The 66,916-nt window shown below is 41.3% G+C and overlaps 1 protein-coding gene across 4 annotated transcripts; it reads right to left on the bottom strand.

The window, feature by feature from the left end:
- Window positions 1–40,602: 40,602 nt before the first annotated feature.
- On the bottom strand, window positions 40,603–62,838 carry LOC131217691 (uncharacterized). 4 transcript variants are annotated; one of them, XM_058212667.1, is made up of 4 exons: window positions 62,678–62,838; window positions 60,193–60,418; window positions 59,981–60,090; window positions 40,603–41,005 (listed from the first exon to the last, which is right to left on the bottom strand). In XM_058212667.1, exons 2-4 carry the CDS (start codon window positions 60,330–60,332, stop codon window positions 40,971–40,973), a joined length of 285 nt encoding a protein of 94 aa, XP_058068650.1. In that variant the 5' UTR covers window positions 60,333–60,418; window positions 62,678–62,838; the 3' UTR covers window positions 40,603–40,970. The 4 variants fall into 4 exon arrangements, with proteins under 4 accessions (XP_058068650.1, XP_058068652.1, XP_058068651.1 ...); XM_058212669.1 differs by having other exon boundaries at window positions 60,193–60,440; window positions 62,678–62,835; XM_058212668.1 differs by having other exon boundaries at window positions 60,193–60,415; window positions 62,678–62,834.
- Between the last annotated feature and the right edge of the window lie 4,078 nt (window positions 62,839–66,916).

Genomic DNA, 66,916 nt, shown 5'->3' with positions numbered 1-66,916 from the left:
TGTCTGTGTCAGTTGGCTGCCCGAAAATAGATAACTCGCACATATCGTAGGGATTTAAGGAAAATGTTGCGATTGTCCCTGTGCGGGTCACCAATCGTAACCCTTTTGCTTCTGATCGGTACTAACATCGGAAAGTTACAGTAGAGCCCATGCATTTTCTATGGCCTTACAAGGATACTGACCTGGTACTGGATTGTCAATTGCTTCCCAAATCACCCTAGAAGTACTTGTTTTGTTTGATCATCAAAGTGCTTACTTGCCTTGCATTTTCTACGGCTTTATGGGAAACTCACTATGTCGACTTAGACTCAATCAAATTCTGCAAGCATCAACGCCTAGGTACGTGCAGGTGACCTCTTTCCATGCAATCTTTTGGTTTTGACACTTAAGTTACAATTTGTCTTTTTCGCCGTTTGGATGATTTCTTCTGACCAGTCTTAGCCTATCGTCTTTTTATAGCATTAGTATTTGATATAATGGAGCTAACACTGGAGTTCAGTTCGATCGTACTTTAATGTGCATTTGGATCCAATAATCTCCAGGGAAACCATGAGGTATCGGATCTTATTTGATTTTACATCGACTCCCACCCAGACATATGGAAGATCTCTTAGTGCCTTGAAAATCTAACGCTTTATTTTAAAAGTTTCCCCACTCTGGGGAGTGATACTCCATGGGGGTCTTTATTGCAAAATGATTTTGAAATATGTCCAGCTATTAGTCATCTCCACTAGGCATGCCTATGGGACTTCAAGTAAGTTTGTTTTTACTGAAAACATGTGAGGGTTTAGCATGCATGTTGTTTGTGATGGAGATCAACTCAACTAGGGATTATGGATTTTGAAGATGTATTTTCTTGCTTGGATTTTAGTTGTCGCAACTGGGATTGAGATCTGCTGGGCATGGTTCATTTGATGCAAGTCTGATTAGTAGTCATGATCAAGAGTTCAATTAGAGATGGTTGATCGGTTCCATCATCTCACAGGATAATCAGACTTGATTGTTTTTAGGCTGATTTGGAAGGATGGTTGTGATCAACTCCGGCTTTCATGATACATATCTATTCGTGGATGGTGGTCAAGATTTTGATTTGTTACCAATCGAGTCCGTCGTCCTGTGCTATTTTGTGGTCAAGATTCCAATCTACGATCGATTGAATCCGTCGTCCCACTGTGTTGTGGTCAAGATTCCAATCTATGACTAATCGGATCTGTCGTCCCACTATGTTGTGGTCAAGATTCAGATCTATGATCGATCGGATCTATCGTCCTACTATGTTGTGGTCAAAATTATGATTTATGACTAATCAGATCCGTCATCCAACCCAAAAGAAGAGCCATCTAACCACTGATCATCTCACCCATGCAAAAAATCACCCAAAATAGGTGCTACAAAGCTCCCAAGTTCTCTACTAAGTGGCCCACCATACATGGACCAATCCAAACTATCAACCACCCAGTGCTCCCCAAATTCATCACCCAATGCCTCTTTAATACCCATCTCCCCTCCATTAATGGTGGTTGAAGCTCTCCCATTAATGATATTCACCTCACCAAAAGGCTCTACCAAACCCTCATAAACGGCCTCATCAAAGGGACTTATAAAGATGTTTTCTCTTCTCACAAGCTCTTCATGAAAAAGACTATAAGATGCTTCATCACTTCCAATAGTGGATCTCAAAAACTCCACATTTGAGGGGCCTTGAGAGCTACTTTGACCACCAGCTATGGAAAAAGGACAAAATGAAGAAGACAAGAGAGTGGAAGGATAAATGGTGATGAAGAATGATGGAGAAGGAAGGCAAAAGAAATATTTCGGAAGGGACAGTGACACACTGATGAGGTAGAGAGTGGGGGAAAAAACCCCCCAATGACTTCTTGACAGTGCTTTCATATGCAGAAGAAAACGCCTAGGAATTTATAAAAAAAAAAAAAAAAACCGTTGTAATAAAATCTCCAGGAGGTGTAACCACTCATGTGGAATAGTTTTCAAAACAAAATTTTCAAAAAATAATGGTTGGTATCCAAGACACTAGGAGGTCTTTTATACCTTTCAGTAGCATCCAGCACAACAACAAAATAAGATTCAACCTCTTCCGATTTCCCCAAGAATTGTCGAATTCGTATGTGATATAGGCACAGTTGGCCTTGATTTCAATGGCAGGACGGTCGTATAATGGTGAAGTGCAATGCAAGTGATGATGAACTCGATCCAACCTTGGTCAAAGTAACTGTTTCAAAGGACTGGAAAAGATCAGTTGTAACCAATGTATCGAAATCAGAAGACTGTACGGAAAAAAGGTCACCCACACATACCTAGTCTCGGATGCTTGGAAAGTTTGATCGAGTCCAAGTCGGCGTAGTGAGTATCCTATAAGGCCACAGAAAGCACATGACAACTAATCACTATGATAATCAAATGGAATAAGTACTCCTACAGTGATCACGTAGTAAAGGAACATCATGGATCTAGATAGTAAGGGGATCCCTATAAAGCCGCGAAGCACTGGGGCACTACTTTTCAAATTTACCCTCCAATGATATTACCGATCCAATGTGAAAGGGTTGTAATTCGTGACTCGTAATGCCACAGAAAACACAGGGACAATCATAACATTTTTCTCAAACTCTCGTGATATGTGCAAGTTCTCTTTCAGATAGTAAGCGGGCAATGATATTATGACAGACAACAAGTTCAAACCATAATCTTTTTTTACTAAAGGGATGGGGTGTTCACTTGCTTTGGCATTTGGTTGTATGCAACATCTGCCAAAAAAGAGCATCTATAGACACCTCACCTAGGCAGCAACCTGATAAAGAATGGATGATCCTTAGGGAATTAAGCCCAAACCCTAAATCCTACTCAAAACCTTAGCTATTTCCAAGCCAAAGCAAAGCCCTAACTAAACCCAATCCATTATCTAAGCTAGGCCTTTGCCTAAGTCGAGCCATACCTAATCCACTACCTAAGTTGTAAGGCCCATATCTTAGACCATACCATTCCGTAGGCTTCCGCGGTCCTCCTGGTCGAACTCCGGCAACCCTCAACCTATATTCGATGTTTACGCGCGATTCTAAGCCGAGTCCTACAAATTGGAGTCAACTCGACCCAAAACTTGTACCCTGGTGACTACGTCATCGCGCGCCGATGCGATACCCAGGCCAGAAGATGTGAGCCCGCGTTCATTCCAAAGAAACACCGCTCGTTGCGAATTCTGAGAGAATCTCTATGACCCGTCACATCAATCAATCAAGTACACATCAATTAATCAAGTCAAGTGCAACCCATACCCTACACATCCCTCTCTCACCCAAAGTCAACAACACACATACTCATCCCATTCCTTTCTTACCAACAAGTTAACAAGCACCATACCCTCCATTTACTACATCACCTCTCTCTCTCTCTCTTTTCAAACCAATTCTCAAGCAACCCATGAGAGCAAAAACATCTAAGCTCCCAAAGCCAAGTGTGGCCCACTTTCCCACTCTCTCATCTCCCACTCAACCTTCCAATCTCTATTAAACTCTATCAAAATTGAAGGCAAGGAGCATAAGAGTCCAAGCAGCTAAAGAAGGAGGCCAAACGTGGGTGATTTTATTTGTTGTTTTTTATGATTTGAGGGCCCACATATGGTGGGACCCATCTTAATGTATGCATTGTATCATGGAAGAGCTCATAGTGGCGGAGCTCCTCCTATCGTCACCGTTCTCTCTCTCTCTCTCTCTCTCTCTCTCTCTCTCTCTCTCTCTCTTCTTTGGTTGTTGATGGCCCACCTGATGTGTGGTGGAGATGTGGGGCATCCATCATGGTGGAGCCCACCTTGATGTACAGGAGAAATCCACACCATCCAAGCTGACCCAAGTGTTCATCCAGCCGTCCATCTGGGACGGTGTACACCACCATGATGTATGCCTTCCATCCACACCATCCACAGATTTGGACGATGCTGGACACCGTTCTAGACGGTGTTGTGGCCCTCCACTGTGATGTATGTGTGTATCCACACTTTCCGTCCATTTTCTTGGACGTGGGGCCACCTCACACGTGTGGCTCGTGTGATAGTGGGGCCCCTATATCTATGTATTTTATCCAGCCGTCCATCACGGGACGCTGGATGCTGCTGACCTGCAAAATATTTTATATATATATATATATATATATATAATAATGATAATAATAATAATATATTTTATATATACATTGCATATATATACAGAGACGTATATTTGGTGGGCCCCACGTGGGACCCACCTGCTGACTGAGTAGCTGGGGTCTGATGATCCCGACCATCCGTCCGTTTGAGGACGTGAGACTCCAGCACCGTCCACCTCCTTTTGTCATATGGGCCATCCCACACGTGTGGCATGTGTGGGATGGGACCCACTTTGATGTACGTGTCTTACATCCTAGGCGTCCATCCGTTTGAAAACGGTGGACCCTACAGTGATGTATGTGTTTTATGCATTCCGTCCATACATTTGGGACATGGGGGCCACCCACACGTGTGACACATGTGGGGTGGGACCCACCTTGATTTATATGTTTTTATCTGCACCGTCCATGGTAGGGACGGTGGGTCTCCACCGTGATGTATCTAGTCATCCAGGCCGTTCAGCCATGCACCCCACCTAATGTACATGTTGTATCCACTGTCCAGCAGCTGGACGATGGTACACACTGTTGATGTATGTATTTCATCCATGCCACCCACCTGCCGGGCCTCCCTTGATGTATGTGACACATCCAAACCATCCATCCATCCCGTGAGCTCATCTTAAAGCTTGAGACTAAAAATAAGACAGATCTAGTTATCAGGTGCCACATTACAGAAAATAGTGGGTTTGAATGTCCACCATTAAAACCCTTGGGTTATAGAGTTTGGACCAATATGATATTTGTTTTTCATCTAAATCCAGGTCCTTGTGACCTTATAACCAGACTAGATGAAAAAAAAACGCTATAGTGGGCCCATTGAGGTTTTAACAGTGGAAAAAAAACCATTATCTCCACCGTTATTCGTGGTATGGTCCATATGATCTTTTGATATGATTTATTTGTCTGGATAATGCTCTAAAATGATCTCTATAGATGGATGAATGGTGTAGCTGGAGTGGCCCATTTGATATAGCCTATTTGATGTATTTGGGGCCCATTTAGAAGGGCCCGATGTGATGTATTTGGGGCCCATTTGGTGAGGCCCGATGTGAGGTATTTGGGGCCCATTTGGTGAGGCCCGATGTGATGTACTTGGGGCCCATTTGATAAGGCCTGATGTGATATATTAGACCCTTGTTGAGGCCCATTGTGATGTATTTGGGAACCATGGGTTAAGGCCCATTGCTATGTATTTGAAGCCCATGGGTAGAGGCCCATTGTGATATATTTGAGACCCATGAAATGTGGCCCTTTGTGATGAATATTAAGCCCGTGCCAGAGGTCCATTATGATGTTTATGAGGCTCATATGATGCGGCCCACCTGATGTATGAGAGGCCCATGGATGTGACCCATCACGATGTGTGTTAGACCATTGTGTGAGGCCATGGGCCCACTATATGTTCGGCCCTATGTGGGCCATTCATTGGGAGCAATGTTGGTTAAAGGTCCATATTGATGGGTAATGATAGTTAAACGTCCACATTGTGACCTTCCCTTAGGCCTGGTTAGGTCCATTCTCGTCATTTTCTAGTGGGTTAACCCAAATTATTGGGCCCCATTGATATTGCTTATTCCATCATCGACCATCCATCTATGGACCCCGCCTTGCATCGAGATCGATTACTAATTTCGATTGATGAAGCCAATTCTGATTTCGATTGTCGATGCCGATTATTGAGGTTGATTCCGATTGTTGAGGACGGTTCTGGTTATGGAGGCCAATTCCGATTGCCGAGGCCGATTCCGATTGTCGAAGCCGATTATCGAGGCCGATTCCGATTGTTGAGGACGGTTCTGGTTATGGAGGCCGATTCTGATTGCCGAGGCCGATTCTAATTGTCGAGGCCGATTATTGAGGCCAATTTCGATTGTTGAGGCCGATTCTAATTTCGATTTCGATTTCGATTGTCGAGGCCGATTCCAATTGTCGAGGCCGGTTCTGGTTATCGAGGCTGATTTCGATTGCCGAGGCCAAGTATCGAGGCCGATTCTGATTGTCGAGGCTGAATCCAATTATCGAGGCCGATTCCAATTGTCGGGGCCGATTGTTGAGGCCGATTCCGATTCTGATTGTCGAGGCCAATTCCGATTGTCAAGGCCGATTGTTGAGGCCGATTCCGACTCCGATTGTCAAGGCTGATTATCGAGGCCGATTCTGATTGTTGAGGCCGATTTCGATTCCGATTGTCGAGGTCGATTATCAAGGCTGATTCCGATTGTCGAAGCCAGATATCGAGGTCGATTGTTGAAGCCCAATGTGATGCATATGTGGCCCATATTTGAGGCCCATTATTATGTGCATTCGGCCCATGTTTAAGGCCCAATGTGATGTATGTGCAACCCGTATTTGAGGCCCGTTGTGATGTGTATTCAGCCCGTGTTTAAGGCCTAATGTGATGTATATGAGGCCTATGTAATGAGGCCCATTATGATGCATTTGAGGGCTAGGCGATAGAACCCATTGTGATGTATGTTAGGCCCATGTGAAAGGCTCATCATGATGTGTATTAAGCTCTTGAGTAAGGCCCATGGTGTTGTATATTTGGCCCTTGTATGAGGTCATGAGTCCACTACATGTTAAGCTCTAGGTGGGCCATTCCTTAGGAGCAATGTTGGTTAAATGTCCACATTGTTGAGGTCGATTGTCGATGGCGGTTATTGCTACCAATTATGAGTATGTAACAGCATAACATCATGATGCATGCTTATACGCATCATCTGCATGTTTGTTATGAGATATGATTGACCATTGCATATGTCATAGTGTCGGTTGTTATGAGACTCCCTAATAGGCGGAGATTGTCTCACATGAGCGCACGGTATGCGCAGGATTGATACATGACTGGATTGTATAACTCATGCATCAAACATTATGTGCTGTGATTACTATACGCCCTAGCGACATCAGGGTCGTAGCCTCCACAGGCATATTGTGGATGGCCAGATGGGACACCAAAAATCTGTTACTAGCATCGTGCTGACATAGATGGCCCTAGGTGAAAATTTCTAAACCCTCTTGGTACCAGAGGATGCCCCAATATCGAGACCGAGTGGATATATATGAGCGCATGATAACCGTATACCAATAGGCCGTGTCTCTCATTGTGTCGTGGTGGGTTGGGAGAGAGTGTGGCCTTACCCGCCCGAGGGAGTAGGCATAGCTAGGCTGAGTCTGATCAGCTCCTAAATAGGTCCACTATTGACGAATCGGGTCGATATTGGTAGGCAGGTAGTAAGGTCTCTTTCACTTACCTAGTTGTATTATGCGCTTGATGGGGCGACAAGCTGGCTAGAGTGTACTACACCTCGGTGATGATCCCAGATATGTACAGTACTGATATGTGGACTCATTGAGCAGGAGTTGCATACTCATTCATTCATCCATTCACTATCCACTTGGGCTGGTGGTACGTAACTATTTGTTACGTGTACCTTCGCAATGGTCAGGATTTCGGTTGAGGCACGCGACTAACCTGAGATCAGGAGTTTACCACATTGAGTCTGACTATCCAAATTTAGGTATGAGACTGGTCTTGTGGTAGATCCCGTAGCCTGCGATACTACGTACTATCATCTCAACTTCACAGTCCAGCATGGTCATTCCATTCGCACCGCATATTGTATTACATCCATGCCATATGGCATTTTGGGTTACTATGTTTCTGTATGGCCTAGATACGGCTGATGATATTCGTGAACTCGTCAGGAATTGCATATTATATTGAATCTTTGGCATCTGATATATGACTCTTTATGACTCCTCATTTGCATATCTGATCTACATTGCCTCATCAGTATGTGATATTGGCTTATTATGTTTTTGCATCGCATATCTTTAATATGGCTGATAGCATTCATGGACTTACCAGTATATTTTCGCATTACTCTGTTACTATACAATTTATGGATTGTCAGTATTTTCGCTTACCCTGATATCATATGATTTATGGCCTTATATTGCATACTTGGCACTTACCTTGTGCACACACTTTCACCACCCTCTAAGCTTTTTATAAGCTTATGCACGATAGATGCGTGCAGGTGGCGTTAGGTTGCAGCAGCATGGAGCTTGGAGCATGCAGCGGTCTTCTGAAGCTTTGATTTTTGACATATGTATTTCTCTTCAGCATTGTATTCAAATGTTTATATTAGTGGATATGAAGGTGATGTTGTCCGTGTGATTTGGGTAAACTTGTGGTTATGCTTGTTATAAAATAAATATACAATAAAAATCCTCCTTATAGAATCCCAGGATAGGAATCTGGCGTATGGATATTGGAAGTCGAGAATGGGGTACTACAGAGGCTGTCAGCACCAGATTCGGTGATCGAGAATTTTGTGAGCCCGGTTTCCAAGTTTGGGGCATGACATAAGCCAACCCATAGCCAAGCCGTTCCCAAGCCAACTCCTTAAACCCAAGCCTTAAGCCACTCACGGATGAGCCAACTATCTAAATGTCAAAGGTAAATAGTAAATGACGGTAATCCGATTATCGCCTCATCTCGGAATATGTGCCCTAGGCTATAACTGTTGCTCCCCTAGAAAGTCAACAATGCTAGACCTGTTTAACCTTGGAGTTCTTACTATTTACCATTTTTATTATTTACCATTTTATCAAGCCCTTTAACCCATAAGAAAGTGTTATGTGGCATCTCCCTTCCCTCCACTAATCCTAGGCTGTCATATCATCATTTACCCTTTATGATCCCTAGAATTACCAAAAATCCATCCCAACGGGCTATAAATACTCCCCCACTCTTCTTCACAAACCAAGCAACTCTCACCAAGAGAAATAGAGAGAGAGAGAGAGAGAGTGCTTGAGTTCTCAAGCTCACATCTTCTTCAACTCCCTCCAACCTCCTCCAACCCTCTCGTAGCCTCTTAGTCCCACTTAGGTCAACCCTTCCAACCATGGTGCACCCAAACCTCCAAGTCATTTCAAGCGTAAGCCAAAGATCGTGTCATTATCACTAGCATTCATACTTCACCAATCGCATCATTACTTCCATTCTCGACCCCTCTGCTTTTCTAAGTTACCATTGAATGTATGCTCTATGACTTACTAGAACTCTGGATCCTATCGTATCAGAAACTCATGGTAGCTTAGTCCTCTTACATAACATTATAAAATCATCACATCTCTTCTTAAATCCCATTTCTATACGTTCTCTGGACGTATACTCTGTGGCTTGATGGAATTTCGAACCTTGCCACATGACCCACATTAAAAATCCGAGACTACTTATTCTCATTTTAATACTTTACATCCTATCATTTCATCCCTTAAGATCAGCTTACCATACGAAGTAAAGACCGTACACCAATACAGGCAGAGAGGGTGCCTAACACCTTTCCTCTCTATAATTATGGTCCCTTACTCAGAATCGCAGGTCGCGGATCAGGAGTTAACTTAAGCAAGAGAGTCATCGAATTCTTTAGCTTTTATAGATTCTGCAGGTTCTAGCCGACTGTAGGATTTTGAACTAATTGACTAGTGGTGACTCCAAGTCTACTATATCATCAATTTAGATAAGCCCATATAACCTTAAAAATAAAGATAAAAAACATGGGCACCAATTCCCAACATTCACACATCCATTTTTGGAATGTGGCGGGGGTAAAAGTGCCACAAGGACATGTAAATGTAATTTTCTCTTGATCTTCGAGGGCAATCTCAATTTGGTTGTAAACCGAATAGCCATCTAGGAAGCAATAATAGGAACGTCCAACCAACCTCTCTAAGATTTGATTAATGAATGGCAGGGGAAATGGTCTTTCATACTCATAGTGTTTAACTTCCTGTAATTAATCCACATCTTCCACTCGGTTGTAATTCTGGTCGGGATAAGTTCATTATTTGCATTAGGGACGATGGTGATTCTAGATTTCTTAGGAACCACTTGAGTTAGGCTCACCCATTGACTATCAAAAATTGGGTAGATGATATCCACATACAATAGTTTCAATACCTCAACTTTAACCACTTCCTTCATGTTGGGATTTAAACGGCATTCTGGTTGCCAAATAAATTTAGCATTCTCCTTAAGGTGTATGTGGTGAGTGTACAAATCAAGGGAATGATTCCCTTAAGATCCACAATCGTCCATCCAATGGCTCTTTTATGTTCCTTGAGTACTTGAATCAACTCAAGCTCTTGGTCCTTTTCTAGATGCGAGAAAATAACCACAAAAAATATGTTATCTTGACCTAAATAGGCATATTTCATCTTGGACAATAAAAGTTTTAAGTCAAGCTTCGGTGCCTTGATGCTAGATGGTAAATGCTTTGAGTCGGTAAGGGGCAATTTTTTCAAGCATGGCCTCCACCGGTTAGTTTCAAGTACCTGTGTAGAATCTAACAATGCGCTCACTATATCTTATGTCATGTGATTGTTGGAATCCATAAAGTGAGAGAGACAAGCTTCCAAGGGATCGAAGATTGTAGTCAAAATAAGCTCATCCTCCATGAGTGTGTCAATCATGTTTATCTTGTGAATCTCATCTACATTCTCTAGTTGTTTGAAGAGGTTAAACACATTCACATCCAATGTCATGTTTCCAAAGAACAACTTCATTACTCCATTATAGCAATTAATTATTACATTTGAAGGGGTCAGGAATTGATGTCCTAGGATTACTGGAATTTGAGTGCTAGCATTGATAACCAGTTGCATGTCCAAGATAATAAAGTCTACCGGATAGTAGACCTTATCAACTTGGATTAACACATCCTCCACTACCCCTCTTGGTATATGAATAGATCGATGAATAAGTTAGAGGGTTGTCTTGGTGGGTTTTACTTCACCAATCCCCAATTGTCCGTACACCGAGTAGGGAATAATGTTAATGTTTGCCCCCAAATCTAGCAAGGTTTGTTCAATGTGAAAATTCTCTACAATGCATGAGATTGTAGGGCTGCCCAGATCTTTGTATTTTGGGAAAGCATTTTGTTTAATGATGACACTCACTTGTTTCGTCAAAAGGCATTCTTTTACACATTTAATTTGCATTTTACCATGCAAATGTCTTTAAGAAACTTGGCATATGACGGAATTTGCTTAATTGCATCCCACAAAGGAATGTTGATTTTTATTTATTGAAAATCTCTAAAATTTCCTGATTTTCATATGGGTGCTTTGATGAGAGAAGGCGTTAGGGAAACGGGGCTTCAACTTTATGGAGGCTATCAATTCTTTTTCAAGTTGAGTAATGCTAGGTTCATCATCATCCTTGGATTTTTCAGATACCTTAGGTGCTTCCATCTTCTTATGGATCATCTTATCGATTTTTTTTTTCCGCTCTTAAGAGTGGTGATGGACTTGACATGTTCAAACTGAGGAGTCGGAGGATTAAAATCAACCACTTCATATTGGCCTTTGGGGTTAGGATGAGGTTGGCTCGGTGAAGTCCCTTTCTCCCTAATCATCAAGTGGGATTCAATCCTTATAACAAATGTTTTCATATCATTTATGACTTGCATGGTGGTTTGATTGAATTGCATTTGGCCTTACATAAACGCCTGAAATGTGCCCTCAATGGTCCTCTTTTGTGGTTGCACTTATGGTGCTCTTTGAGGTGTGGGAGGAGGCCATTGGGAAGGAGAGGCAGCATTGGCAATTTGCCTATTTTTTCAACTGAAGTTGGGATGATTCTTCTAACTTAAATTGTATGTGTTATAATTAGGCACACTGAACGGGCGTTGGTAAGCATTCACGGCATTTAGTTGAGCTTGCAACATGTAACGCTCTAGATTTTTGCCAACTAGGAATTGGATGTCCTTGGGCATTACCTTTTATTTTTTAATTTGAGTGCATATCCATGCATGCATTTACACGTGTTTGGGACCAAAAGGAGTGATATGGGGTCCGCCAAAACCGTCCAAAGGAATGGAAGTTTAAAATTTTTAGAATGTTGGCCAACCCCGGTGATGCCAACACCAAATCGGCATTGCCACCGCCAAAAAAATAAGTTATGGGACATACCCAGCATTGCCAACCCTAAATTGGCGTTGCAACCGCCATTGGATAGCAGGTGACGTTGTTACTGCCACCCCCTGTCCGGCAATTTTCTACATGATCAGATTTTGACAGTTTCAATGCACTAACTTCAAATTTTCATATATTTTATTTACAACTCCGATTAAGGTAATTCAAAAGCCATATTGAAGCTTGATAAGTATAGTTTTAAAAAAAAAAAAAAAACTTAAAGGAGGTTAAAATTAGGATATTTTGGAAATTATACCAAAATCATTGGTTTCAAGCAGCTGGTACTTCTGAATTTTTATAGAATTCAAAATGAAATAAAAGTTGGTGGGGCTAAAGTAGACTTGATGATAAAGTACAAAAAAAAAATTAATCATTGAAAGTACCAAAAACATTACAAGTAATTGACCTAGTGAAACTATAAAAAAAAATCTGTAATTACATGTTGTCGATGTGCCACGCATATCTTTTTCATCTTAGAGTTTTTGTATTCGAGTGGTTTTTATGAATTTCTTCTAATTATTCTAGGAATCATCCTATATGATTAAATTAGAAATTTCTATTTTTAGTATACTTCACAAATTCAAGTAGTTTTTAGCATAATTAAATTAGAGTTCTTGATTAGGGTGATTAAAGTCGTATCATCATTTTCGCTAATTACAAATAGGTCATACTATGAATTTAGATAATCCAAACCCTAATCACCATATACGAGGAATCCCTTACTAAACCTACTCTAGAAATACCTAGATTAACCAAACAAGCTCTTGACCGCTCATTGGTGAGCCATTAAACCCGATGCTATAGAAAGACGATCGTCTTAGTGGGCTTAACGTCCATCGCGGGTGGTGAACCAAAAAAGTGCCTACAAATGCTCAACTTGGGCCAAAGGCCGAGTGCTTGGGATACGCAAATGCCCTATGCAGAAGCCTAAAATTTAAGTGAAGTAGTCTATCTTCTCTTTCGCAAAGTCGCGGCTTTCCAACCGCTAAATTTCAACCAAACTTGAGGTGTGAGTTAAAGATATTTCCTCGCACATATTCGTATAGCTGCAGCCCCGATCGATCATCGACGACCGTTAATCGTAAGTGGGGCCCTCATTGCTAACCGAAGTATTGAATTACCATCCAGTTGTGACATAACATAGATCCCCTAGCCAGACACCTGTCCCATAATGGGCCCTCCCTTGAGGCAAGTTTATTGGAAAAAGTGGCATCGAGGCTATTTGTGCACATCCTAGCACTATAAAATAGCCCCCATTTCCCACTCTCTCACTCCCATACAAATTTTCAATTGCAAAAAGAGAGGGAAAGAGAGGAGAAGAGGGGGAGCAAGTGTAAGAGGCGGCTAATTAGAGGATTCGCCTCACCCCTGTTAGCCCATAACGTAGCCTCAACCATTCAGCACCTCCGAAATTTCTCTAGCGACAAATAAAGGTAATTATTGAGCCTTTCCTTGAGATTTGGTCCTTGAAGACCGATTGCATGTACCCTTGTGAGCTAACTATGCTGGTGCAGGGCACCGGTAAGCCGACATACAGAACCTTAACCCTAGGAGTGAGTTTGAATTCGACGCATCAACCTAAGGTGCGGACCATTATCTTTAGGTTATCTTTTATCGACCCTTAAGGGTCTCAGTCAATGATCAGTTGTTTATAGATAGATTCATGCATTCTAATATGTTCACATTTCGATTTAGTCATAATCCATGTTATTATTTGGATATGGATGCTCACATGTTTGATAAAATGTCTAGGTGATTGAATGTGTTATGTTATTGATGCTCATATGTTTGATTGCATGTGTTAGTTTGTTAATACTCACATATTTGATAAAATGCCTAAGTAAGTGTGTGGCTTCTATTGTTGCTCACATGTTTGATGAAATATCTAAGTGGTTGTGTCATTGAATCTATGTTATGACGGCATGACAAATTATTAAGTCTGTAATAGTGCTGTTTAGAATTGCTTACGATGTTGGGCCAGTCGACAAATCGCCCAAACCAAAGGGTGGCCCGAGTTAGGTCGGCCACTCTAGGCTTGTTCGATCGACCTGGGCTGAACACAGATGACTAACAGTAGCTGCACTACATGAGATGTTTGCACCCAATGTCGGTTGCGCTGGAGTTCTCTTAAGTCAATCAAATTAGTCCACTGGCTGACAGATCATGTATGTTCACAATGTAGGACATGACCAAATTAAATCTAAGATACCCCGTTCCCAGTGGATGAGTCTATTCATAACTATTAGTGCGATATGATCCCACCAAGATTCATGAGCTGGACATGGTGGTATAGGATACCGTATCCAAGCTGTTGGCCTATGCTGGGGTGACAAGACTACCCATAGTGACTGGTGAGCACTGATGGAGGATAAAGATTGTTATTCAAATGGCTCCTGTCAAATTACCGGGCCAATGGTTTCGTGCCAGATTACAATTCGAATGACCTGAGCGTGCCATTTTCCTTTGTGGTGATTTAGTTTTATGTGACAAGCCCACACCTCGGAACTGAGTGATCATACTCAATGTTTAGCTGATGAACAATACAGGGTTGATCCTTATACTTTTGGGTATCATGTCATACCTTTGGAATCGTTGATTTGTGAGATAAACAAGTGATACCTAAATTTGGATTAAGGGACACTGGTGAGGAGCCGCTACGTGCCACAACGAGTCACGTGATCTAGATAAGAACTCATTATATAATGTCAATATCCTAGCTTCTCCAATATGCTAGATGAATGAAACTTAATAATTACTCGGTTAACATACGCATTCACCGTATTGTATTAGATATGATTTTACTATTTGGCGTTGGAGTCGCTTGTGAGGGAATATTAGATTGTAAAGCGCATACATCATTACATAATCATTCGTGCATTTAACAAGAGTATTTAAGAAATGCCTGATTTCTTATTTATCTTTAACCGCGTTGATTGAGTCGATAACATAAAACTAATGGAATCACTGAGTTAGCTACTCATTCCCACCTGGGACGGTGTTTTAAAACACCAACCAGGCATTGTTGTTAATGTAGGTTTTATTGAGGCCTCCGGCGGGTAGACTTGAGTTGGCTTGCACTTTCATCGTAATGCCTTCGAAGCATTGAGAGAAGATGGAAGACCTTGCTTTATTTTAGTTTTGTGAATGTATATATTAGAGTCTTCGATCGGGCGTGATTTATGTGTAAATTTTGCCACATGTTCATTGTGGCTTGTATAATCCTTATTTTAGGCGAATTATATTTTTGACTCTTAGTCCTATATTTATGGATTCTTGTAATCTCTACCTCGCTTTAGTTCCGTTAAGTTGAATTGTACAACTCTGATTATTCGTGTATGGAATGAATGTGAATTTGAATGAGGACATATATACATTTTATTAAGCTAACACCTGAGAACTCGAGACCGGAGTTTATGTACTCAAGTGCTAATTTTCGAGGCGTTACACAACACGTCCAGAAAAGCTGGGATTGTAGGGGAATCTTGTAAAACCCCGGTTTTCGAAACCCGAGTATATGACTCATTTTCCAAAAACCCGAGTGTTAGCCTTTAAAATTCAGTGTAAATTTAAACCACTTTATCATTAATCATAGTTAGCAGTAAATGTAGCTAGAGTAAACCATGCATTATATGAAAACGTTCCAAACACTATAAAAAATCCAAATGTAGTGCCCATACAGGACTTATACAATCCTCAAATAGCAAAGTTCATTAATTCAAAATAGAAATCTATCATCTAATGGTGGAGCTCAATATGGGCCACAGGGATCCCGTCTAGCTCCTCGGCTACCCGATTTGCTCTAGCAACCTAGTGAACAGCATCGACTCGCTCTGCACCTGCATCGACTGATATGGTTTAATAGCGTCAATGGCTATCGCAGTGAGAAGTACCATCAAAGATTACACACTCATCATTCATAATCCAGTATAAATCACAATACATGAGAAGAGACATAATAAATAGCACAATTCATGTAACACCCTGGTTCTCAAAACCTGAGGATGATTGTTGCTCGTTGAGAACCCGAGTATTACACTATGAAATAACAACTTTACAACTAGTTATTAGAAAATTTCATGACGTAAAGTAAGGAGATTATGAGAAATAATAAGGGAATTCAAACCAATTAAAGGATAGTAAAATGAAATCCCACAGTACGGAATTATTATGATAATTCAAACAAAATATAAAGTCTGAAGCATGAAAGTAGGTAAATCCTAAAATATCGGTTGAACTCCAACTACTCAACAACAACGGCATAATAGTCTCCACCTGTTCATCATACCTGTGTCTATTTGGTGCAACCGCACGATTGGGTGAGTGACAACTCAGTGGAAATTTTTCGCAAGGATTCATGCATACCATGTCATTCTGAAATAGTTTAAATCAAACATATTCAATCATAATGAGGATAATATGAATTCAAATGTAGATGTATGAATGTATGCTCAAGTTATAGATTTGGGGATGCACATCCAGCTGTCAAAATAAAGAGTCGCCCAAGGAGAACTAATCACCCGGAAAAATACTTATAGGTACACCTAAGGAGAACTATCCACCTGGAAAAGACCATGTAGGTGAGTGCGCTAAAGGATATCTCCTGAAAAAATACACGGGGTATGCCCGAGGAGTGTCCAATTCTGGAAAAGCCTCATGTAAAGAAAATTGCCCAAAGTGATCCAAATGCACAGGTTCTGTGAGTTAAACTAAAGTGTTGGAACTTTCAGTAAATCGAACAGAGTGTGGCTTACATTGAGCACTCGGAAAAGCTCATATATTATGCGTGAATGTCATGTACCATGATGCTCATGCACATTCCATAGGATTAACAAGATTAATCTCATAATCATGATCAAGACTTGTAGTCCTTCAATAGGATATCTAGCATTCAAACACGAGCTCTATATAAATTCATTTACTTTCCCAAGGTCCAAAGGAGGGCCCAAATATGACATTTCAAACACATTAGGATAGTTACAGGATTACTACACATCTTAAGAAAAGAGATATTCATTGTACATCTCCTGAGATAAAAGGAATATGGGCATCATGATTATTTTCTCCACTAATAAAACTATGTACAATTTGAGAAATTGCTAGGATAGCATAATGAATGCAATTCTAAATCTTAATTACATGATCAATAATCATAAGACTTAAGTGATAGAAGTTAATGAGCTAACTCATGTTCACCAAATCTAAATGAGAAATTAAAGAACAAAGTTATTATTCTAATATTTCATTAAATTCAATTTAAAACTAATTTAGCATATATAAGGAGCTAATGTAGCAAACTTATCATGGAAACAAGATCTATTGCCTCTTAGTGCAACTATTAAAAATAAGCATGTACATGAGCAATTGCAAATATAACAAAATGATTGTAATTCGATTCTTGTAAGATAGGTTAGAGTAATACAATTTAAGACATTCCTACTTGATTAACAATGTCGATTCAAGACTAAAGGAACCTCAATCAATATTTTCACAATTTCAATGGCTTTATACATTTAAGCTTAAACTATATTGGAATTCAATGAAATGAAGAAGCCATGTGGGATATCTCTCACCTTAAAAAGTCGAATTGGCTTCCTATATTGTTGGAATTGTTTGTACACGTCCACGACTCCAATTCCAACCGCACTTTAAACTGCTTGGTCATTTAGATCGCAACACCAATCCCTGGCTAGGCTTGACCTGGTTTGCTGCGGTCAACGAGTTGACTCAGTAGAGTAAAAGAACCCCTCTTCTTGTTCTTCCTCTTCTTCTTCTTCTCCTTCTCTTTTCTTTTACTCTCTCTTTCTCTCTCTTTCCCTGTTACAATTCCAGCTAGACCCAGGCTAGGCCAACAGCTCAACTCGACCCAGCTGAACTCGGTTTCAGCCGAGTCGACTCGGCAGCGTCCACAACCCAGCTCCCTCTTCCTCGTGGTCTTCTCCACACTCCCTTTTCTTCTTCCTCTTTTCTTGTGGCCAAACATGGCCTGAATTTACCCCGGACTTGAGTCCAGACGCACGACCCGCACCGAGTCACAACCCAACCAGACCGGGGACTCGGTCCAGCGAGATTCGAGTCTGGTTCTTGCTCTCTCTCTCTCTCTCTCTCTCTCTCTCTCTCTCTCTCTCTCTCTCTCTCTCTCTCTCTCTCTCTCTCTCTCTCTCTCTCTTCTTCTTTTCTTTCATCTTTCTCTTTCCTTTCTTCCTGATCTTCTTCTTTCTTTTCTCCGTTTCCCTTCTTCTTTCTTCTTTCTTCTGCTTCCTTCAAGTGCAGCAGCCGAACTCAGCGATGTAGATCCAACTTGGATCGTAACTCGATCTGACTTCATTCAATGCGGCGCTAGCCTCTCTCTCTCTCTCTCTCTCTCTCTCTCTCTCTCTCTCTCTCTCTCTCTCTCTCTCTCTCTCTCTCTCTCTCTCTCTCTCTCTCTCTCTCTCGATCTTCTCTGCTTCTTCTTCTTCTCTGCTTCTTCTTCTTCTTCATCTTCCTCTGATGGAAGCAACTCAGCCCGAACTTGCAGCAACTCGGACCGAGTTAGCTCTACCCAAAACGGCAACCGAAACGGCGCCATTTCTTTCTCTCTTTCTCTTTCCATTTCCGGAAAGAATGCCCTAAAAGGCAGACCTTTATAAGGCTCTTCTAATCTCGTTCTAGACCTTTCGGACGCTAACTAATCACTAGATTAGTTAACCGCATCGGTTTTGAATCTGAATGTGGCACGGTGGCAATCTGATGATTCAGATTAAAGTGGGTTACATGGCTGTGATCGGATTGTAGGGATGGATTTCTGTGTTAGTGGATCTCCATATCATCGTCTCTGATCAGGATTTATGGCCCATGATCGGATGGTGGGTTTGCTGGCTAGACGGGGAAGATAACTCCACCGTCAATGGCAGATTCTCAAGGGTTGGATGATCTTATGATCTGATGCTTATGGACGGTCTTGATATGCTTAGTGATTTTCGTGGGGATGGTCGAGATTGTGTCAGCGCACGATGGTTTACACGGAGGCGAGATTCTTTCCGCCGCACTCTTTTGTAGTTGAAAGAGAAAAACCCCAGGGAACTTATGTTGTGTGGCTGAGATCACTTATAATGGAGGGTGGAGATAGAAGGAAAGCCTTCCACATGGTTTGCCAGCTCGAAAGTAACGGAGAGTTTCCGTTTTCGGAAACCACGTACACGACCTGTTTGCACCAGAAATCGTGCGCGTGTACGTGTGTTTCACGGTGCAGGAAAATCTATTTTTCATCAGATTTCCCGACCGGACTAGATGGAAGGTTCGGATCATCCATCTGACCTCAGATGGTGGCCTAAAATGGGGACCCCAAACGGCATTTTTCAAACGCCGTTGATAGCGGGCAAAGAGAGAGAAATCTCTCCTCTTTTAGATTTTTTTTCGGGTCAGCACGGTCAAACCGTGCTGACGGTTTCGATGTACTGTGTGTGAACGCGTACCTTGTGTACACAATTCACTTTGTGGGGTCCACTGTGATGTATTTGATCATTCTACACCGTCTATATGTTTTAATAAATTATTTAAGGTGTTAGGATAAAAGTGAGGTAGATTTGCAGGTTAGATGGGCTATACTATAAGATTTTAACTTCATTTTATGATCTCTATTGAACTAACGGTCAGATAAATTCCAATTTTGAACCTTAAAGGAATAATGACTCTAGAGACTGCATACATGAAAATTAACAGTAATCTCCATGATTGAAAGTCTGATAGTGATGATTAAGTGGTGGATTTATAGCTTGAGGGCTGTGGGTTTAATGAGTTGTGAATTTGGAAATTTTCTCTTGACTTTGAGATATCCTGATATCATGACAGGGTCTTCCAAAAGGTCTACATTAGGTAATTTTAATGGTTGATTTTATTGTTCGATAGTCAAACTTGGGGAATCATGCGTCGGATTATTTCATTTATGACCCACATGGACTCTTAGGTCTTTAATAATTGATGGATTGGAATTCCACCACAGATTTAATGATCGGCTAGTCTCATGGTGATGATCAGGTGGTGGATTGGCAACTCAAGGGTTGTGCACTCGAAAGACAATGGATTTGATGTTTTAGGTCCCGATAAACAGTGGAATTGATGATTTGATGGTCCAACTTGAAAATTAACGAATGGATGGATTTGTCCATAAATGAGGATTACTTCTAACTGTCAGATTAAGGCTAGAATGAAGATGAACAGTTCCATAAATTAAATTATCGGGTAACACCCAAGTACAGAAAAGTACAGGGTGACAAGTGGACATGTCCAAATAGTCAGTTAATCTCATCATTAAAAGAATATAATAGCAATCGCCATGCAAGTGGACATGTCCAGATAGTCAAGTAATCAATCATACAAACTCCATAAAATGACTACAAATCAAGTTTTAAACCTCTACTTCACCCAGAAATCATATCGTACGTGAAGACCGTATGATGGCTAGAAAATTGATAAGCGAACTCCCGCTCCACCTGGAAATCATAGTACCACTGAACACCGCAAGATGAAGAGGGAACAACATACAAATGTCTACTTCACCCGAAAATTATATCATATGTGAACACCGCAAGATAGCTAGAAAATCGCTAACTGAACTCCCGCTCCACCCGGAAATCATAGTACGATTGAACACCGCAAGATGAAGAGACAAGCAACATACAAACTCTAGACCACCTGGAAATCATATTGTAAGTGAACACTGCAAGATGGCTAGAAAATCACTAAGCGAACTCCCGCTCCACCCAGAAATCACAATACGACTAAACACCGCAAGATGGATGGAAAACCAACATGCAAACTCTAGACCACCCGAAAATCATATCGCATGTGAACACCACAAGATGACAAGAAAATCGATAAACGAACACCCGCTCTATCCGAAAATCACAATACGACTGAACACCGCAAGATGGCTAGAAAACAACAAGATATGCGAATATAACTAACAAGCCATAAAAAGGCACCAATAATCCATCAAAGCCACGAGGGAAAATATGCGGTCCAAGCCGTGTAAGGCAAATATGCAATCCAAGTTGTGTAAGAAAAATATGGACCGCAAGATGGTGAGTTCATGACAGGTTTCATTCATTACCTCACTTAATCGCAAACGGCAAACATATAGTTAATTAATAATATACAATTAAAGATAGCATGTTATAATCAATCATTTATGCTTGTTATAATTAAAAAGATATCTTCATTATCTAACACAGGAATTAGGTGCGCAACGAATTAGCATATTCACATAATGAGGCAAATAACTTAATGAGAGAAATCATATCATCATCTATGTGCAGATTGATGAAATTAAGTGGGAAGATCAAAGGGTGAGTCCTCACCTTAGATCATAGATTTATTTCTTGCTTGGCTGGAGATCATCAAATGACTCAAAACACTCGATTAACCTAAAATATCACATGTCAATGGTTAGGCTAGACTAGGTTCAAATGCGCCCAAATGATTAAGGTTCCCAATGTGTGTCCAGGTTAGATTCAAATTGGCACAACTAGATAAACTAAGCATAATTTAAACCCAAGAAAATGTGTAATCTCAAATCCTAAGACTAATTAGCTATAATGAATATTCTAGATAGAGTAGGGCCTACTTACCAAAAATCCAAGTCAACTTGGATCTAGCCCGACTCAAAATGATCTATCCTTCTCAACGAAAATGATCTGTACCAATATCATTCACATACTTGCAACTAAGAAACTGACTAAATATTTAATTGCATTAAACTAGGAGCAAGGATAGCACGTCCACACGATGAGAGTCCGGCCATGAAAGGAGAGGGGTCATGTACAAATGCTCCAACAGCCATACCTAAGGAGGTGCATAACCAAACATGAGAGATGCGCAAACGTAAGAGCGAAAAAGAAAAAACAAAGATTGAGCAGAAGATACCTGAAGGAATGAGCAGCAGCCTCTAAGGATGCGAGTTTGCCCGAGCGAACACTCGAACAAACCTAAGAAGAGCTCCGCCAACACCACTGAGACAACGCTCCGACGAGCCAGGACACAAAGGAAGGTGTCAAACAGAACTGTCAAAGATGACCGCTGTCATCCCGAAAAGAGCAGCTATGCCAAAACGCAGAAGATCAGTGCATTCAAGCAGGGAGCTGGCGGTCAGATCTCTCTCCCCCTCGAGCAGTTGAACATCGATCATATAGCAGCTCGAGGGAAAACTCATCAGATCTGTCGTCTTCAGTGGGGAAAAGCGGCTGAAAATCAAACCATGGCTCTAAATTAGAAGGGTGAACCAGCTGAGATGAAGGGATGTACGGCTCCTGAGTGAGAGAGAGTCTAGATAAGCGGGCAAACTCCTCCAAGGACGGACCTAATTCCAGGTCATTGAAGAAGAACAGGTTCAGCGCCGGAACCCAGTCATAAGATGCAGCACTCAACAGTCGCCAATCCAGGCAAACCCGGTGGAAATGGAGGACCTCTCTGAAGCCCAAGGAATCCAACTCGAGGACCTCATAAGCTGTCCGGCTCTCTATCCAAGCGCATAATCACTCATAGCACATACTGCGTGGCTGCAAGGGGCAAGTACGAATGAGCACGCCCTCGACAATCTGGGGACCCAAGTCAGCCGATGAATCATTGAAAATAGGCATGCCCTCATCCAACAGATCAATCTCATGGTGCCGAAAGAAGCAAGACTCTCCCATCGCCTCGCAGAGCGTGTCCTGAAAGGCAACAACAGGTGGACCAGAACCGTCAACTACTGCCACGTTAGGAGCCATCTGAAAAGTACATGCCCCAGGAGTGGCGACACTCAAGCTGCTCTAATAGCTGACAAGACTTACACCTCGATCCCTGACAACAACTGTGCATCCCATCACCACCTCGAAATCCATGCTAAATATCTGACCCAAGCCGTCAACAGAGGGCTCATCACCCGTCTGATCCGAACCGCCCATCAAGCCCGGACCATCAAGATGGGGCACACCACCCATCATAGCCCCATCCATCCCGTCCAAACCGTCCAAAATGACCAAATCACCATCTCCACCATCTAACCCCATGCCATCAACCATGGAAAGATCCGGTCTGTCCATCATCATCATACCACCATCCACACCATCCGATGGCACATCCATACCCATCCCACCAAAAGAGAACCCATCAAATGGCCCACCAAACATGGGGTCACCCAAGCCATCAAAACCCTCTCCCAACATCACATCTCCACCTATCCCACTATTAATGGTGGTAGGATCCACACCATAAATGGCATTCACTTCCTCAAGTGGCCCTACCAACCCACCATTACTACCCATCAAACCACCATCAAAACCCATAAATGGGTTCCCACCCACCATGCCATCATAAGCTAATAAAGGAGACACACCATCCACTTCAAGTGGACCCACCATCTCATTATTGTGGGATCCACTAGCATCACCTCCAAGGCCAGCCATAGCAAAGGACAAAGGGAAGAAGAAGACAAAGAGGGGATAAAAAGGAAGGGAAAGGGACAAAAGGAATGATCAGGGCGATCAGAACAGAGGGAGAATAACAGAGGGAGTAGTTGTGGATGAACAGAGAAGAGAGGACTTTGCTGGAACAAAAGATGAGCAGGGGTGGCAGTCGGATTCCTGCTCGCGTGCTCTCTTTGCAGCCACAGACTGACAGAGCCAGAAGACAGGCAAAATGTCAATGGGCGGTAGTTAGACTACTTCCTAGGCCCACTTTTCATGAAAATCAAAGGTGGGGCCCACCTGAGATGCCATGGAGTCCAAATCATCAACTATATGCGCGATCAGATCCACAGAAAGGCTTAAAAAGCGATTAGAAAGGCAACATCGGGCAAATGAAATTCGATATATACGAAAGATTGTACAATAGATGATACATGGCAAAGAATGATACGAGAACACTAATCATCATCAAATACATAATCGTCTGTGTCTTTCGGATTCATTTCAAGCCCCAAAAGGCCTCCTTCGGCAAAACGTGCACCACCACCTGGAGCATAAACATTCTGAAGGATCGAGCCGATGTCGTACTACTCACACCAGGAGTTGTACTCTCTTGCTGGATCGATGAAGGCGCTAGCCTCGAAGCCCTTCAAAGCAGCGGTCTACTCCCGTTCAGGCACCATCCTCCAATCTGTCGGACCGGATGGTGGGTTGAACGGAACCAAAGAACTACCCATCAGCTGCTAGAAAAGGCTCTCACCCAAGTACCACTTCATCACCCGAGGATCCTCTAAAATGCGGCATCGACGTGAGGCCTGGAAAGCCGCTTGAGTCGCAGGAGTGAGAGCAGCATTCGACCGAAGATATAGCCTGGTGCGAAACAGTAAAGGACAAAAAAGTCAAATACGAAGGGCAAACAAAAAGAAAGATAACAAAAGGTAGTTACTTACATCATCAGGGACAAGGGCATTGACATTCGACCTCCAAGCAAGATCAGAGAACAAGCGCGTGCAGTTGCAATTATCCTTATACCACGCATCATGCGCGGAACAGGAGGCGTCCGGTCAATCAGAGTGGGCCCCAAATGGAGAAAATGATTAAAGAAGCAGACCTACGAAAAAGTCACAATCAAGATACGCGTCGATCATCCATGGGTACAATATGGAAGAAGGGATCCAATACACACCTCAATGACCGGGTAAAAGCCCATCAAAGATCTGTTGTTGTAGTGACTGGCCTTGTCCAACCCATCGTACAAATGGGTCAGGAGAGCCACATTCCAGTTGTATGGAGTGGGAAAGGTGATGTCTGCCACGAGCGACAACAGGCAGGAGCTCACCAGCTCGTTCCTATGGCAGAATATCATGGCTCCCATGATGTATAAGATCAAGGCACGGGCCTTCACAATGGCCTCGACCTTAGTCTCAGGAATGTGTCAAGCAAAATTCGTAGACAACTAAAGCAATTTAAACTGTGGTCCCGAAAAATCTGAAGGATCCGGCATCATCCCTAGCAAGCTCATCCAATCATCAGCAGAAGGGATAGGGAGATCCTCCTTAAACGGGATGGATCCTCCCTCGTACTGGAAGCCCAGCTGCATGTAGATATCATAAGGAGTGATCCCCCATTCCCTAAAGGGTAGATGAAATGTGTGGGTCCCACCGCGCCACCGCTCAGTTAGCACGAACAACAAAGACATGTTTATCTTGCTCAGAAGAACTCTTAACGGACTGGACAAAGGAGTGCGCTCTAATACCTGAAAGAATAGAGGTTGGGGATCCTTGAACCAATCCGGCCAATGGGTGAGGACCCCACGACCCCTCAATACCGCAGGAACTCCTCCCTCCCGGGCCACATCAAATAGATGTCGACCCTCTCTAGGCACGTAACAAGGATCACTGAACGATGAGAAGGACTAGCCTCGTTGCGACCACGACGAGGCATGCTACATAATCAGAACATTCACAGGTAAGTATCACTCTCACTGCCATAAAATAAACATTCTATAAGAGGGATACGCGTTGTGAATGGGCTATTGAAGGCCCATCAAAAAGACCATTCAAAGGCCCACATATCAAAGCCCACTCAAAAGTCCAAATTTCAAGGCCCATTGTCCAAAGCCCATATGTCAAGGCCCACCTCAAAAATCCAAATTTCAAGGCCCATTGCTCAAGGCTCATGTCCCTAAGCCCATTGTCCAAGGCCCATGTCCCCAACTCCAAAGCACATTTTCAAGGCCCATTGTCCAAGGCCCACATGTCCAAGACAAGACCCATGTTTCTAAATCCATGATCCAAGGCCCACTTGAGAAATCCAATCCATACATGGAGCCAAAAATCATGCCAAAGAGTGCAATCCACTCTACAAATGATGGCCCACCGCCACGATCCGTGCTATTGGGAGATCGAAGTGAACCTCGAATCATCCATCCTGGCCCACCATTCTACGATCCAAATCATCTTCTCTAAATAAAAAATAAAAAAACAAACAACCCAAAAACAAAACAAAAAAAATGGCCATGCACAAAATAAGAGTGGGGCCCCTTTCTTATCATACCCCACTCAATCAAAATTACAAAAATACATAAAGCCCCGATCACAACTCTCCCATGTCCAAGACAAATATCCGAGGCCACGGGTGAGCATTTCAAACACTCCACAAGCATGGATACCCAAAATCCAACAAACACATAGACAAGAAGATCAATCCAGCAAACAAACAGCCACCTGGAAGAAAAATGGAGAAGTGGAGCAAGAAGGAGCTGCAAGTGATGAAAGATCAAACAACCAAAGCTTTCAGGGAGCAAAAATGGCATCCTTGGATAGAATGGATGGAGAGAAGAAATGGGGAGGGGAGTACCACGCCCGGACTAGCGCCAGCGCCCGATCGTTGGGCAAACCGGTGCCAGGCGATAGTCAGACTGCCACGTGCCGCCCAACATGCATGGGACAACACGCCTATCCCTCTTGAGTTGATGGGACGACCTAAAAACACCCTGGACCGATGGATAATGGCTGGAAAAGGAGAGGAAAATAATATTCTCATGAGAAGACCCAATATCTCGCGAGAAATTGTAAAATCTCGTGAGAAATTGAGAATCTTGATAAAATGAAATAATAAATTGCAGAAAAATACAAAAAAGAGAAAAAAAAGAAAGAAAAGAAAATACAATCATGGTTAAAGCCTCATTAATCCACTAGTGGAGGCAACACGATTGTTTGATGTTTATTTAACTTATGCAAATAAAAACTGAACGACGACGCCCATCCTCGAGATCGAACGGATATTTTCAAAAAATCCAAAAATATTTTCAATAAAATCTCTAAGGAACGTAGTTCCGAAGAGGATAGCTTTCAAACAAAATTTTCAAAAATGCATGCGGCGCGTAGTACACTGGGGAATCTTCCATATTCTCCAATTGCGGCCAGTGCAAACAGCAAAATAAGATTCGATCCCTTTTGGTCTCCCCGGAGGACGATCGAATCCGTATATGATATGAGTACAATTGACCCGATCTCCATATCTAAACAATCGTACGAATCGAATACAAGTGATATTGATTTGATCTATCTCTGGAAAGAATAATCAAACTTAAAGTGAAGACGATTCGTTGTAACCAAAGTATCATAATTAGTAGACTACATGAAAAAACATTACCCGCACTTACCTAGTCCGAGATATTCGAAAAGTTTGATCGAGTCCAAGTCGGCGTAGTGAGTTCCCCGTAAGGTCGCATCAACGCGCGGGGCAGCTAACCACTTTGACGATCAAATGGAATAAATACTCCTAGGGTGATTACGTAGCAAAGGAAACGACAGATCCAAACAATACGGAAATCCTCGTAAAGCCACATTAATAAGCAGGGGTCGTACTTTTTAGACTTATCCTCCAATGCTACTAACAATCTGACATGAAAGGGTTGTGATTCGTGGCCCGTAATGCCACAGAACGCACAGGAACAATCATAACGTTTTCCTCAGCCCTCGTGATATATGCAAGTAATCTCTTTTTCAAACAGTCAATTGACAATGATACAATGACAAGCAATAGATTCGATCCACTACCTTTTTTTCCTAGAAGGGTGGGGTGTCCACTCACTTTGGCACTCGGTTGCTTACAACCTCGGCCAAAGAGGGGCATCTGTAAACACCCCACTCAGGCTAGCATCTTGAGAGAATAAGAACATCTGAAAACCCTGATCATATTCTAGACTAAAACCCAGCCCGAACCATAACCCTAGCCTAACCCCAGCATGAACCCTAACCCTAAGCCTAAACCTAGCCTAACCCTAGCCTAAACCCTAACCCTAGCTTAAACCCTAATCCAAACCCTGACCACCACCCAAGTCAGTGCCTACATGCAAATCAGTACAATCCTCAAAAATACATACAACCATTTTGAGCCAAACTTCCGAAAGCAGACTTTGGGCCGAGCCAAAACACAGAAACAAGCCCACCGGCCAAAGCCCAAAGGCAACCCAGCCCAGGCAATAGTCGGACTACCGCCGGCGGTAATTCGATTGCCGCTCCTTATCTGACAGGTGTCCCCTCTGAGCACACAGTTGTACCCCGTCTCAAAGTAAACTTTCATATATAATTACCCCTGAAGTTCACCCTATTTACCCTTCTACCTAACCACAAGAGCCTATAAGAGCATGTCACATAGCATTCCTCTCTCCTCAACCAATCCCAGGCTGCCATGTCAACTTTTACCCTTCACGAACCCAACAATTACGAAAATGCCATCACAAAAGGCTATAAATAGCCTTCCCCTCTTCAAATTCACACAATCTCATTCCAAAATTTTCAAGTGGGAGGGTGAGGGAGAGAGGAAGAGAGTGAGGGTGAGAAGGAGCTCCAAGCCTCCAAGATCCGTTCTTTTAGCTACCCCTTAGCCTCCTCCAAGCCATCTCAATCCCATAGTCTAACCCGAATTGGTCGTGGTGTATTCCATGTCTCAGTCATCTCAAGAGCAACCCAAAGATCATCTTTCTATTTAAGCATTCATCATATCAACTTCTCTCTTCTCAACCCCCTTACTACTCTAGATCGATAGCGAACGTATGCTCTGTGACTTGCCGTGTATTGGATCCTGTCGTATCAGAAACTCATAGTGATTTAGTCCGCTTTTTCTTTACATTTACATATGCATCATCACATACGCCTTTCTAAACACATCTTCAGACGTATGCTCTGTGGCTTGCCAAAATCCCGGATCTTACTACACCAGAAATCCATGTGTGCCTAGTCCTACTCCGACCACATTATCCCTTGATATTACTTACCACACAAATTAGAGACCATACATTTCTACGGGCAAAGAGGGTGCTTAATACCTTCCTTCTTTGTAACCGAGATCCCTTACTTGGAATCTCGAATCGCAGACCAGAATTCAATTTAAAGCAAGAGAGTCCTCGGATTCTCTAGCTTTACATATTCTGCAGGTTCTAGCCGACCGCTAGATTTTGAGATTAAGTGGCTAGTGGTGACTCCAAACTTACATCGATCAAATCAACCCATAAAACGAAAACATAATCGCTCAAAGCGTGGGCGCAGATTTCCCAGCGTTCACACCAACCAAACAAACCAATGAGTTTCTCTCTCTCTCTCTCTCTCTCTCTCTCTCTCTCTCTCTCTCTCTCTCTCTCTAAATCATATCTTTTGTTTTATGTTAAGAGTAACGATAATCTTCAATAATAATCCAAGTCTACGCTTTGCAGTCTTGCGCTGTTGTCGATTGTGAGTATTCCCTTTTAGTATAATTGTTTCTAATTGCATGTATACAAAAAAGTCTTTTTATATAGAAGGCAAAGTGCAACCCATCTTCGGAGGAAGAACCACTCTTCGACAATTGTCTGATCGTCTTGTAACAATCTTGTGCGAGTGGCTAAATAGGCTACCGGTCTTCTCTAGTTTCAGTCATATACGATTGCATTCAATGAATTTGCCTATCTCGACTCTTGGGGTCAAAGTTGTTCGGTTTGAATTGAGCTGCACAATCAGTTCTGATATGCCCACACATACCACACATACCAAAATCAAACTGAATGCCAACAATAACAACTAGTTCTTCATTATGGGAGCTTTAGGATGGTTTGCAATATGAATTTTATGCTGTTAAGAATTGAAATCAAATATATTCAATCCAAATTCTATTTGGCACTCTTGTAAACCTAATTTCAAATTCAATTTGAATAGAAAGTTTGCACAAGGGTTTCTCTTATAAAAAGAAAAAATGAGCTGCAAAATTTAAAATTTTTAATTTTGTCCAACTTTCATAATCACTCTCTTCCTCTCTTTTAAATCAAAATCCATATGGCAAAAATAATATTTAAATTTCACATAATTAAAATCCAGGCTGTCAAATACAATAAACAAAATATAAAATCCAAATTTGGAAATTAAGAATATTTTTTTGACAAACACACTCATACCCATGCACACTAACACCACAGTGAGATTTCACTGCAATAAATACTCGAACTCATGACCTCGTGTTGAAAATCCAGTGAATCTACCGTAAGGACCCCAAATTCAGGATTTGATCTACAATGATAAAATTCAAATCCATGCTACCAAGCAATCTTTGAGTTTGGTTGATTTTTCAATTACAATGTAAATGACTCTAAATGGTAATGATTTTTCAATTACAGTATAAATGGCTGTGAATGGATAATGATGATTTCTCAGAGTAATTGTGTGGTGGCATCACTTGCATTTGCCTGCAATGATGATTTGCTTCATTGTTTCATTGGGGAAAATCACAATAGAAGTAGTAGTTTTATAATGTGAAAATGCAATGAATACAATTTATTTTAACTAATTACGTGTGCCAGCTCACAGACGTTATTTCTCAGGAAATGGGAAGAAGACCTGAGAAAAGCGTGAGCGGGTAACAGGTTCCCTTTCATCTTTGGTGCCCCCCTGACGGAGAGAAACGAGAGAGCACTAGACCAAAAAGCTGCTCATCTTTTGTATTTGATATTCAGTGCCCGACAAATGCTTTTGAAAGCAAGGCACACGTGTGTGATACCCAAGCCGACCATTAAGCGATCTTTAGATGCCATAAATAGAAGGTGCGGCCATCAGCTGGGTTATTCGTGTATAAAAATTTAATGAAGAAAGCAACGGTTAGATTATCCTGATTTTTATACACGGCATCCTCACAGCGGAAGCAGATTGGCTGGATCCTTATTCTTGCTCCGGTGGTAGACTCTCTGGAGTTTCAACACCTGGTCGAGGGTTCCGAGTACCATAGGTGGTGAAATTCCACTAGTGTGAGTGTGTGGGGGTGTGTGTGTTATAAAATAAAAAAAAAAAAGCCGATTGGCTGGTGTTGCACCCACCAGCTATATAGCTGGTGTAGATATGTGTCGTGCGAAGACGAGCGTCGGTGCTCCTTAAACTCTGAGTTGTACAAACGGTTCAAAGGAGATCAAAGTTACATGGGCCCCACAATGATTTATTTATTATATCCACACCGTTAATCCGTTTTTGGAGATCATTTTAGAGCATTAGAAAAAAAAATGAATCATATCCAAAGTTTAAATGGACCACACCAAAAATAGCAGCTATGATAATGATTTTCACCGTTAGAAAGTTCGTAGGGCCCACCATAATTTCCCACCAATATGTTAATATGGTTAAAAATACATGAAGTGTAAGACCCGCAACCTTGCAAGACCTTCCGTACACTTCTACTTACACAATGGCATGTTCCCGGCGGAGTAGATCAACAAGTTTTGATCGTTACCCTACTTTTATACCACAATACCCCGATAATTATACCCTAGCGACCGTGCGGGCGCTACAATTCCAACGCCGCGCGGCATGCCTCATTTCGACCTTTAGATTAGAAGTTACAATGAAGTTACAATTTTGGCACAATCCGAGATGGGCCGCACAATGCACGTGAGCCCCACTTGTACAAATTTTGGCACAATCCGAGATGGGCCGCACAATGCACATGAGTCATCCATCACTCATGTCACACTCTCCCCATTAGTTAAATAAATCCATGCCATTCTCATGTAACCCATACCCCTACCTATGTTAGCCATGATTCTTTTCTTCATTTTCTCCCTATTTTATCCCTACATCTTCCCCTTATTCCCTCCCTATCCAAAAATATCTACCATAAAAACACTCTAACTCCCTCTCATTTTTACCATTTCCTAGCAAGAGTAGAAAGGGATTAAGAGAGAGAAAAAATATTAGAAAAATTAGGGAGAAATTAAGAGATAAAGATAGAAAAGAAAGAAAGATTAGGCAGATATTAAGAGAAAAGAAAGAGAACTTGTGAGAGTATTAGGATAGATCAAGAGAGTAAGAGTAAGAGTAAGAGAATAGAGAAAAGAGTGATTAGAGGAGGTTGGGGGTGGAGAGAAGCTTGGTTGGCTATCCGATCTCCAATCCGGGACGATCCAATCGTCCATCCTTTTAAGTGAGTACATGGGAGGGTCAAAACCCTCCCATTCTTTATGATTTATCTATTTTGGTGGGCCTATAAGGGTGGGACCCACCTTGATCATGTATTGAGTATGTGGTGGACCCCATAGTGGCGGGGGCCAACCCCAATGGTCAGATCTATTTCCCTTTCTTTTCTTATTCTCATGGTGTTGTGGGACCCACAAGTGGGCCACGCTATTGGAGAGCGTGTCCCGCACACTATCATAGCGTGGACCACCATGTGTGGCCCACCATGATGTTTAATTTCTATTTAAACCAGTTGATTATGTAAGCATACTTGGATGGTGAAAATACATCAAAAATGGTTATAATCCAAAGCTTCTTGGCCCCACCATGAGTTGGACATTCAAATGGATGGAATGGATTTCTTAGGTAGGCCCTACCTCACCCTTAAAAAACAAGAGAGGGAGAGGGGTAGTGGCACGTCGCTGGACACAACAATGTACAATGTCCAGAAACATGTCTGTAACCGGCACCATTCACCTTCCATAAACCTTCCAAAGCCACCATATGGGCTTCTCTCGTGGGCCCCATAATGATGTGTGAGTGTGTGTGTGTGTGTATCATCCACACCGTCCATCCGATTTCCCTTCACATTTTAGGCGTTGAGCTCAAAAATGAAGTTAATCCGAATCCCAAGTGGGTCATACCACAACTGCTCATTTCTTACCTTTTGCATGAGAGGTTTGGAGTGAGTTTTCACTCGTGGGACCCATATTGATGTATTTCTTAGATCCACATCATCCATCCATCTGCTGGCTCATTTTAGCCGTGAAGCCCAAAAATCTAATCGATCCAACCATCAGGTGGACCACACCACAACCGATGGTGGGACTGGGAGCACCCCCTCACATCAACCATGCCTACGTCAACCATGCCGACGTGGGTGGGGGCATCCCAACCATGGACCCCACCTTGATTTATTTGTTTAATCCACACCATCTACCACCTTCCCCATGTCGTTTTAGGCTATGAGACTAAAAATAAGATAAATCTGAGTTCTTAGTGGACTGTAGTGAGGGAAACAAAGTCTCACTATTAGAACTTTTTAAAGCCGACTGTTGTGTGTGTAGGTAGTGGACCTACCCATCATTGGACCACTTTGGTCCATAAAGAGCTGGCCGATATAATGGACAGAATGAATTATCCACTAGTGGACCTCACATAGTAGAAAACATATATATATATATATATATAAAGGAAGAAAGAAAGAAAAACAACCAAAAGATGTCACTGGGCATTATTGGCTAATGAGGTGAGGGGCGGAAGATCATTTGGGCTGCCCCCACAACATAGACCCCACCATGATGAATTTGTTTAATCCACACCGTTCACCATATTCTCCATATAATTTTAAGCCATGTGCTAAATTTTAAGGCAAATCTAAGTCTTGAGTGGGCCATACTACGGGGAACAATACCTATCTATCGAAACCTTCTAGGGCCCACTTTGGAGTCCCTGGTCATCCAAACCAGTCCTAGTCATAGTCTATTTAACCTCATTCGAGGTGGCCAAGACGGTGAACGGATTAGATCATCCACTTGGGGCTCACATTAATAGTGTATGTAAAACATACAATGAATATAATAATAACATGAAAAATACATTAATGCCATAAACGTGGGCAGTAACCCTGGCAAATTTTGGATCTCACAAGTGGAACCTGTTCTGATGTTTATATTGAATCCACACCATCCACCGTCTTTTTAAGATCATTTTAGGCCTTGGGCCAAAAAATGAGACGGATTCAGGTCTCAAGTGGGCCGTAATGAGGGAAACAAACTATTACTATTGAAATCTCCCAAGGCCCATTATGGAGTCTCTATTCGTCCAAATCAACCCAAATCAGATCCCATTAGACCCACTCGAGATGGACTACACAGTGAACGGAGTAAAAAATCCATGTGGGGCCCACACTGAAGATGCATTTAAAAAAATAATAAATAAAAATGAAAGCAGCACCAGGCATTATTGACCAATGACGTGAGGGAGGAAGCCTCCTTGAGCTGCCTTCACACATAGGACCCTACATGATGTATGTATCATATCCACTTTGTTCATCCGTCTTATCAAACTATATTAGGCCATAGGCCCAAAACTCAAGTTGATCCAGATCTCAGGTGAGTCGCACCATATGGTAAAATGGGGTAAAAACCTATTGGACTTTGGGATTTCTTAGTTTTATGATCCCTTTGACTTGGGAATCCTTAGTTTTGGGATCCCTTGGACTTGGGAATCCCTGGGATCGAGATCCCTTAGGTCTTTGGTTATATTTAACATCTTGAATTCAAATCTTTAAATTAGTTGGTGTGTGAATGTTAAAACTATGGTGTTATTAAATCCATTTAAGCATATACCTTACCTAAACTGATGAAATCCCAAGACTCAGATGGGCCATAAGTATATGATCACATCCTAGTGACTAACCAATGATTTGTATCCGACGATTTATGTTAACAATGATCAGACAGTGTAGATCATTCTACCAAAGTAACTACGGTGATGTCATTGATAATCTAATTATTTTGGAACATCATTAGTGGGTCATATGCCCAAATGGATTGGTAGCCTAGTGACACAGGTGTTGTAAATCTGGGTGTCCATCCAGGTCACTCGCAGTGGAGCTGACGCCTTGTTATATATATCATATTCATGCCTTGCAGGCTACATAAGGAGATGATATTAGTTTAACGTGGGCCATACCACATAGACTTCTATATTTCTAGTGGGGTATGTCGTTCAGTTCTCACTCTTTGTATATAATGTGCCAATTAAGGCCGATTATTGTCTGATATGTCTGATAACATGCTAGTGTACTTGGCCTAGTAAGACACACTAAAAGCATCCTTAGTATAATGACATCATGCCTAGATATATGCCTATATGCATCATTTGTATGCATGTTGTGGCTGGTGATTGATCATATCATATGTCATTCGACTGAGATACTTAGGGGACCCCATATGAGATAGGGTTGACCCACATGATCGCGCGGTACCCGCAGGTTTGATGCATGACTTGGATGGTATGACTCATGCATTTCTTATCTTGTATGTCATGATCACTTTACGCCCTAGCGACGTCAGGGTTATGGCCTCCACGGGCATATCGTGGATAACTAGATTGGATATCGAAAATATTTATTCTAGCAAGAGGGCGTTATGGATGTCCTTAGGTGAAAATTCCTAAACTTTGTGGCACCAGTAGGATGCTTCAACGTTGAGACCGAGTAAATAAAACGAGCGCCTAAGTGCCGAATACCAATGGGTCACGTGTCTCACTATGTCGTAATCGATTGAAAATGGGTGTGACCTTATCCGCCCAAGGGTAGGGGGTTGTAAGCTAGGTTGAGTTTAACCAGCTCGTAAATGGGTCCGCTATCAACGAGCTGGGTGAGCATTGGCATACCACTGGTAAGGCGGATAGTGAGGTCTCTTCCACTCACTTGGTCATACGTGCGATGGGGCGACAGCCAGTATTGGAGTGTACTTGACCCATGTGATGTTTCCAGTGACAAACCGTACTAATACGTGGACTAGTTAAGGATTAGCATGCTTGTATTGCATCTCTAGCATATGACATTCGGCCATGCAGGCCTTGTATTACATAGCCTTGGTATGGCTAACATCATTTATGGACTTGACAGTTTAACCTTCCATCATTTCTTCTTACTCTGACATTTGTATGCTTGGCACATGCATTCTGCACACACGCACGCACTCTCTAAGCTTCGTAGTAAGCTTATGCACATTCGTTATGTGCAAGTTATGCTAGACCGCAGCAGAATTGAGGCAGGAACATGTGCCTGATCTTTTGGAATTTTGTTATATGGTGTATTTCCCTTTCAACACTGTACTCAAATATTATATTAGTAGATATGTGGTGATGATATTTTGGTGACTTGGGTACACTTATAATTATGCTCCTTTAATTAAAATTTAAAAAACAAAAAAAAAAACACACACACACACCCTGAAAACCCTCTTTATAGGATCCCAAGATTGGAACCTGGCTATAACACCCTACCCAATCAGAACAGTGCCCTGAGACATTCACGTGTGAATTGTCGTAGGACCGCACGATTCGATCACACGTGCGGGGCTCACCACCAATAAATTAAAACGAATTAAGCCGCTAATGCAATCGAGTCTGAATATGTTCGGGTCGAACGCGGGCCGTAGAGTCCGTCTGCCCATTTGTACTTGACGACTGTTTGTACGGGCCATACAATGCCAAAGGAGGGGCAGGCAAATCTGAAATTATGGGAAGCCATGGGCCTCACTGGGCTTATGGTCCATCACGGGTAAAGGACTCAAACGACGTTTGGAAATGGACAATCTGCGTCGTCCAATCGGCGCTTGTAAAACGCAACTATCCCAAGTAATAACCTGAAATCTGAATTTTTAAAACAATCAGCCCCACCACTTATGACAATGAATTAGGACACTTCAGTCATCGGATTTCGCCCAAACTTGCACCGCAGGCTGAAAATATTTCCTTACACTCATCCACCGAATTTGACCCTTGATCAAAGGACAGTGACCGTTGATCGCAAAACAGACCCTTGCAATCAATCCCCGCTCCGTTTGCCACCAAAATTGGAGTCATTTGTAACTCGGTGTTGGTGTGTAACCTAGGTCACACCATCTTGGGTGTTTCACTGACTGTGGGGGCCACCTTCATGTATGCAAAGGTGCACACGTGAACATGCCTCTCTCTCTCTCTCTCCCTATATCTATCTATTTATCTATAACCTTTTCATTTTCCTCTTCTGAATTTTTCTGCTCATCTTCTTCTTTTCCAAAACTTTATTTTTCACACTGATGCACTCACACTCTACAATGGCGTTTTTAGACTACAATGGGTGCTCAAACTCATGACTTTGTGTTGAAACTCTAGAAAGTTTACCGCCGAGGCATGAGTAAGGACCCTTCCCAAAATGCAAGGAAGCCACATATCTATCAGTGGGACCTACCATGAGGGCCATGAGGATTCCACCCCATTGAATGTTTTTGCCAGTTCATGTCAGGACATTTGCTCAAAAACAAGTGAGATCCAAAACTCAACTAGGCCACACTACTGTGAATCACCACACTATAGGAAGTGGCAGGAAAAAAGACGTGAACCAGTGAAATTTTACGAGGCTAACGGTGATGATTTTGTGAAATCCACGCAAACCATTCCATGACATAAAAAAAAATTTAAGGCATGGGTCCAAAAATCAGTCCCACCCATGATTCAAGCGGGCTACAAGATTAGAAACGACTTGGAGGGAAGGCGTAACGCTGTACATTGTCTTCAATTATGGCCCACCTAAATCACAGATTTGGCTGATTTTTTAGTCCTACATGTACTATTAGGTCCTACTCCCAATGGTCATGATAGATTTTTGTAAAAAATAAAAATAAAAATAATAAAAATAATAAATAAATAAAACTCATATGAAGGCCCACTACCAGCATGCCCCTCCTTCCTAAACGCCATGAAGGTAAATGCATGGCCTGTTAACTGATCACACGCACCTGTTGCCGTACTCTGGAGTTTCAACACCAGGGTTCAAGCACCCCTTGCGGTGCGAGTGCACAAGAGTGTGGGGTGGGTGTGCGTCTGTGGGGGTGTGAATGCGTTAGTGTGTGTTTGAAAAATAATTATAATAAAGAGTTAACTCACCACACACAATAAGGCGGTGAGTAAACTGTGTGTGGCTCACCTTGATCCATATGTCATTATCCACGTTGTCCATCCGTTTTTCAAGCTCATTTTAAGGCATGAGTCAAAAATTGATGTATTTTTCCAGCTCATTTTTGGGCATGAGTCAAAAATTGAAGCATATCTTAAGCTCAAATGGACCACACCATAGAAAACTGGGGATAGTCCTGTTTATTTGTCATCCAAACTATTCATCATGTCAAAACAAAAATAACAGATTGATCTAAAGCTTCCATGGCCCCTAAGAAGTTTTCAACAGCAGGCGTTCAATTCCTATTGTTTCCTGTGATATGGTCCACTACTCGAGCTTTGGATGTGCTTCAATTTTGGTCTCGAGATGGAAAAATAGATGAACGGTGTGGATATAACATGTATCTCAAGGTGGGGCCTGCAGAGCTTATTTTATATCCTTATGTTGCGTCAGACAGCAGAGGCATCCATGAAAGTGGGTTCCAACGTGAGGTTTTTTTCAATCCACTTCTAACATCAGGAGCATTAAAAAATCATCTAAATCCATGGTTCAGGTGGGCCCCATGATTGGAAACAATGCACAAGGCGCCGCCTACTCTACAAACTGTTTCAAACTTTGTGGCCCACCTGAATCATAGGTGGGATGGGTTTTTGGGGCCCAGGCCTAATTTTTAATATGACATATAATCATTTGTGTGGTTTTCACATTACCATCACGGTTAGCCTTTCACGTGTCATTCCCTGATGTTTCTTATAGTTTGTTGAGTTTCCGATCTCACCCATTTTTGGCAAATGTCCTAACATGAGCCGGCAAAACTATTCAATGGGGTGGATTTCTCATGACCCTCATGGTATGCCCCCACAGATGGAAAAGTGAATTCCTTACACTTTGTTACGTTTTGGAAAATACATAGTAGAGAAATACCGAAGATGTGTGCGTGAAGATGAGGGAAAAGTAACATTTTAATCAATTTTATCTCAGACTCTCTGAAAAGATCTTAGCTCTGAATTTCTGGATGCTCTCAATGATTCTCTCATTACTCATACTCTAGGCCAACTTAATATAGAAATTCGGTGGGTCCTTTGACTAGCACATAGGTTTACATTGTATTATCATACATATCTCCCTCCATGTTGAAAGAATAGCATTGATATTATACATGCCGTAACTATAATACTTGGAGTGGTGGAAATAAAAATTTAGATGAGGAGAGAAAAATGTTACATTTGAGAAAAACTATAAAAAAAAAAAAAAAATGTGGAAAAAATCCTTAAATAAAATATTTCCTTCAGCATATGTTATTTCAATGAAAATGTGGAATAGTCAATAGCTAAAAAGTGAGATTTCTATTTGGATTTCTTCCATCCTTATATTTCGTAATTGAGGGAAACTCACACATCTTCCTTGGTTACTTTTTTATTTCCACCCACATGTAGCATAAACCTATGTGAAGCCCCCACCTAACAAATAGTCTCGATGAATGGATTGGATCATCTAAGCGTACAACCCTCACTATAATCCAACAACCATGGTAGCCAAGTTTAAGGTTTTAAAACTTATATTGTATGATAATATTTAATACAAATACACACGTGTGTAGCATTTTGTGACAATTCAAAGGGCAAACCCTATCCATGATCCGTTGGGTCTAGCCTAACAAGCTCAAACTCAAATAGTTTAATTTTGAATTGACGGCATACAGGCCAAACTCAACGACATTGACTTTTCGGCGAGGGTGGTCTAGATCACCATGTCCTGTTTCTATAAAATATATGAACCAAACTACCAATTCATGTTCAGATGTATCAAGACTCCTGTATTGGTTTTTCACCGTGCAGAAAAGAACTGTGGTTAGTATGTATTACTGACCAATCAAATAGTTTAATTTTGAATTGACGGCATACAGGCCAAACTCAACGACATTGACTTTTCGGCGAGGGTGGTCTAGATCACCATGTCCTGTTTCTATAAAATATATGAACCAAACTACCAATTCATGTTCAGATGTATCAAGACTCCTGTATTGGTTTTTCACCGTGCAGAAAAGAACTGTGGTTAGTATGTATTACTGACCAAGCTATGAAAGCTTGAAGCTGTGATAAGTCTCCCTATAGGAGGTAGAGCACATTCTAAGTCGGTTTCTATAACTTGATGTCCCTTTCCCAGCCAATTGTGGCATTATAATTGGAGTGCTTTACACGATGGGTGGAAAAACACTTACACTTTCTAAAAAGATGACGTGAAGACCATCTTGGGCCCTATGAAGGAAGTGATTACACCAAAACCATCTAGTGGGGAGAGCGACACTCTTCTCTTTAAAGGCACACTCATTAAGAAGACCTAGAGGCTAGCTCCTCGAAGCATTGCCTCCTATGAGACCCAAGGAGCAATGAAGAGTTGGGTCGATGTGTGCAGGAATCGTTGGAGAAAAGGTTGATGCCAGAGAGCATGAGCCCATGTGTCGCGCCTACTCTCCTTGTAACTAAGAAGATAACACTTGGAAGATGCGCATCAATAGTAAAGCCATCAACAAAATTACTATTAAGTTACCCCTTTCGGATGCCGAGATTAGATGAAATGTTGGACCAACTCGTGGGATCCCAGGTCTTTTCCAAGAGTGACTTGAAATGCAAATACCATCATCATATCCACATCCATCAAGGGACTATCCACATCCATCAAGGGACAAGTGGAAAATTAGTTCCAAGACATGAGAAAGGGCTTTATGAATGGTTTGGCATGCCATTCAGATCATCCAATGCACTGGGCACATTTAAAAAAAAAAAAAAAAAAACTAAGGCTTAGCTTAGAATCGCCATTGACAGACCTGTGAGTGGTGAGAGTGACGTTTTAAAACCTAAACACGACCTTGATAAAAGTAGAAGGGTAAATCACCAAAAGGGGCCAAGCCTGAGTTTGAAATCCAGGCCGAGTGTGAGCCCAATTCCAAGCCAGAGTACTAAGATGCATCATGTTACATACAAGTAGAGTTGTACACAGGCTTGGCAGTCCTCGAACCTGATTGGTCAACTCAGCTCAATTTGGTCAGCAGATCAGGCCAGCTCGAGCCGAGTTCGAGCCTTGCAATATTTTCTCAAACACAGATTACATCTTCAATCTCCCACACTTCAAATGCAAATCAGTAAGAGCGTTTTGTAGGAATTTCATCAAACACTCGGAAAACAACATGAAGATCAAGATATATGAACAATCCTACATTGTGAAGTTTTTTTTTTTTTGTGGAGATTTGTTTCTTCAATCTTCCCTCGAATACGTATTTTGAGAATACCCTGATATGACTGCAATTGAAGAAACAACACTTCGTTGAGGCATTTTATCAAACACTCCACGAGCAACATCAAGATCAAAATGATTGAGTCGCCAAGCCAGTTTGATCTAACTCGATTCAACTTGAGCACGGACAAGCTTGAACTCAGCTCAAAAAAATTTCAACCTCCAAAAACCAGCCCGACTCGGTCCGAATCCAGTTTCAAGTCGAGCGAGAGCTAACTTGACTTGTGTACATCTCTACATACAAGCATTGGATCCAGTCCTTGTTACATGCACTCATGAGGGTCCTGAATGCCTTGCCAGGAAGTCAGGTCGGCCCATTCAAAAGGTGGGCCACGGTGTTAAAAACAAATGGGCAGCTAAGAACATCTAGGTCACTTCCGTCCGCTTATTTTGAAAGTACTGGGACATACCTAGTTTGGAACCACAATATTTTTCAGCAGACAGCAGCTACACTATGAGATCGACCCAAGGGACAGCTAGGATCATGCACCCATATGAAACCACCTGTACTCTCCTCCTTGAGGGCTAGGACGGACCAGGGCCAGGTAAGGGCCAGCCACCTGCCCCTTTGCCCCTAGAGCTCAGATCACTTTTGCGGGCAGTCCTGTCCAACAGGCCATGCCTGTTTTTAGCCCAGAAATGTGTGCTTAATTGAAAATAATATTTATTTATAAATAAATTAATTAATTAATTTTAAAAAAATTAAAAATAAATAAAAATAAATAAATAAAAACGAATTAACAGCTAGTCTCTGCTATTAGCCTAGTAGTCAAGAATGTTTGAACTTTAAGGTGAGCCAGCCCATCTATGGCCAGATCCACTCCAAACTCAGTCCGGTCACCTGACCATTTCCAGTTTTTAAATCACAAGTGCCAACAATTTTTATTTTTTTTTTCAAAAACAGAGCACTTGGTAAAGTCCCACTCAGCTTCCAGGAGTCCAAATTTTACTTCAAGTGAGCCAAACGGAGTTCCTGTCTGTCACTCGCATCACTTATTTAATTCAAAGCAAATATGGTGAAGAAGCAACTTCCAAATGCACCCTAAGCCAACATCATAAAATCCAGCAAAATTGTTGAAGCGATGCACCATCAGATACAACATTTGAAATGAGTAGAAATGGAAAGAAAAACATATTATCCAAACATCCCTTCTCTTGGAATTTTAGTTTCCAATTTCTAGAATGGATTCGTGATTATGAGAGTAATTTTGGGCTTGAGGGCTGACAAACCTCATGGCTGATCTCTTCAAAGGAGAAAAGTAACTTGTTGGGGGAACAAACACCTTCCCATGACTAGATGGGGCTGAGGTAATTAGCAAATCTACCTGTCAATAAGTTTAAAAAAAAAAAAAAAAAAATGCAAGGACATCAATCATCATTTCAGATAACCTCTCCCATGAGCAGCAAGTGTCGCAGCTTTCTGTTACTGAAATGGGTTAGGAAGATTGAAAAGGAGGCACAAGTGCCAACGCGGAATGCATGTTAGAGATCCAGGCCATCAATCAGGTCAGACCACCATGAACATATCCTGGCCTACAGGTCAGGCCGTTCCACCCATTGGGTGGCCCCTACTGTATGTGAAAAAATGGATAGCAGGAAAACAAATGACCAATGAAACATTCAGTTGAAACACATGGCCGTCTGATGAGTCAACCGGACTTATTTTTGTTCAGGCCACGTTTGTTGTAGGCCCCACCTGATGAATGGACAGGATCTTGCAAATGCGTGCCACTTTGGCAAATCTTCTGTTAATGCAAATCAGGTTTAAGACTTCTCTTCCATTTCTCTCAAAACACAAGCTGTTGATCATGGAACCAGTTGTTCCTAGTTTATCAGAGAAAAAAGACTTCAATATCCCATCACATGCTTGTCATTTAGTTATAATTTTGAAAGTCCTGTCGACTTCAGAACGGAGGCGTCGAAGCCCATCTGAAAGTTAAGCATGCTAATTAAGTAGAGACGAAAAAAGGGAGAATTTTAAGTTTGCTAATTACATAGAGACAAAACAAATGCAGCCTTCCAAACGTGAAAACATGAGCCAGCCAATCCAACCAAGTTCAAACATAGTTAATACTGACAAGAGGTGCCATGAAGCAGGTGCATTTATTGAAAGTGGAATAGAGTAATGGAAAATAAACTATTATATTATCCGAGCATCTGATGTTCATGAGACAAGTCAAAGACAAGAAAACAGCACTCAACAAGACAATCCATGTGTTTGTATCAAAACATCCAGTCTTACGCTGCTCCTAAGCAATGAAGGATTACATATAAGGTCCTGAGCATCAATAAAGTTATGATTTGGTGATGCTCCCACTTCTGTACATGTGGGGCCCATGGTTCGGTGGTCTAAACACCTGTTGACCAGCTGGGCCTTCAAAGACTTTTGATTTTTGGCCTGAAAATAGACAGCTAAGAATAAAATACCACAACATTCCACACTCAACAGAAAGAAGGCCAAAGATCAGTGTGTCAGGATCTCCAAATCTAGAAAATCTTTGTGGCACTCGATCCATATTGGAGATCATAGGATGAATGGCCTGAATCAGTGAACGATAGACCCCAAATGTACAGAAACAGGAACATCAGCAAACAATACATCTGCTGAGACACAAGACCACAGTACCCGGAACACGGGTCACTTTGGCAGGCAATACGGTGGGAGCACTCAATGTGGTACAAACTATGATCTAGACGACACCCAAAGAGTATCCAACTCATTTCTTTTTCCAGTTCCTCCTTTTTTTCTTTTTCTTTTTTCTTTTTTCTTTTTTTTTTAAAGATGATGGCACCAACTCCTCCAACCCTTCGACTTAGAAGTTAAAAAGCCATTACATGGGCCAGCCTAGCAAAGGAGAGGATTTTTGTAGAAATAGAATTATAACCAACAAGGACCAGTGGTGTCTGCACATGTTTGGACTTTTTCACTTTAGAAGTGTACCAATTTTTCTGTACATATTTGGCTCACCTGAAGAGTGGACGGGCCTGATTTTTTAGTCGGGGTAATATGACAATAACCTATCTAATCAATATAGCAATTCTCTTTTTCTTTTTTTCTTTTTCTTTTGTTTTTCTTTTTTTTTTTTTTGAACAATGATAATCTCATTAAAAGGGCCGAAGCCAGAAAAAACATACAAAACAGAAGCTTACAACGACTGCCAAGAAATAGGGAATTGGCTATAGAGATTTATAGCCACAGCCCAACCCTCAACCTGCCCTTTAGCCCTCCTAAACACCTCTGAGGCTCTCCCTTGACGATTCTAAAACAATGCTCATTCCTCTTCTCTCCAAAGGCCCCATAAACCTGCAAGCATAGCCAATCTCCAGATTTTTTATCCCCTTGTTTCACTCCCTCCTCCATGCCAAGAGAGCAAGAACACATCTATAGAACCTAGAAGCACCCACTACACTCCAAACAGTTGAAAGAAGTCATTCCAAACTGCACTTGTGAAAGAACAATGAAGGAAAAAAGATGATCTACAGATTCTGCATTTTCGAAACAAAGCAAGCAAATGTTCGGAAGACAGAAATTCCTTTTGTACAGATTGTCCACTGTTAAGATCTTATTCCTCCCTACTAGCCGAGCAAAAGCCGCCACCTTCAATGGTGCACCATACCACCAAACGAACTTCGTCGGGCATAATTCAGCATCTTCACTCCCAGCGCTAATCCAACGACAGAAAGACTTTACCGAGAAGGAACCTGACTTGTCTTTAAGCCATCTTAACGAGTTGAGGCTTGCTAAATTCGGAACCATAGTATGCAAGACCTGGAGGGAAAGAGATCTCCCACCTCTTCATCGTCGAGATTCCTCCTACACAAGGGAGCCCACATTGCCTCCACACCTCTCAAAAAGAAACATGAAACCACTAATAAGCTTCCCTCCCTCACTATCCCCGCTAACCTCAGAAATTCATCGCACAACTTTACATCTCCCACCTATTTATCTTCCCAAAATTTAATATCCGTCCCATCCCCCAAATTGAACCCAAACCCGATGTTTAAGCGACGCTACCGACTTCCACCCCATATTTCGTACCCAACAACGCCCTCCACCTAGCTCCTGATTCAACACCAAATCTCCACCCATTTCCCTAAAAGCGCAAGGTTCATCTTCTCTAAATTCTTAATCCCCGCTCCTCGATCAACTGGGCAACAAACCTCCTCCCACTTCATTAGATGAAATTTATGCTTTTCCTTCGAATCTCCCCACAAAAAGTCCCACCTCGCTTTCTCCAAAGAGTCAAGAACTGATTTAGGATATTTAAACAAGGACATAAAGTATACCGGGAGATTCAACATAGACGATTTGATCATAATAATTCTCCCACCTAGAGATAGCTGTTTAGATTGCCAAGTAGACATCTTCCTTTCACTTCGTTCAATCACCTTGTCCCACATTCTTTGTCGGTCGACAAATGCATAATGGAAGCCCAAGTTATGTAGATGGAAAAAACCCCTCCCTACACCCGAAGATTGACACATTACTACGAATATATTCTTTAGGTATGCCAAAGAATCTTGCTCTTACTGATATTTACGTTTAGACCCAACACTACCTCAAAACAAACCACAATCAACCTCAAATTTTGAAGTTACCACTCATCTGCTTTACAAAAAATCAGTGTATCATCCGCGTATTGTAGGTGTGACATCTGAAACTCCGAATTATTCACTCGAAAGCCTTCCACCAAACCAATATCTATCCCTCTATCAATCAATCTGCTAAAAGCTTCCATTACAAACACAAAAAGGTAAGGAGAAAGTGGATCGCCTTAACAAAGGCCCCTCGAAGATGAGAAAAAACTATTTGGTGAGCCATTAACCAAAATAAAGAACTTAGCCGACCTCACACATTTCTGCATCCAAGAATGCCATTTCGTACCACACCCCAATCTTCCCAACATGTAGTCCAAAAAAGACCAATCCACATGATCATATGCCTTCTCAATGTCTAACTTGAAAACTAATCCTTTATGTCCTCTTCTGTTGCAAGAGTCAATACATTCGTTAGCCATCAGAGAACTATCAACTATCTGCTTGCCATCCACAAAAGCCCCTTGGGATAAAGATATTACCTTACCCAAGACCGATCTGAATTTGGAAGCCAACACTTCAGCAAGAATCTTATAAGGACCACCAAGTAAACTAATCAGACGGAAATCGCTTAGGCTCTCAACCCCCTCATTTTTTTTGGTATAATAGCTATGAAGGTGGCCCCTTGCTCCATTGGAAGAGAACCTAACTCGAAGAATTCTTTCATAAAACCTATTACATCCAACCAAACTTTCCCCCTAATAGATTTGATTTTGTTAACTCTTGCTCTAGCACTAGCACTAGCACAAGCATGAAAGAATTTTATATTTTTGCCCCCCTCCTTCAACCATATTGCTCTCAACCTTTGACGCCATTTGATTTCTTCCTCATTCCAGCATTCTACTTTGCACGATGAATCTCTTGCCACACCCTCTCCATTTGGTGTCATTATAAGTCGGGGCCACCTGTTGTTGGTTAGGACCTTGGTGACGTCAGAGCTTTCCCACTTAATTCGTGAGATTGTCTACAGCATGCTTAAGTTAATCTACCCGAGTGCATAGATCAATTGGATTAATTGCACACACTCTTCTTGTGTCACCTTCTTCGAAGCCATTAAGAGATGATGTAGGGTCAACATTTTTCTAAAAATAACCCGCTCTAATACCAAAATGGTGCAACCCAGTTATCAAATCAATGAAACATCGATACCGAATCACAAAGAAGAAAACAAGAATTCACTAAAAAGAGTATTTGAGTAAAGAGAGAAATAAATTCATTAATATCAAACTTCTTCTCACAAAGCTTAATAAAAGAACTAACGGTAAGAAAAACTTTGGAATGACCAACCCCTACGCCACCTCCCCTTTTATAAACCCTACATGAATCATTAATGAAAATCCCCCAACAAAGAGATTAATTTCAAATCAATCATAATTTATTTCAAACCAATCTAATCTAACTAAGATTGTAAAAGCCTAATAATAGTAAAAGCAAATATAGAAAGTATTCCTGATTGCATCTCTAAATCATCTCAATATCTCAAATCATATTAATCAGATCCCCTTCATATCTCCAATCACATTTTCAATCATATCTTTAAAGCAACCCCCATATCTTTCATAAATTGTAAATTGCAATCCTTGATTTTGGACCGAAATCTATAATAATCCAAAAATCGGCGCATATTGGGCCCTATTCTTGGGTCGTGGGCCTAGGTGGGCCATGAGCTTGGATCAGGTGGGCACCACACATTGCTTAACTTAACCTACTAGCTTTATAGTGGGACCACTTTTGTGGCCCACATGAGACTCAAAATTGTCTCGACTTTAGTTAAAAGTATATCTTTGGATTGGTTTATTATATTGATTATGTAACATGTCACAAATGTATGCAATTTCAAGGTAGTAAAGATGTTTTACTTTATCAAATTCATTATTCTATGAATACACTACAAAATTCCTCTTTAGCCAAAATCCAGATTGACAATCACAATTTTTTAATTCAATTAGATTCTAATTACAAGCTGTCAAACACAAACAAAGATTCCAAATCACTTTGATACCAGTGTGATAGTGAGTTGGATTCCAATACATTACAAATACAAGCTGCCAAACGAACGAGAGGATATCAAGATTCCATAAGTTCATTTTTCCTATTCACATTAGAGCTGTACACGAGCAGAGTTAGCTCGGCAACTCGCTCAACTCGACTCGAAAAAGCTCGACTCGACTCGACTCTAAATGAGTTCGAGCCGAGCACGAGCTGATTTTTGGTGCTCGAAATGAGTTCGAGCCACGCACGAGCTGATTTTTGGTGCTCGAAATGAGTTCAAGCCAAGCACGAACTTGACCCTGCTTGACTCGGCTCGACTCGAATAGTACTCGAAATCAACTCGACTAGAACTCGACTCGGTACAGGGATCAGGGTATATATACCCTTCTAATTTCCAAAACAAAAAACCCTAAGCCCTAACCCCATCACCCATCCCTCCCAGCGCCCGTTCAAAAAAAAAAAAAACCCTCACCCTCTCTTAGCCATCCCAGCGCTCATTCGGCGTTCCCCTACCTCCGGCCATCCCAACGCTCGTTCCCCTCTCTCCAATCGGTCGTCCCAACCGCTCGATCGCCCTGTCCGGCTGTCCATCTTCTTCCCTCACCTGTCTGGCGACCTTTCTGGTGGCCACAGCGACCATCCGGCCCTCTCTCTCTCTCTCTCTCTCTCTCTCTCTCTCTCTCTCGCGCGCGCGCCGCGCGCGCACGCTCACATTGCCTTGTCCGGTGTCGCTCGTCCCCGGCCCCGCCCGGTAAGTACCTTTTATTACTAGTTGTTCTAAAAATCATTTTGATTAGATAATTTAATCAATAGATTAATGGCTTATTTAACAAACTAGAAATCCTCTGTAATCAATGGCTGTCATTCCACCATATTATGGTTGTCTAGTCAATGAAGTTTTTCTCATTGAGTATGATTGACTGCAATCCTGTTGGCCGTTGCCCCTTTTTCTGTCCATATTTGTTCAAATTAGTTGTTTTATATCATCCAATCAATGTGAAGTTTGGTCTATGCCCCACTCACTAGCACAACAGCTGAATGAACGGTTCAGATCTCCTCCGCATTTTCCACATGTACACATTACTTTGGTCACCCAGGCATGAGATCACTGTCCTATGAAATGTGAGAGCTTCTATTCTTATTGTTTCTTTAGATGTATGAGGTTTACCTATATTTATGATATGGCACTTGAAAGTGATAAAAATCAGTTTATATTGGTGGGGTCTATGATTCAGTTATCCAAGCTGTTGATAGAGTGGGATCAATGTGGATGGGCCTTGCACCAAAGATCCTAGAAATGAAGTGTTTGAGCATTTTTAGTTGAGTGTGGGCTGTTGATGTATTTTCTTTTTCAACTGTTGGAGGCATATTAAAGGGTTGGGATTTTCTTCTTCAACTGTTTTGACCACCAAACAATGGGCCCCACTTGTACAAACAGGAAGTCCAACTTATGTCTAGATTTTCCTTGTTAGGAAATTATAAGAAAGGATCTAGTTGTGGCTGGATGGAAGAATCCAAAATGCGGATGAGGAAAACCCTATGGTATTTGCAAGAAATTTTAAAGAAATGCAAAACTGTAGAATCCAATAGGTTATTATATTTGCAAGAAACTGTAGAATACTTTCATATAGAAATGTGAGAAGGTCATTGGTTAAATAGTGAGAGTTACTTTTTATAAGAGGGAAAATTGACATTGGTTCCTTTGGGAAATGGTTTTATAGGCCTATTTGATTAGGGATAAATTGGGTAGAAGCAAACAATTTCCCTTGGATTTTGATATATTCCTTTGTTTGGACTAACATAATAAGAGAAGAAAATGCATCAACTTTCTTTAACAAGGGATTATATACTCTTCTAATTTCCAAAACAAAAAACCCTAAGCCCTAACCCCATCACCCATCCCTCCCAGCGCCCGTTCAAAAAAAAAAAAAAAAAAAACCCTCACCCTCTCTCAGCCATCCCAACGCTCGTTCAGCGTTCCCTTATCTCCGGCCATCACAGCGCTCGTTCCCCTCTCTCCAATCGACCGTCCCAGCCGCTCGATCGCCCTGTCCGGCTGTCCCTCTTCTTCCCTCACCTGTTTGGCGACCTTTCTGGTAGCCACAGCGACCGTCCGGCACTCCCTCTTCTTCCCTCTCTCTCTCTCTCTCTCTCTCTCGCACTCACATTGCCCTGTTCAGTGCTGCTCGTCCCTGCCCCGCCCGGTAAGTACCTTTGATTCCTAGTTGTTCTAAAAATCATTTTGATTAGATAATTTAATCAATAGATTAATGGCTTACTTAACAAACTAGAAATCCTCTGTAATCAATGGCTGTCATTCCACCATATTATGGTTGTCTGATCAATGAAGTTTTTCTCATTGAGTATGATTGACTACAATCCTGTTGGCCGTTGCCCCTTTTTCTGTCCATATTTGTTCAAATTAGTTGTTTTATATCATCCAATCAATGTGAAGTTTGGTCTATGCCCCACTCACTAGCACAACAGCTGAATGAACGGTTCAGATCTCCTCCGCATTTTCCACATGTACACATTACTTTGGTCACCCAGGTATGAGATCACTGTCCTATGAAATGTGAGAGCTTTTGTTCTTATTGTTTCTTTAGATGTATGAGGTTTACCTATATTTATGATATAGCACTTGAAAGTGATAAAAATCAATTTATACTGGTGGGGTCTATGATTCAGTTATCCAAGCTGTTGATAGAGTGGGATCAATGTGGATGGGCCTTGCACCAAAGATCCTAGAAATGAAGTGTTTGAGCATTTTTAGTTGAGTGTAGGCTGTTGATGTATTTTCTTTTTCAACTGCTGGAGGCATATTAAAGGGTTGGGATTTTCTTCTTCAACTGTTTTGACCACCAAACAATGGGCCCCACTTGTACAAACAGGAAGTCCAACTTATGTCTAGATGTTCCTTGTTAGGAAATTATAAGAAAGGATCTAGTTGTGGCTGGATGAAAGAATCCAAAATGCAGATGAGGAAAACCCTATGGTATTTGCAAGAAATTTTAAAGAAATGCAAAACTGTAGAATCGAATAGGTTATTATATTTGCAAGAAGCTATAGAATATTTTAATATAGAAATGTGAGAAGGTCATTGGTTAAATAGTGAGAGTTGCTTTTTATAAGAGGGAAAATTGACATTGGTTCCTTTGGGAAATGGTTTTATAGGCCTATTTGATTAGGGATAAATTGGTAGAAGCAAACAATTTCCCTTGGATTTTGATATATTCCTTTGTTTGGACTAACATAATAAGAGAAGAAAATGCATCTACTTTCTTTAACAAGGGACTATAGAGCGCCCCCTCTTTTTACTCAAGTTAAATGGTAGACAAAATGCATCTACTTTCTTTAACAATGGACTATTTGATTAGATAAATTACTGTTGACCTTCTTATTCGATTCCAAGCTCTCAACAGCCCATTTGGTAAAAGAGGTAACACCTCCAGCCATGCTCTCTGAGCAGTAGCTCCTTTGGAGCCCGCTTTCACGTCGACCCAAGGGTCTTAGCTTGGAACTACCAGATCAGCCCGTTGAGTCTAAAAGAGAGACGCAATGTTTTTTATTTTTGTTAGCTAGTCTTAATTTAGCGTTGATATCTTTTATTTTTATAAATGCTTTTAATAGTTATTCTTTCAGTCTGCTCCTTCGTTTGCATAGATATTAATTATTTTTATTGTTCTAGTTGTAGTATAGGATAATCAGTTGCCCATTTGAGGATTTCTATGTTGCCAGACATAGATTCAGTGTGTTCTTGGATGCATAGAAATTCTCAAATTATCTCTTTTTGGACAGTTTAGGGTTATTAAATAAATTGTAATGTCTTCATTTATTCCAATTTAAATGCATATGCTTGTTCTGGTTTCGTCTCTCCTTTTTCTCTCTGGATATATTTCCTGTATTTATTTCCATCGTCAAATGTCCACACTTTGTATTGATGATTGATATGGGAATCAAATACAAGATTAATATATTCTGGAGAGATAAGGTGAGATGTTGCCGGAATTTCAGCATAGCATTTAAATTGGAAAATGAAGGCATTAAAATCTATCCAACCTTGAATGGGTGACTGATTTAGACAGTTAAGTATGCCTGTCTAGCGGTCTAGGTATGGTCGTATAACATATCAAGAACTTTATTTTATAAATGACTAATCAAGACGAAAGCCCAAATACCCTCGGAATGGGTGCATCAGCCACATCTCTTCTAATTGTAAAGGGAGACATGTCAACTGCAAGCAAAGGGAAGAAGAAGAGATCAGCAGTGTGGGATGACTTTGAAGAAATAACAGTTAACGATGTGACGAAGATAAAGTGTAATCATTGCAAAGGGTTATACAACAAGATTCCAAGAGGATCTACGACACATCTAAACAGACATTTGAAGATGTGTCCTAAGAGACCAAGACTTCCTCCTCCCGACCAACAGTTGTTGTCATTTACGAAGTCAGAAAGGGGATGACTCACAAGGCGTAGTGTCTACTCATAAGTTTAACAAATAGATGTTGAATGAGTGGTATGCTAGATTAGTGATTTTGGAAGAAAAACCTTTCAGAATGATAGAAAGTAAAGGTTTTAGATCTTTCTGTCAATTCCTTAACCCTCGAGCCAAGAATGTCTCCCGCGTCACAATGCAGAGAGAGTGCATGAAGATGTACGCAAAGGAGAAGATAAAACTCAAAGAAGTTTTGCCTTCAGTGTCCAGAATAGGTTTGATGTCTAATTTATGGACGGCGTCCAATCAAAGAAAATAATGCATTTCATCAACCGCTCACTATGTAGATAAGGATTGGAAACTCTGCAAGAAAATTTTGAACTTCCGCAACCTTCCTCCTCCGCATACGGGTTTACTTATTTCAGATTGCATCTACAGTTGTCTAGAAGGTTGGGGCATTGAAAAGAAAATTTCAGCAATAACTTTAAACAATGTTTCAGCAAATGACAGTGTCATTTCATACTTACATAACCAGTTCAGGGCTACAGAAAATTTATTTTTAAAAGGAAAAATATTTCAGGTCAGATGTTGTGCCCATAGTCTAAATTTGATTGTAGAAGAAGGGCTAAAAGAAACTGACAACACTATAGAGAACATAAGAGAAAGTGTGAAATATATAAGGGGGTCGCCATCGAGACTGAGTGTATGGAATGACATCATCCAACGTTTGAATGTGTCATCTAAAAAAATGTTGAAGTTGGATTTGTGTACACGTTGGAACTCAACCTATGAAATGTTAGATACGACAATGGAATTACAGCTTGCATTTCCTGAATATGTGGCGCGTGACAAAACGTATTCTTGGTTGCCGAGCACAGATGATTGGGTCAAAAGCAAAACAAGTTCAAACCTTTTTCAAAGTTTTCTACGATTGCACGAAGATTTTTTCTGGGAATCAGTATCCAACCGCGAATCTGTTTCTTCCGTCTCTTTGAAAGATTAAGGATGCTCTACAGAAAAATGTCAGTGCGGGTCTAGATTTCATACGCCAAATGACAGTTGGTATGAAGACGAAGTTCAATAAATACTGGGACAAATGTCATCTGTTGATGTCTTTAGCAATTGTTCTTGATCCTCGTTGTAATATGGGGTTGGTTAAATTTATTTTCATGAAGATTTATCCTACTGAAAGAACAGCAACAGAGACGTCCAAGGTTCGTCAAGCACTTGAAGATTTGTACAATTCGTATATTACTACTTTACCTACAACGGGTGTTGAAGAAAGTAGAGATGCGAATGTTTCTATACCTGGGGCTAGTAATGAGGATGTGCTAAATGAATACATATCATACTTGGCACAAAAACGAATAGGAGTTAAGACTAATGAATCAAAGCTAGGAATGTACCTCAATGAGCCAATCATAGTACGATCCGAATTTGATGTGTTGGAATGGTGGAAGATGAGAGTTAGTAAATCAAGATACCTGATGCAGGACATGAAAATTAAATATGATATGCGAGATTTCAGGCTTAAGATCATGTTAGTTCAGAAACAATTACACAAATTCCATATCCCACATGAAAGTCCAAACATTCAATTAAGGGGAATCTATGCAGGTCCAGGCCTACACATGATAGGGCTGGATCAATAAAAATTATGAACCAAATGATACTCAAAGATAAGAAATAATCATCCAGACATGCATAGTAATCAGTCCCTAATTCAAGGGGTTCACCAATTTCAAATCAAGGAACCCTAGGGTAAGAAAAGGGGCATAAAATTGGAGATTTGAGTAATTTAGGGTTTAAGTTTAGGGATTTTTGGTGAAAGCGGAGTGAAAGAGAGGAGAGAGACGAACCAGAGAAGTACCGCACGCGTGGACAACAACAATGGCCTGGACGCACATGCATGTGATCTCGGCCGCACATGTGTAGGGCCCACTATTTAGAAAAAGGCCACCTTGGCCCTAGTCGGCCTGGGATGGACTTCAAAACCCGCAAATCTCAGCTTGATCTGATGTACGGTTTGTGCGTGGTGCTCCGCCGAAGTTTCAACCCTCCTGTAGGGCCAGATTTTGAAATTCTGTTGTGGGGAGGAGAATTGCTGCAATAGATGATTGATTCGAAGTGTAAATGATGGGGTGAGATGAGAAGAAGGGATGGTAGAAGATGGGTAGTAGAGATGGTGATGGATGGGGGTGAATCGGGATAGATGTGGCTTCGCACTACGGTAGTTAATCCTTCGATGAAGGGAGGGTTTCGCACCCAATTAGGCTTCACAACTCAGAGAGTAGGAAAACGCGGAATTTTTATTAATCTCAATCCATTAAACGAACTACAAAGGGTGCCTATTTATAGGAAAACCCTATACCCCAAAACTCGCGCCATGTGCACAACCTATTACTTGGCAATGAAGTAAACTAAAATAAAAACTAAACAAAGAAATCTAAAGCGTTCATGATGTTCTAAATAATACCAATAAGCAAAACATAAAATATGAAATCAATCTGACTAATGGGCCACGATCATGAGATCCCATGATGGGCTTTTCTTGACTAACGGGCCCACTCTTTTGAATCAAAATTTTGTCTTCTAACTAGGAGGCCCTCCCTGGACGTCGTCATCGATCCAGATCGACGGTGGGGCCCTCCTTCTGATGTACGTGCGTAGGAGGGGCGGCGTGAGTGCGCGTGATGTCCCCATCAATTCTCTCCGACTGCGAAGATTTCGCCACTAGCGAAATAAAACTCCTGAACCACTCCAGGATGTCAGGATCAAGTCTCTGAAGCTCCTCCTCAGTGAGCCACCTGCTGTCTGAAGCTGGGCGTGACTTCCATTTAACCAGGTACTTCTGAAACCCACCGTCCGACGTTGAAACTATCCGATGATCCAAGATATCCTTTATTTCCTTTTTGGGTGTGTGAAGGTTAGGTATGGGAGGTAGAGGTTGGGAAAATGAGTCGGGAAGGATAGGTATGGGAGATAGAGGCTGGGAAGATGGGTCAGGACGGGTAGGTATGAGAGGTAGAGGCTAGAAAAATGGGTTGGGAATGGTAGGTATGGGACGTAGAGTCTGAGAAAATGAGTCGGGAATGGGCCATGGTTCAAGGGATAAATATAGGGAATGAAGACAGGTAGGCGAAGGGCCGAACCAAGTATCAGTGATCCCCTGAAAAGTAACTAGATCCTCTACGTTGAATGTAGAACTAATTCCCATAGAAGGTGGAAGATTTACCTCATATGCATTGAGACCTTTTCGTTTTATAATTTTGAATGGTCTAGCGCTACGCGCGTGTTACTTACAAACGACTCCCGGAGGGTACCGCTCGGGTCAGATGCGGACCATCACAGAGTCCCCAATATTGAATTCTTTGAAACGTTTATGTTGGTTTGCAGAAAATTTGTAATGTTCATTACTAATAGTGATCTTCTGCTTAATTTCTTGATGCCATGAATGAATGTGATGCGCAAAAGACTCTGCAGGCTCTGAGGCCTATGGGACAGTGACATAGGGACAAGATCAATAGGTTTCTCGGGTTTATAACTAGTAACGACTTCATAAGGACTGAGACCCGTGGACCTATCGACAGAACTATTAAACACAAACTCGGCTGTAGGTATTACAGTGTCCCATGTTCTTGTGTGCTCTATAACCCTCCTAGGGGGAGACTCATCCAGTAGATCATCAGGAAAGACATCACGTAACTCATCCATTACTGGAATGACCTCAGTGGATAAATCTACACTAGCCTCTGGTGCACTCTCTCCAGCCACAAAGCCGCACATGTTGTACCCCTCAAAATAGTGGTCTTGATGTCTCTCAAGGGGTGGGTGTACGGGTATACACCCATAATTGATTCCTTCACCAACTCCATTCATTGGTCTATCCACAAGGCCACCTGCTTGAGATGGGACATCTACCTTAATGGTGGGGTTTGTCCTGGCGATGGTCTTTAGTCGGGTAATGCGCACATCAAGTTGTTCTAAGTATTAGTCCATTTCCAAGCGCTTAATCATAAACTCCAACTTTTGGGACAGCTTGTTTAGTGACTCCTGTAATTGTTCCATGTTTAGTGTAGAGTGTCAACCAAAATTCAGCAATATAGTTGTCAAAATATAAGAATTTTTTTTTTTTTTTTTAAGAAACAACCTAGTTTCTAAAAACGAAAAAGGAAAGTTTTTAAAACAAGTTAGGAAAGTTTCTTAAAAAAAGCAACCTAGTTTTAAAAAACAAAAAAGGAAAGTTTCTAAGAAAAACAAATTAGGAAAGTATCTATAAAAAAACAAATTAGGAAAGTTTCTAAAGAAAAGTAACTTAGTTTCTAAAAAACGAAAAAGGAAAGTTTCTAAAAACAAATTAGAAAAGTTTCTAAAGAAACAAATTAGGAAAGCTTCTAAAAAAAAACATATTAAAAAGTTTCTTAAAAAAAAAAAAAAAAAAAAAACAACCTAGTTTCTAAAGAAAAAGAAAAAGGAAAGTTTCTAAAAATAGAAAGTAAGTTAGTTTCTAAAAAAGAAAAAGGGAAGTAAACTAGTTTCTAAAAAAGAAAAAGGAAAGGAAATTAGTTTCTAAAAACAGATTAAGAAAGTTTCAAAAAAATTAGTTTCTAAAAAACAAAAAAGGAAAGTTTCTAAACCTAGAAATAGAAAACTAAGTTAATTTCTAAAATAATTCAAATAAGGGGATAACAGAAAATTTCAGCAGCTTATGTTATGGTTTATGGACCTCTAAACAGCCATATATGATGAGAATTAATGCGTAATGGACATAAACAACCAAACCCTAAACATGTAATGAATTCCCCTACAAGAACCCTAGGCTTTGATACCAAATTTGATGCAGGACGTGGAAAATTAAATATGAGATGCAAGATTTCAGGCTTAGATCCTACCAATTCGGAAACAATCACACAAATTCCACGTCCCACATGAAAATCCAAACATACAATTAAAAAGGGAAATCTATACGGGTCCAAGCCGACACAGGCTAGGACTGGACCAATAAAAATTATAAACCAAACGATGTCAAAGGGAAATAAAATCAATTACTCATGCATAAAAATCAGTCCCTAATCCAAGGGATTCCCTAATTTCAATTCAAGGAACCCTAGGGTGATAAAAAGAGGCAAATCAATTAGGAATCATGTAATCTAGGGTTAGGATTCATGAAAAACGGTTATGAGAGGATAAAAGGGGATAAAAACCTGAGCCAAAAGATGATCCCACGTGTGGACTGCAACAATGACCCAGACGGACGTGCGTGTGATCCGGCCGCACGTGTGTGGGGCCCACTATTCAGAAAAAAGCCACCTTGGCCCTGGTCAGCCAGGGATGGACTCCAAAACCCCCAAATCTCAGCGCGATCCGATGTACGGTTTGTGTGTGGTGCTCCACCGAAGTTTCAGCTCGCCTGCGGGGCAAAATCTGGAAACCTGTTGTAATGAAGAAATCTAATGCAACAAAAGGACAAATTCGAAATACGGATGGTGGGGGAAGATGGAAAAAAAAGATGATGGAAGATGGGGGTGAATTGAGATCGATGTGCCTTCGCACCATGGTAGTTAGCCCTTCGAAAAGGGAAGGCTTCGCACCCACTTTTGAATTCTTCCACAACTCACAAAGAGAGCAGAAAAATAAAGCAGGAATTTTTTATTAACTTCAATCCATTAAAAGAACTACAAGGGGTGCCTATTTATAGAAAAACCCTATACCCCAAAACTCGCGCCATGTGCACAACCTATTACTTAGCAATGAAGTAGACTAAAATAAAAACCAAACAAAGAAATCTAAAGCGTTCATGATGCTCTAAATAATAACAATAAGCAAAACATAAAATATGAAATCAATCTAACTAATGTGCCACAATCATGAGATCCCATGATGGGCTTTTCTTGACTAACGGGCCCACTCTTTTGAATCAAAATTACGTCTTCTAGCTAGGAGACCCTCCCTGGACGTCGTCATCAATCTAGATCGACAGTGGGGCCCTCCTTCTGGCGTACGTGCGTAGGAGGGGCGGCGTGAGTGCGCGTGTGCCCGTGATGTCCCCATCAATACCCTACATTATCTGTGATGGCACGGGACATTATCAATACTAATTTCAACAGTGGCATCAGAATCCGCATTCAGCACAGGGAGCAGGGTTGTGAGCAAGTATCGAAGCTCACTTTCGCCAAATAAAGTTAAAGCGTTAATTTATACGGAAGATTGATTGCGCCCAATATGGGCAGGAGAAATGAATGATGATGAAAAAGAAGATATTGAGATTCGTGACGAGTCTCTACCTGCAGATCAGTAATTATTTTCGGTTTTTCAATTCTTTTTTGTTGAAAGTTGAATGATCTGTGATATTATTTAACTTTAAACATGAAAGTGTTGGAATGTGGTTTGTAAGACTTTGATATTTATTTACTCACTATTGTTCATTTGCTTTTATTTTTGATACATTTATATTGCTTTTATTTTGTTCCTATATCATGTTCAAATTATTTATCAATATTCTAATTTCTTTTATTAAAAACTGAGTGTAGATATGTCCTCATCTGACCCATCGACAAACATTTGGGACTACGCTTCCCTAGTTAAATCACCACCAAGGTCTGGAAGAACAAAGATTAAGTGTGGTTTGTATGGCGCAAAGTTTGTGAACAAGACTAATCGGTTTCGGTTACACTTGTCATGTCGCGGTGGTGATGCAAAACCATGCCCCATTGCCCCTAAGGATGCCTAAATTCTTTTTCAGACCCTTTTAAATTCGAATAGAAACCTTCTACTCCATCCAAACCTTCTGGTTCTGGATCTAGTACACGAATGACATCCACAAAAGTTGCAGAGGAGAAAGTCAGATTAAAAGCTTTGGAGGAAGAACAATTTCAACTCACCTTAAAACGTAGTATGGAAGAAGTTTTTAGACTTTAGCGATATCCGAGTCAAAGACAACACGATGTTGAAGCAGGATCGAGTACGACAAACAAAAAGAAGAAGAGTAACAAATTCAAATTCCTCACCCGTCTCGGTGAATTTTATAAGGCATTGAGTACGACATACAATTCTTCACATAAAGAAAGTTTGAAAAATCTACTTCAAAGTGTAAATGAGCATAAAGGAAACATCTTTTCGCCTTCTGACTCAGAGGAAGTGAACCAATATGTATATGGAAAAATAAATAGTAGTTCAAATGGATCAGATGACAATACAGGAAGGCACTCCTCTTATGAAGGTTATTAGTTGTAAATTGTCATTTTAAACGATGTAAATATGTAATTATCGAAGTTTTTTAATCGTAAATTATGCATTTTATATATTTTATTGCTTTGTTCAACTTCTAATTCCAATTGCTAATCGAATTCAAATTCAAATGAATCTCAATTTATAACTCGAACTCGGCTCAAAGCTCGAACTCGTAACTCGATACTCGGCTCGAAAACTCAAATTCGAAACAGGCTCGAAGACTCGAACTCGGACTCGACTCAAAAATCTGCTTGAACTCGGCTCGAACTCAGACGAGCCGAGCACGAGCTACTATTCCGAGCTCGAAGGCCGAGCTGAGCCGAGCACGAGCTGGGACTCGAGCAGTCCGAGCCAAGCCCAAGCTAGGCAATACTCGGCTCGTGTACAGCTCTAATTCACATGCTACATTTACTTTCCTCCAATATCTTAATAGCAAGGTGTTATATGATTTGTTGGCAATTGGACCAGTTGGGCCCACCTTTCGTTAATCCAATCATTCATCCGACAGGCCGCAACATGTGACCAGCCATGCCACAATCTTCACCTCCAAGCATCCGATCACGGGCTCGCAGATGCATAATTCCATCCAACAATCCATATTTCAGAAGCCCCAATTAGATGGGTAGGATCACCGTATGGCTGGGATTCAAGGATTGCCGCGAAAAGTGAGCAAATTTTGGTGGACATCAAACACTGGGATTGGGAATAAAGATTACCTTCAGCTGACATGTTTGATTCGCTCGGAAGCTTTGAGACGAGGCGGGTGGACGCAATAGCTGTGTGGATGGGAAGCATTGAATTCAAGAAGTACGATTCTCTTCGGAACCTGAAATTGAGAAAATTTAAAATTAAAAAATAAAATAAAATAAAAATCTCATATTATAGAACCAAAGAAGCATCTAAGAGAGAGAGAGAGAGAATTTAATACCTTGAAGAAATGGGAGAGTGCCGAAATCTCTTGAGAATGGAAGTTTTATTGGATTCGAGAGAAGGAGAGAAGCCCGTCGTTCTCCATAAGCAGCATCGGAAAGATCTTTGAGCGACTGAAATTGCTGCCGTTGCTGCCATTTTCTCTCTTTTTTCTCTTCTTTTTTTTTCCCTTTTTCGAGCTTATCTTCTGTGGTTAGAACCTTAAAATCTCTATAAACCCTCTGCTGAAGAGGAAATGGTAAGGCACTATTACTTTTAAAGAAAGTTGGTACTCTATCCACATTAATGTTATGTCTCACCAAAAATTATCCATATTATGAATTCCTAGCCTTTTAATTAGTGGGGTGAGAATAGATGGTTAACATAAGAACAAGCAACGGTCCATAAAATGGTCCAGCTATTTGATTGATAGGATTTTTTTCGTCATGTAAGATTTTTCATCACCCCAGACAACGCGTATTAAATAATATATAAAATATAAATAAACTTATAGAAATTAAATTAAAATAACATTTAAAGAATCAACATGGTCACCTTTTTCAGTTTACTACAATATCTCAATCACATATAAATATTTAGAAGTTAAGAAGCCATTACATGAACCAGCCTAGCAAATGGAGAGGATTTTTTGTAGAAATAGAATTATAAGCAACAATGACCAGTGGTGTCAGCGCATGTTTGGACTTTTTAACTTTAGAAGTAGACCAATTTTTCTGTACATATCTGGCTCACCTGAAGAGTGGACGGGCCTGATCTTTTTGTCAGGGTAATATCACAGTAACCTATCTAATCAATATAGCTATTCTCCCAGCAAGTCAATTTCAAAGATGGTCTTTTTGAGACATTTTCAACATCTTGTCTAGAAACAAAACAGGTTGATTTTTGTGTCATCAAATGGTGCACGAGTTGAGTGATTAACAGTTCTGGTCATTCCACAGGGACAACTATATGAAGTGTTTGTACTAGTAAAAACGGAACAAGGGATATCAATGGTTTTGATAATTGAAAATGTGCCCATTGCATGTGACTCGTACACTCAATTATTTCAAATGGGTGAAGACACAATTACAGATCCAGCAAGGATTGTATCACATCGACTATTTGGATGATTAGTGGCATATCAATCCCACCCACATGGGCTATAAAATATTTGCTTCGATTGTTGAACATGAGCCTCGGCATATCAATTGATTTGGATCATTAAAAAAGGCATCAATAATATGGAGGGTTTGGATCACTAAAACAGCCCAAATTATGTCAAGGGTTTGGATCACTTAACATATTAATTGATCATTATCATCATCTAAGCCTTATATTTGGGCTCATCTACATGAATCTTTTTTGTATTCAGGGTCAGCTACAAGAATCCCATTCCGCTATTCCACTCTATAGAGGACCATATCCTTAGTTAAACCCTCATCAACATATTCTTACTACCTTCCCCCACATCATTTTGGACCTTCCCCTTGTCCTTTTATAACCTTCAATTTGAATCAACATTGCCAAACTAAGTGTACTTCCTTTTGACAGCCAAGTTTGCCCTGTTGGGATTTTGAGCAACCATGATCACTTGGATAGCATTGTAGCTGATGCGAATGTAGCAGTGAAGAGCTAGATCCTGAGGAAGGGGAAGAAAGAGAAGAAAGGGAAAACCAATGATGATGGATATTGGCCATCAATCAATGAAGTCCGGAGAGTACATCCAGAAATGGACTTTCCTTGGCCATCCATTTGAAAAATGTATTTCGTGTACCCATTGCATCCATTGGATAAGTTCTGCATTGCAATTTCACGGGCACATTCATGCAAAAACACACATGCAAACATACACAGACCCGCACAGACCCATAGTTGCACCTGCACGACTGAGCGCACAGGTCCCGATCCACTACAACGCGATATGTGGGGCCCACTATGATGTTTGCATGACAATCAATCAGTCCATGTCAGACCCCTCGTGTTCTCATTGGAGCCCAAAAATCCGGCCAATCCAAAACTATGATGGGCCAAAAAGGTAAAATCATTCCCAGAAACACGAAAATAATGTGGTGTGGCACATCTGAATTTTGGTCATCCTGATTTTTGGGCACCAAGGAGAACATGAGGAATCGCATGTAATGGACGATTTGCATCTTGGGCGAGGCTGCGCTTGGAGTAGGCACGGATGATGGCGTTCCATGAGTACCGTGCGTGTTGAATGCTGCCACAGCAATCATACATTGAATGCTGCCACAGCAATCATACATTGAATGCTGTCAAACAACTAGAAGAAGAACAAACCAGAGTCTTCCCAAAACACTCCGATACACCAACACCAAACCCTAGAAAAACCAAAATTCCTACCAAAAGAAATCAAATCACTCGAAAACCCCTATATTTCGAACCAAAAACCTACGCAAATACAAATTTCCACAACTAACTCCAATTCCACCAAAATCAAACCCTATCACATATTTTCTAGAAATCAGAGGCGAATCGCATACCTTCCGATGCGAAATCTGAGAAACAAAAAACCTCTAAAATGAGCAGGCAATAGAAACGGAATCTCGCCGGAGATGGAGATCAGGTTTTGGGGTTTCTGGAATCCGAAAATGAGAGCGAGAGAGTGGCAAATGGAATTCGAAAGAGGGTTTTAGAAATCCTTCCAAATTGCCATTTGCATTAAATCCGTACATTGTGCGTTTTACATCATTTAGTATTATGTGCTATCAGCCGTACATTTAAGCGGCCATCTAATTGATGCTTAATATTGCCTTATATATTAAAAGTATAAATATTAACCATCTACAAGTGGACTATTTGGATGGTCTGGATAACCCTAAATGATTGCCGCAACGGATTTGAACACATCATCGCCATCTTACATTATGTCCACAGCTAACAACTGACACTTTAGTTTCTGTTGAGGACGGGTTTAGCTAGTGAAATGTATGTGTTTCATCAGGTAGTTCATCAATTTTTACGTAACATTTTAGGGCTATTTAAAAAATGAGACGGATCTAAATATTAGGTGGACCACACCACGGGAAAATAATAGTTATTGAATGTCCACCATTAAAAACCTCCCAAAGCCCCCTGTAATTAGAGGTGTACACGAGTCGAACCGAGTCAAGCTTGGCACAGCTCGACTCTGATCAGCCACTAGCTGACCTCGGCTCAACTCGGTCCTCGAGCTTGACTAGCCAGCTCAGCTCGGTTCAGTCAGCAGCTCGGGCCAATTCAAGCCAATATCAAGCCATGGTCGCCTGTGCATCATTTTCACAAACACATGGACTACACCTCTCACTGTATGTAAAACAGCAGAAGCAGTTTTAGAGGTGTTTCATCAAACACCTTATAGGCAACATCAAAATCAATAAAAAAGGATATTTGTTTAATGAAACATACCTTCCTTGCCACTAGCCGACACTTCGTTGAGTCATTTCATCAAACACTTGGTAAGCAACATCAATATCAAAGTAACCGAGTTACCGAATTGGTTCGATTCGAGTTGGGTTCGTTCTGAGTCGAGTCGAGCTTGGGCAAGCTCAAACTCGGTTCAAAATTTTTTTGAGCTAAAAAAATCAGCAAGAACTCAGTTTCAAACTGAGTCAAATCGAGCTTTTTCGAGCCGAGTCAAGCGAGCTAATAGAGCTAACTCGGTTCATGTACAACCCTAACTCTAATGTTTATTTGACATCCAACCTACTCATTAGATCAGACAGACCTTGATGAAGGGGGAAAATAATACCAACTCGATCCACAATTCTATGGCCTCGGTAGGTTTCCAACTATATGAGTTTCATCCCTACTACTCATGGTGTGGTCCACTCAATGCTTATATCTACCTAATTGTTGGACTCATGCCTTAAAATTATCCATAAAAATGGATGGTCGGTGTAGATAAAAGGCAACCATTTGTGAGTCCCACCAACATCATATAGGACCATTTATCTTTAATTATCCAAGTCCTAGGCCTAAACCCTAGACCAACCATGTTGTACGTGTCTATCTAGACGTCCTATCCTCTTATGAGGGGCCGCTATATGTATATGCTTCACCTACGCTTAGGAGGCCAATGTGGCGTATTTGTTTTAACCATGCCATACATGCATCTTTCAAATCATTTGATGGACTGACGAAGACATCGTGCACATGCCGCCTACACGCACACGCACGCCACCCCCTACGCACGTACGTACGCAGAAGGAGGCCCCACCATCGATCTGGTTCGATGACCACCTCCAGGCAAGGCCTCCTAGCTAAAAGACGAAGTTTTAGTTCAAAACGGTCGGCCCGATAGTCAAGAAAAACCCATCTTGGGACCTCATGATCATGGCCGACTCGTCGAATTGATGTCATATTTTAGATTTTGCTTATTGTTATTATTTAGAACATCGTAAACGTTTTGGATTTCTTTGTTTGGTTTTTATTTTAGTTTACTTTACCGCCGAGTAATAGGCTGCGCACATGGTGCGAGTTTTAGGTATAGGATTTTCCCTATAAATAGGGACCCCTTGTAGTTCTTTTCATTCATTCAAGCTTAATAAACAAAATTATTTTATTTTTTTACTCTCTTCGTAAGTTGTGAAAGAATTCAAAAGTAGGTGCGAAGCCCTCCCTTTTTGAAAGGCTAACTACGTGGTGTGAAGTCACATCTATCACCATTTGTCCCTACCCTGTCTCATCCATATACCTCATCTTTTATTATTATTATTGCTTTGAAATTCTCAACCTTTGCAGCTATTCATCTCCCTATAGCCAGTTTCCATAATCTAGACCTGTAGGAGGGCTGAAACTTCGGCGGAGTACTATGCCCCGATCTTACGTCGGATCGTCTTCAAACTTGGAAGGATTGGAGGTCTCCTCCGACCGACCAAGGCCTAGGTGTTACTTTGGGAAGGTGGGCTTCCATCATACGTGCGATCAGTCCGCCCGTGAATGTGTGTCAGCTCCTGGTCATCATCTGCACGCAGGAGCTTTCTCCGGGTTAGGTTTTCCTCTTTTCATTCTTATTTTATAAATCTTAGCCTTAATTTGCATTAGCCCTAATTTATTTGTCCTTTTTTTTCACCCTAGGGTTCCTTGAATTGAAATTTGGGAATCCCTTAGATCAGGGACTGATTCTTATGCATGTGTGGTTGATTTCTATTTTCCTTTGACATCATTTGGCTTATAATTTTTATTGGTCCAGCCCTAGCCTGTGTCAGCCTGGACCCACATACATTCCCCTTTTATTGAATGTTTGGACTATCATGTGGGATGTGGAATTTGTGTAATTGTTTCTGAATTGGTATGATCTAAGCTTGAATTCTTACACATCAAACTTGAATTTCATGTCCTACATCAAATTTGGTATCAAAGCCTAGGGTTCTTGTAATGGAATTCACCACATATTTAGGGTTTAGTTTGTTTGAGTCATTCCTGCATCCAATCCATTATATATAGCTGCTAGAAAACCGTAGTCCCTGATATATATAGCTGAATTTTCGTAACGGTGTGTAGTCTCCTTCATATAGTCTCTTAGGGTCATTTAGTTTTTAGATGTATATAGTTATCGTAGTAGGTCCTTATGTTGAGCAAGTCAGTGTATGCCCACACATACAGGTAGTGGTTTCAATTTATTCCCCACACTAAACATGGAGCAACTGCAAGAAACAGTAGTTAAGTTAGCCCAGCATATTCAGTCCTTGAATAAGCATTTGGAACAATGCATAAATAAACGCCTTGAAGAAATAGAGGTCTCCTTCAGGGCAAACCCCACCACTGGAGAGGATGCCCAATCTCGGGCAGTTGGTCAGGAGGTTAGACCAAGGAATAGAGGTGACCAAAGAGCTGGTCATGAGCGCGTACCTATTCACCCACCCCGTGAGGGACATCATGATCAATATGACCCAGATGCACAACTCCTCAAGGGACTTAGGGTAGATGCCCCTGCATTTGCTGGCCACTTGGACCCTAAAGCCTTTCTAGATTGGCTGGCGGATATGGACCACTATTTTTAGTGGTATGGTATGGTAGATGCTCGACGAGTCCGATTCGCCGAGATAAAGCTTGTGGGTCAAGCAAAGAGGTTTTGGCCGACGATTGAGCGAAAGAAAGAAAGAGCAAGGGAACTCCCAATAATTCATTAGATAAAGATGAAAGAAACGCTTAAAGAAAAGTACCTCCCTTTCTGTTATCGCTTACGATTGATGAGGAGTGGCAGTCTATTCGACGGGGTTTCATGAGTATTGCGGACTTTATCGAGAAGTTTGAAGAATACTCGACCCGCTATAAGGTTGATGAGGATCCAGTACTTACCCTTGCTCACTTCAAAACGGGCCTCCGTCCTGACATTAGGAGAGAATTGCTCACCAAAGAGATAGACATTATTGAACAATTATACCAAGTAGTGTTAGATGTCGAGCAATACTTTAAAGCATCCACGGGAAGACGGTATGACTTTCGCGAATCCGGTGTTAAGGCCAACCCCTCTAGGGCTAAACCTAACACGGAATTCCAAAACAAGCATTCCCTTAATGTTCAGCCCAGACCTAAGGATGATAAGGGTAAAGAGATTGTCGGGTCTAATTCACGTGGAAGCGGGGCCACTAGGTGTTTTAAGTATTAGGGGTTTGGTCATTTTGTTCAATAGTGCAGCACGAGAGAGGGAACCAAAGTACTCCTTATTGATGGGCAAGTAGAAGTAGTACTCCCAGAGAGTGATGGTGAGGAGGAGGAATATGAGCCAGTTGAAACCC

This window comes from Magnolia sinica, chromosome 10 (genome assembly GCF_029962835.1).
Source record: "Magnolia sinica isolate HGM2019 chromosome 10, MsV1, whole genome shotgun sequence".
Classification (NCBI taxonomy): domain Eukaryota; kingdom Viridiplantae; phylum Streptophyta; class Magnoliopsida; order Magnoliales; family Magnoliaceae; genus Magnolia; species Magnolia sinica.
This window is presented reverse-complemented; position numbering and strand designations above follow the sequence as displayed.

Excerpts from the sequence above, each read along its gene's own strand:
- LOC131217691 (XM_058212667.1), bottom strand. The coding sequence starts at position 60,332 with ATGGCAGCAACGGCAGCAATTTCAGTCGCTCAAAGATCTTTCCGATGC. Across the intron at positions 60,091-60,192 it reads CACTCTCCCATTTCTTCAAG|GTTCCGAAGAGAATCGTACT; the intron begins GTATTAAATTCT and ends TCTCAATTTCAG. Across the intron at positions 41,006-59,980 it reads ATCAAACATGTCAGCTGAAG|GGTATTCTCAAAATACGTAT; the intron begins GTAATCTTTATT and ends CAGTCATATCAG.